The sequence below is a fragment of the Lynx canadensis genome, chromosome C2, assembly GCF_007474595.2.
Source record: "Lynx canadensis isolate LIC74 chromosome C2, mLynCan4.pri.v2, whole genome shotgun sequence".
Taxonomy (NCBI): Eukaryota; Metazoa; Chordata; class Mammalia; order Carnivora; family Felidae; genus Lynx; species Lynx canadensis.
Window position 1 is genome coordinate 25236341 of NC_044311.2, and position 64633 is coordinate 25300973.

At 42.8% G+C, this 64633-nt stretch overlaps 2 protein-coding genes across 7 annotated transcripts; one reads left to right on the forward strand and one right to left on the reverse strand.

Moving 5' to 3' along the window:
- Nucleotides 1-2748: 2748 nt before the first annotated feature.
- On the reverse strand, nt 2749-44095 carry OXNAD1 (oxidoreductase NAD binding domain containing 1). 6 transcript variants are annotated; one of them, XM_030329414.1, is made up of 9 exons: nt 43631-44095; nt 38548-38703; nt 36603-36729; nt 36263-36326; nt 20417-20523; nt 11789-11930; nt 5174-5416; nt 4279-4387; nt 2749-3589 (listed from the first exon to the last, which is right to left on the reverse strand). In XM_030329414.1, exons 3-9 carry the CDS (start codon nt 36719-36721, stop codon nt 3435-3437), a joined length of 939 nt encoding a protein of 312 aa, XP_030185274.1. In that variant the 5' UTR covers nt 36722-36729; nt 38548-38703; nt 43631-44095; the 3' UTR covers nt 2749-3434. The 6 variants fall into 6 exon arrangements, with proteins under 6 accessions (XP_030185274.1, XP_030185275.1, XP_030185279.1 ...); XM_030329415.1 differs by lacking the exon at nt 38548-38703; XM_030329419.1 differs by lacking the exon at nt 36263-36326 and having other exon boundaries at nt 43631-44092.
- Nucleotides 44096-44202: 107 nt separating this feature from the next.
- DPH3 (diphthamide biosynthesis 3) lies at nt 44203-51596 on the forward strand. Its single transcript, XM_030329421.2, has 3 exons — nt 44203-44437; nt 44970-45044; nt 49162-51596. Exons 1-3 carry the CDS (start codon nt 44330-44332, stop codon nt 49225-49227), a joined length of 249 nt encoding a protein of 82 aa, XP_030185281.1. The 5' UTR covers nt 44203-44329; the 3' UTR covers nt 49228-51596.
- The last annotated feature ends 13037 nt before the right edge of the window (nt 51597-64633 follow it).

Sequence of the window (64633 nt, forward strand, 5' to 3'; positions counted from 1 at the left end):
AGCCATGAGTTCATATTGATACTTTTAAAAATCTCACCGGTGACCAGTTTTGGAGGTTGCTAGGGCACCAACTCATATTAGACTAACTGATAAATACAGGGCAAGAATCAAGCATCCGTTCTGTCTTTCATAATTTTTACAATACGATTTTCAAAGTAGGGGCTACCGACCAGAACCAGGGCTCCAGGGAACATCTTTATCTCAGAGCTCCATGCCCATCTGCACACACCTACTGGTGAGGGACAGCAGACCATTTGGGAAAAACCAAGTATTTGATCCATTTCCTGGTAAGTGCTGGTGCTCATACCAACATTTCAAATTTGAGAAAGACTCCTACATCAGCTTCACCTCTCTCTGGTATAGACTGTAGAAGGGTCGCATATCACTAAAAGCAACATCTTTTCACAAACTAATTAGGCTCGAATGATCTTTAAGAATCCCTGTAGGGGCGGCAGGGGGCCCAGTCGGTTCCGCATCTGACTCTTGATTTCAGCTCAGGTCATGATCTCACGGTTTGTGGGACTGAGCCCCACATCAGGCTCTGTGCTGACAGCACGGAGCCTGCTTGGGATTCTTTCTCTCTCCTTCTCTCTCTCTCAAAATAAATAAATAAACATTAAAAAAAAATTCCTTTAACACAGCTCATCAGCTTGGGCACTCCCTTTCACCCATGGAAGAAATATTTACTAAGCACCTGTTATGTGCCAAGCATAGTGTGGAACGAGACAGGGCCCTACCCGCACATAGGTTAAAGGTTAGTGGACTAAACCTAAGCCATCCGGCCTCTTGAAATCCTTTCGGAATAAGACAAGGAGTAGCAAATTACTAACACACTCAAGCAGTGCTCTGCCAAGCACTTTATACGTATTATCACATTTAATCCCCCTGACAGTCCTGGGAGGTACGTAGGATTCTACTTTACATGTAGTAGCAAGTGTGTGCACACGTGTGTGTAATTACAAACTGAGGCGTGACACACTTGAGTGACTCACTCAAGGTCATCCATCTAGCAAGCAGTGGGACTCCAGGGCTCTCTCCAGTCTACACTCTCAGCCTGCACACTATAAATTCAAGCCCCCCTGGCTGGACTTAGTTCAGTCTGAGTACCAAAGAGATCTTGACTAGCCTGGCAAACGAGGGCAACAGGCCAAGAAATACTGTCCGGCACTCAGCACCAGAAACGACAGAGCTGGAAGGGACTATGGTCCAGGCAGAGGTCAAGACCTGGCCCATCTAGAGAGGTTAAGGATGGTGACGTCGACTGGCAGGGTGGTGGGCAGGACAGGTGGCCCTTGCTCTGTCACAACAGCAGGCAGACAGGCTGTGGCGGCGGGTGGACAGAGGCGGTGGGAGGCACCACCCTCTGCACACATCTCGCGCTGTGAAGAGGCTTGCCCTGCGCCTCCACTCCCAACGCAGAAAAGCCTGGGGTGGCCACTTTCTCTATACCTTTGAGTCCCCGTCCCTGCCAGCTGCCTTTGCCAGTCGGCACAAGAGCCCACTGCGGCTCCCACATCCCTGAATCTCAGTGCGCCGCGCTCCTGTGCCTCTTGAGTACTCAGCCCTAAAGCCCAGCCCGTGGGCCTGGGCACTTGGGGACCAATTGAGGAGTCAGGGCTCCTTACCGCGGCCAGAGCGTCTCATATTCCCTCCCCTCACCTATGAAATGCGGGGATAATCACTGCCTTGAGCAGACTTTGAAATTCCCATCAAGTCAACAGCCTCCCTTTCTTCCTGCTGAACTTGAATGTGGGATTGAAATAGCTGACAGATGATCTTTGCTTAAAACGTGACAAAATTCAGGGCACTTGGGTGACTCAGTCAGTTAAGTATCTAGCTCTTGATTTCGGCCCAGGTCACGGTCTCGTGGTTCGTGGGTTCGGGCCCCGCATCGGACTCGGCCCTGACAGTGTGGAGCTTGCTTGGGATCCTCTCTCTCCTTCTCTCTCCGCCCCTTCCCTGCTCTCACTCTCAGAAAATAAAAACTAAAAGAAATTTAAAAACTTGACAAAATTCAAAACAGGGAAGAGTCCACAATAATGATGCCAGCCATCATCAGGCCCCATAAATCAATGATGTGTTTAAGCCCAAATTCCCCGTAAGGCCTGCAGCCACAGAGATGACAAACAGCAAGATGTCTTTCCCCATCAGCTGTTCCATCAGCTCAGGAACAGAATTCCAACTGGAACTCCTGTGTCTCCAGAACTGATCTTCCTTTCTTCCCAGACCCCTTTTACCCTCACAGTATTCTCCAAGCTGGTAGCCTTGGGCCCAACACTGTGTGTCACAGGAAGAATGGCCTGGCCTCAACCTATGGACTTCTTTTGGCCTTTTAAAGATCTAAATGAAGATACGAAGAGCAGTCTACTTTCTAGCAGTTTCATTAGAGCAGCCTTGCGATGAGGCTCCACCATTCTCTCCATCCGTCCTGGGGACTGCCTCCCAACCCAGGCTTAGCAAGGAGCTAAGTGTTAGCTGCTTTCTTTCAGTCATTCAACAAGTATGTATCGTGGAGCTATTATTGGTGCCAAGAACAACCCTGGCAAAGAAATTAAATAAAAGGCAGAAAAGCAGGATTTGGAAATGGCTCTATACACCCTAATCAATCCTCAGCACATTTTTACAGCCAGCCAGCCTGGCCATTGAAGGCAAGATTCAACATGGAATCCAGCAGTCACCGACGCCTTTGTCCCAAACAAGAAGCCGCCTCCTACATGTAGTGTTAAGGCAGGCAGCCAAGACGCAGAGCACAGAGAAGGATTTAATTTGAGGAGAAACTAACAATTAGTCAGGATACATACTTAGGACATTCATTAACACTAAGCGAACATGCCAGATATTCAATTCCCTAAAGAAGTTTTCCTAATAATTTTCCATTTCCAACCCCAATTTTGATGGTCTGAAGAAACAAGGCTTCAGGCTTGTAGTAAGGTGAACTAAGACCTTAAATATAAAGAATTTTCAAGGTAAGATTAATAAGAATGTGTTTAAATTATAAGTTTATTGGACATAAGATATATATAGGTTGCTACCAAATAAGGACAACCTATATCTTACACACAGAACATTTTTATATGATTAAGTTTAAGGATAGTCTCTTTTTTCCCTAAGAGGAGAGAACATCTATATTGACCGATTCAAGATGCATCATGAGATAATCAAACAGTTATTAATAAAAGAAACTCAATATAGCAAAAATAATTTAATCAATGAAGTCTTGGCAAAAAGTTTATCATTGAAGTCTGTCGGCTGGTTTTTCTTTGATGCTCCAGCTGGTCACTTACTTAGTTCACCCTTGGAAAAAAAAAAGAAAAAGAAAACAACAACAAAAAAAAACCGCTGAGGAGAGGTAAATTCATGGTGCCACAAATCATGTCTCTGTTACTGTCCTGAGAAGATTTCACAGCTTTCTCTCTTCTACCTTTGCCTACTCCCTACCACCACTTCTCAAAGCAAATGTGTTCTTTGGGAACATGGCTGTTTTCCAGTTGCTTGGAGAAAAAGTCTGTCATTGGAGGTGGGCCACAAATATAGAACAAAGTCTCTTTTGAAATATGATCTCTTATCTCCTTCTCTGTTATTCTTCCTTCTACCAAAAAAAAAAAAAAAAAAAAAAACCAGAATCAACAGCAAATAAGCCAGACATGCTTGTACCGAAATGAGGAAGGAAGGACTAACTACCACTCAGCAACTGTGTCTGTTTCCAGGAACTCCAGCTCAGGGAGTCTAGTACTGAGGCCCTCACACAACGGCTCCTGGCGGTAGCACCGGGCGCCAGATCCAAGCGGAGAGTGCATCTCTAGTTTCCGGCAGGCAAAGCGGGAAGCTCGTCATAATGCACTCTTCAGACAGGGCCAGTTAGCTTACTAATCTTTGGTAGAGATTCAGAACTCACTTCGGCAAAGTAAATAAACTGGTGAAAAATCTTTCCAAGCAGGGGAAACCACGAGTAGTTTAAATGACCATGAATGGCAAATGGCATCGATTCAGTCAAAGCTGGAATATAAATTCTTTGTAGGCATACTACAGCGATGACGCAAAGGTCCCCTTAAAAAATGTGGAAAATAAATTTTTAACATGGGCAGTAAGAAACCTGTATATAGTAAGTAAATCTCACTGAATCTGTCCTTACTTTTCCATGATGAGTCACCCCCCAGCTCCCCAGGTAGTGACATTCCTAGGCAGCAACTCCCAACGGTAAAGCATCCACACTCGACCGACTGGCATGTCCTCCAAACAACCACGTGGAGATAGTCAAAATATCTTCAGGGGACTCACCCGTGATGTATGGCTGCAGTTCTGCACTGATTTGTGTAGTCTGTTTGGTAACATGCAAACTGCACGCAATCTTCTCAGGAAATTCATTTACTAAATCGAGGATATTTTGCTGGAATGTCAAACATATTTGGTCACGCTACAATTTTAAAAAATCAAAACAGATGTGCACAACCCCTGCCGCTGAACCTCGACTCCCATTCTGCACACGTCTGCCACTCTTCCTCTCTACTTAGAGAGGTATTGTCTGCAGCCTAGCAGGCCAGAGCATTCAGAGTACAGAGGGCTATTTGGCTTTAATTGAAATCTGAATATGCTAACAAGCATATTACTAACTCTCCGGGAGTTTTTTCTTCTTCCTTTTTCTCAAGCATCGGCAATTAAGCAGCAGTTTCACTGACCACAGTTGTGTCTTTTAACTGTTTCTGTTCTTTTGTTCATCCCGCAGCTGCAAAGCAATCCAGAGTGAAAGCCTTCTCCTGTCAAACGTACTTAGTTTCAACAGATGCAACCGACGGGGGTTTCATTTACCCAGCGGGTCTAAACTCCGTGCCTCTCACCTACTCCTGTAACACACGAGCCCACTTGTAGGTCTCCTGACTCGACGGAATCTCAGGGATGTGGCGACTTTTCTGTTCATCCGCCTCCAGATTCAAGCCCACAAACCTGCCCTAGGCCTGTCACTTCAGTGGGCGCGTCCTCAGCACTAGCTGTTTCACTGTCCGGCATAAAAAGTGTTGGGTAATTCCCATCTGAACATGATAAAGCCTTGTCAAGCCTTTTGGTGGAACAACGGTTGCAGAGAAGACAGAACTAACGGAAGAAAGTTCCATGGACGACTAATACCATGACACGAGTTTGCTCACGGCAAGCGACGAGACATATGTTTCTTCCTTACCTTAAACAGGAGTTCACTGGTATTTTTTGCACTGTAGAAGAGCTTTATCGTTCCGACCTCATAGCCGCTTCCTTTGTTCGCCCGGTCTCTGTGGAGGTCTGCCGCGTGCCGCAGGATGGACAGCAGAGGGTTAATTCCGACTCCTCCTGCAATCAACACCAGGTTTCTAGAGGCATCTGCAGGCTGAGGGTCAAAGAAGAACTCTCCACCCACTCTCACGGCCACTTCAGAGTCAAGGGTACACTAGGGCAGGAAAGAAAAGATCCGTTAGTCCTTTGTGGCACAGGTCTTAAATCTAATGCTCTTCTTTAATAACACAGACGGTGTCTACCTTCTGCATGTTTATCAGTGTTTAGGACTATTTTCACAGCCAGCTCTCAACTGTGCCAGGGCCCTGTGAACTGATTCCACTTGTCCATTATACAGGCCATTTGCTACTCTGCCTCTGTGATCCACACTGCACAGCCACTCCAGTACGGACAAAAGAAGACTCGCGTCAGTAATTTTGCCATTTGTTAACTTCTTAGCTGAAGAGCTGGGTTGTGGAAAAAGGCACTGGGCTCAGGGGATGGCTCTGAAGCACGAGTCCCCTTTTCTCTGCGGCGCTCCTGTTTTCTGAGCCAAGTCATGGAGCTGACACAGGCAGGATGGAGCAAGTGTCACTATGCTGCGGCTGCCCTGGGCTCATAAGAGAAGACCCTGGGGACCGGGGGGCTTCCTCCGGGTCACCAGCAGGGCACAGCCAGAGCTGTTGCACAGGCTCGAGGCCAGCCCTGAGATGCTGGTCAGTACTGTCCGCTCTTCCCTGGAGAGGTAAGAATAGACAGCAGAGGATTCACACTAGGAGGGGAGCACCACAGACAGCCACCCCACCCAGGTAGAGCGCCTATTTGGTGAGGCCACTTAGACCAGAAATACGATCAGAGCTGAATGTACTGGTTCTCCATGGAGGTGATCCTGCCCCTGACGGGGTGTTATGGAAACACGTGGTGACACTTCCTTATCGTCACCATGGTTTAGAAAACCCAACTGGCAGTCAGAGGGCAGGGCCAAAGGTGCTAGATGTCTTGTGAAGTTAGCAATGTCCTCGAGCCGGCTTCTGTTCAGCTGATGGTTAAATTTTGAGGAATTTCATGGACTAGTTTCTACTGGTTGTTTGAAATCGGCCATTGAGGGAGTATCTGCAGCACAGAAATCAGCAAATGCTGCAAATGAGGGCTTTTGTACTCAGAGAGCCGATCTAGCAGCACATCATTATCTCCAATGCCCAGGACTGCCGTGCAGAAACTTCTGAATGGCCCATGGGACGTACATGTAGGTGAAAACTGGTTCGTAATAATCTGAGACTAGATCCTAACTGATTTTACAAAAAACACAAAGCATTTTTTGCACGTATCTAGTGGCGTCTGAATTTTCCAGAATGTAACCATCATGTGGATTGTGCTTTGCTGTATCCAGAACTTTACCAAGTATATTCACTGTTCTGGAAAACCACATCCCAGTTGGTAACATGCATGTGTGATGCTTCTGTCACCATAAAGAATCTTACAATCTGCATCTGTAGAGGGTGTACTCATGGTGATTCCACACTGAGGAATAACCATCTGCCTACTTTGTTCTTCTAGTTAAGATACGCCCAACCATTCATACACTTAAACACACAGGGGCACCTGGGTGGCTCAGTTGATTAAGCATCTGACTTCAGCTCAGGTCATGATCTTGTGGTTTGTGAGTTCCAGCCCCGCTTGGGCTCTCTGCTCTCAGCACAGAGCCCGCTTCAGATCCTCCGTCCCCTCTCTCTCTGCCCTACCCCACTTGTGCTCGCTTGCGCGCGCTCTCTTTCTCTCTCTCACTCTCTCTCAAAATAAAAAAAATATAAAGAAACATGTAGGCTCTGATTGTGAATCACTTTTCTTTTTCTTTAAGTAGGCTTCACACCCAGCATGGAGCCCAATGCAGGGCTTGAACTCACGACCCTGAGATCAAGACCTGAGCTGAGATCAAGAGTCAGATGCTTAACCAACTGAGCCACCCAGGCACCCCATGAATCACTTTTATTTCTCCTTGGCATTACACTTAGAGAATTATGCCACCCCAAAATTTTTCATGTGTTGATTACACTAACTTTGAATTTCATCTCAGGATAGTTCTACAAAGAGGGCATTGGATCTGACAGGGTTGAGACCTCTAGTTTGGAGAAAACGCACTCATCTAGGAGCCAGAAGACTGAATCTTGATCACAGTCTATGAAGTCCATCAAGTTCCTTAATTTTTCTGAGCCTCTGCTACCACGTCTGTTAAATGGGTACCAGCACCTGTCCTACTCACTTCACAGGGCTGTGGTGGCCGTCATATGACACACTATGGGGAAGAGCTTGCTGGCATCAGGTTCTATTATGAGAGGGTGTTTCAGTCATTGCAGCCGTCACAGAAGAGAAAGCGTTGAGGGTGCCTGCTTCCTTCTTCCCTAAAAACGAGAGTCTAGAACTAAAGAAACTTAGATCAAAAGCAAAGCTTCGCTCCATTACATGTTCCTGATGCAGATCAACTGAATGAACACCCTCCTAAGAAGCGGTAAGTTATCATGTGCTTTTAAAAGACCAAACCCTCAGCATTCACTCCTTGGCACCTTACATGGCAGGTAGGCAGCTAAGTACTTTTTGACATGAATTGAATTTGGGGCTTTACAACGGAAAGGTGTTAAATCTTAAGAGTTAATCTTTGAGAAATCTAAGAAAAAATGAAAATTATTTTAATTCACTAAAGAGGTTCCTTTCTGGAAAGTAAAGAACGATTAAATGAAGGGAAATCCTTTCTCAGAAAAAAACATCTGAACTGAACAATTTTAAATATATAGGCCATTTTTACATGAAGAACGGTAAGTGGGTTTTCATTTTTGACAAAAGAAATTAGCAGCAAGGGAGCATTCTGTTAGGAATAAGTACAATCGAGGAATCACTACAGTGGCCACCAAAGTGCTTTAAAATGCCCCTTCTTTCCAAGTCTCAAAAAGAGAAGCTGTGATACGAGAGGCTCTGCCTAATGACGACAGATTTAATCTCTTTGTACCCTCCCTCCCCATCCTGCTTGCCTGTACACGTTTCTCTTTATTTCCGAGAATATAAGAGAGACTAAGAAATGAGACGGAAATCATTTTCTCCAATGGTCATCTTCGGTAGGACTAGTAATGACAGCAAAGCCTTTAGGGTACTGTTTTTAGAAACCAGAGTATTTTCAAAACCCTAAAGTTGGCACCAACAACAAAACAATGTGCATGCCATCTCCTTAGTGACAAAATAATCTTAAATAGATCTATCTTCTAATTTGCTAGCATCTGGAAAGAATGAAAAGCCATCTTTGTCTTTTATTGATCAATAAAAACTGCCAAGGTAGCATGAACACAAGACTCAAAGTGCTACACGGTATAATATGTAAGCGAGTAAAAGGACGTTACCCTCAATTACATAGCCATGTATCTAATTTGGGTATAGATTTTTCTACTTGCGAAATAAACAACTTTTCCACAGCAACTGGAGCCCAGCACACAATAGCTGTCTAGAACCCTTTACCCTGCCAGGAGCCTGAGCCAAAGCAGATAAAATAAAGGAAGACATTTATGGCACTTTATCCCCTGTCCCCACAGAGCAGCCTGCTGCCACCCAGACACTCACGTGCCTCCATTGTCCACCCTAATAGCTTCGTAAGACAAACCCCCAGGAGGAAAACAGCCACCTGAGAATGGTTCCAAGAAAAATCTGACTTCATAAAGGCTGTTTGCAACTCCCACCGGGCAGAGTGGAGCAGGCACTACAATTAAAATGTGCATTCAAGCAATGCCACTTGGAGATTTTCTACCGCCTCTAAGAATAAGTTCCTTCACTGAAATGTCAATGAGGCATGAAACCAAGCAGGGAGCTGTGGACCAGGACCAGGTCAGGTCACGTGGGAGGCTGATCACTGGAGGGGACTCCTGGAACTAGGAGCCAGGATGGCTAAGCTCATTTTAACACTGAGTGTGGGACACATGGAAACCTTGCTGGTTCCACCCCCATGGCATCTTTTAGAGACTCAGGATGCAGCCTACAGACAGCCATGGGTGGAAAATCCAAAGCGAATCTAAAAAGGAATGCAGCAGCTGAGGACACATGGAAGGAGTGACTCAGAAGGTCAGAGGGTAAAAATGTGACAGGATACACTTAGAATGGAAATGCTAAGGCAAGCAGCTGCCTTACTCTGAACAGATACAACTTGACATGCAGACCCTAATTAGAACAGCTATTTCTTATGCCCCTATATCTTTTTCTTTTTAATTACCTTATAGTAACACATTTTTTTTTGGGTGGGGGGAGTATAGCTCTATGAATTTTAACACATACGTAGATCTACGTAACTACCACCAAAACCAAGATACAGAACAGCTCCATCACCCTCAAAACCTCCCTGTGCTCTCTATGCTCACACCTTTCCCTACCCCTCACCCCTGTTAACCACTCATCTGTTTTCCATCATTGTATCTTTGTCTTCCAGAGTGTGACAAAAATGGGATTATGGAGTACGTAACCTTTGAGAACTGGCTCTTTTCACTTTACATGTGGCCTTTGAGCCTCACCCAAGGGGAGAGCATCAATAGTTCATCCATTTTTATTGCTGAATAACAATACATTGTTACGAATGGATCACAGTTCGTTTATTCACTCACCCACTGAGAAACATTTAGGTTGTTTCCAGATTTTGATAATTATGAATAGAACAACGATAGATGTTCCTATACAGGCTTTTAAATGAACAGAGCTTTCATTTCTCTAGAATAAACACCCAGGAGCAGTATTACTAGGACTTATGATAAGTGCATATTTAATTCCATACAAAACTACCAAATGTTTTCCAGATTGGCTGTATTACCTTGCATTCCTGCTAGCAATCTAAGCAATACAAGAGACTTCCAGTCACTCCACATCCTTACCAGCACTTGGTATTGTCAGAATTTTTAACTTTCGTCATTCTACGAGGTGTGTAGAGACACCGTGCTATATACGGTTTTAACCTGCATTTCCCTAATGAGGGTGAACATCTGGTCATTGCTTATTTGCCATCTTACATCCTTTTAGAGAAGTACCTTTCAATCTTCTGCCTATTTTTAAATTATGCTTGTTTTCTTTTTGCTGACTTTTGAGAGCTCTTTATGTATTCTGGATATTACAGATCCTTTCTTGGATATCTAACGTGCAAATAACTTTCTCTGAGTCTGTAGCTTGTTTTGTTTTTTTTTTTTTTTTTAATTCTGTTAACAGTATCTTTTGCAGAAAAATGTTTTTAGTTTTGATTAAGTCCTATACATCAACCTCTTCTTTTATGGCTCTTGCTTTTGGTGTCCTGCCTAAGAACACTTTGTCCACCCTCAAGTTCAGAATACTTCCTAAGTTTTCCCCTGAAATTTTTATAGTTTTGTGTTTTCCACTTAGATCTACAACCTATTTTGGGTGAATTTTCAACATAAAGTATGACATTTAGGTCAAAGTTCTTTTTCTTTTTTTCGCATACGGATAAACAACAGTCCCGTCTCTACATGTTGAAAAGGTTACTCTTTTGCCACTGAATTTCTTCAGCACTTTTGTCAAAACTCAAATGGCCATATGTATGTTGGTCTATTTCTGAACTCTTTATTCTGTTCCATCAATTCATGTGTCTGTCCCTTCACCAATACCACACTGTTTTCATTACTGTAGCTTTATTTTTACCTTAAATTTGAGCAATGTGATTCTTCCCGCTTTATTCTTTTTCAAAACTGTTTTAGCTCTTCTGCTCCCTCTGCCCTTCCAATAACTGCTAAAATCAGTTTATCTACAGCTACAATATTTATACTGGTACATTCCTTTTTGGAAAAGGTGATAAGAAAAGGCCTGGGATGGGATGGAGGTTGTTGGTAAATATAGAAGGCACAGTCCAGAAACAAAAGGGATGGTGGTAAAAAGGAGAGAAGGGTCAAAAACTAAGAAGACAACTAATCTGTGCTGAGCTCATTCTTTGTTACCAGAGTTCTAGAAGGCAATGAGCAGGCAGCTTCTGTAGGATTGTGCTGAGTCCCATGGTAAAACAGCAGTTATTAGCAGCAAATGTGGATTCCCTCTCAGAATCACGTGTGAAGAACTCTCCAGAAAGGCAATAACACCACAGATTCAGCAGCACTCAGCTCTGGGCATGAGCGGGATGCAATCAGAAATTGTTTCCTTTCCAAATGAGAGAGTGATGGTTTAATTCCCTTTGTTTAGGACAGTTAGGAAAAAATAATCTGACTTATAGATGTACCATTTACGAGACATATATACAGAGGCAACTTTCAAAAACTTACATAAGACATAAAATATTTCAGTACTAAAGAGTGTTCAACTCAACACTGGTAACCCAGAAGATATTATCAGTCTTCTTCCTTAATGCATCAAAAGGATTCTGCTTCTTTGACCATCATGGAGTCTGAATTGTGGATATAGGGGCTCTTTGTGAGCATGCACCCTTTTCACTCAAGCCTAGGTTTCTTAAGTGCATGAAGTGAGCTGAACACCAACTTTGTGGGAGGCAGTGATGCCCAGATCTCCAAGTTTAAACAGGTTTGCTCACCTGATTGTGAATCCAGAGAGCAGGGGGGTGGTTCGCATATTTCACTGCCAATTCTATCATCCTCTCTTGTTTTAGCAGTCTGGGGCTGGAGCATATTGAGAACCCACCAACCACAGAGACTCCTGGGATAAAGAAATCAACCCTAAAAAAAAAGAAAAAGGAAAATACTCTTTCTGTTGAAGCAATTTTAAAAGTGGGCAATAGGTAAGTAAAACTGACAAACTTTTAGCTAATTAAGAAGAAAAAAGAGAAAAGATAAAATGAATAAAACCAGGAATGGAAAAAAGGACATCATCACCAACCTTACAAAAATAAAAAAGATATAAAGGAACTCTATGAACAACTGGATGACAAAAATTTAGATAGCTTAGGTGAAATGGGTATAGTCCTAGAAAGACAGAAACTCCCAAATTGGACTCAAGAAGAAACAGGAAATCTGAACAGACCCTTAACAAGCAAATAAATTGAATTAGTAATTTCAAAACTTCCTAGAAAGAAAGGATAGGTCCAGATGGCACAATGGGTGAATTCTACCAAACATTTAAAGAACACTAATCTTTCACAAACTCTTCCAAAGAACAGAAAAGAACACTTCCAAGTTCATTCTATAAGGCTAATATTACCCTGCTACCCAAATCAGACAAAGGTATATAACAAGAAAAGAAACTATAGATCAATATCCCTTGTGAATATGGACCCAAAAATCCCAGGAATACTAGGTTGGTTTAACATCTGAAAAACCCAGGTACCATCTTAATAGATGCAGAAAAGGAATTTGACAATATTCAAGAGACTTACATAATAAAAATATTCAACAAACTGGGAATAAATGGGAGCTTCCTCAATCTAATAAAGGACATCTACAAAATATCCAACATTTCACGTTGGAAAGCTGAAAGTTTCTCCTCTAAAAACAGAAACAAGACAAGGATGTTTGCTCTTACCACTTTTTTTCAACATTGTACTAGAGGTTCTAGCCAAGGCAATTAAGCAAGAAAATGAAATAAAGAAGCTACAGATGACATGATGTTGTATATAAAAAAATCCTAAGGAACCTACTATAAAGGTATTATAATAAGCAACTTCAAATAATGTTGCAGGATACAAGACTAGCAAAAATTAATTGTAGGGGTGCCTGGGTGGCTCAGTCTGTTAAGCAACTGAATCTTAATTTCGGCTCAGGTCATGATCTCATAGTTCGTGAGATGGAGCCCTGCATCAGGCTCTGCGCTGACAACCTGGAGACTACTTGGGATTCTCTCTCTCTCTCTGCCCCTACATGCTCTCTCTCTCAAAAATAAGCATTAAAAAAAAAATCAATTGTATTTCCATACACTAGCAGTTAGCAATCTAAATGTGAAATTAAGAAAAATAATTCTGGGGCGCCTGGGGAGCTCATTTGGTTAAGTGTCCGACTTTGGCTCAGGTCATGATTTCATGGTTCGTGAGTTCAAGCCCCACATCAGGCTCTGTGCTGACAGCTCAGAGTCTGGAGCCTATTTCAGATTCTGTGTCTCCCTCTCTCTCTGTCCCTACGCCACTCACGCTCTCTCTCTTTCTCAAAAATAAATAAACATTAAAATTTTTCTTTAAGAAAAACAATTCTATTTATAATAGCATAAAAAAGAATAAAACAACTGGGAATAAATTTAACAAAAAAAGTGTAAGCATTGCACACCATTGCACTACAAAACATTATGGGGAAAATTCAAAGAATATATAAATATAAGAAGACATCTAACATTCATGGATTGGAAGACTCAATAATGTTAAGATGGCAATACTCTCCAAATTGATCTACAGATTCAGTGTGTGCAATACCTATCAAAAACCCCAGCTGGTTTCTTTGCAGAAATTGGCAAGTTAATCATAAAATTAATATGGAAATTCAAGGAATCCAGAATCATCAAAACAATCTGGAAAAAGAAGTACAAATTTGGAGGACTCACACCTCCTGATTTCAAAATTTACTATTAAGTTACAGAAATGAAGATACTGTAGTACCGGCATAAGGACAGGTACATAGATCAATGGTAAAGAATTGAAAGTCTAGAAGTAAACTCTTAAATATACGGTCAACTCACTTTTGACAAGAGATCAACACAATTCAATGGCAAAAGAATCGTCTTTTAAGTGACTGGTGCTGGAACAACTGGATATCCACATGTAAAGAGAATGAAGCTGGACCCCTACCTCACACCATATACAAAAATTAACTCAAAATGGGTCACAGGCTTAAAGGTAAGAGCAAAAATTATAAACTCTTAGAAGACTTACAGAGGAATAACTCTTTGTGGCAATGGTTACTAAGATACGATACCTAACATTTTAAAGAAAAAATGATGAAACTAGACTGCAACAAAATTAAATACTTTGTGCTACAAATGATACTATCAAGTTAAAGGACAACACACAGAATGGGAGAAAATATTTTTAAATCATATGTCTGATAAGGGACTTTGACACAGAACACATAAAGAACTCTTAAAAATGGGCAAAGGATTGGTATAACATTTCTCCAAAGAAAATACATAAATGGCAAATAAGCACATAAAAAGATGCTCAGCATCATTAGTTATTAGGAAAATGCAAATCAAAATCACAAGAGCTATCACTTCACACTCACTTGGATCGATGGCTAATCAGAAAGACAATAGTATTAGAGAGGATCCTGAGAAACTGGGACCCTTACACACTACTGGTGGGGACGTAATGTGGTGCAGCCACTTTGGAAAACACTTTGGCAGTGACTCAAAATGTCAGAGTTACCGTATGACCAACAACTCCACTCTTAAATACCCACAAGAAATGAAAATATATGCCCAATCAAAAACATGCACATGAATATGCATGGCAGCATTACTGGTAATAGCCTAAAAGGGAAAACAATCTGAATTTTCATCAATTGATGAATGTATAAACAAAATGAGGTACATCCACAAGAGAATGAAGCACTGAGACATGCCACAACATAGATGAACATTAAAATCGTGTTAAGAGAAAGAAGCCAGCCACCAAAAAGACCACCTATTGTATAATTCCATTGATATGAAATACCCAGACTGGCAAATCCATGAAGACAGAAAGTAGAGCAGTTAAGCAGGTGAGGATGGGGAGTGAATGATAAGCAGTATAGGGTTTCTTTTGGGGGTGATGAGAATGTTGTAAAATTTTGTTCTGTTGATGGCTGCACAGTTCTGTGAATGTAGTACAAACCACTGAATTGTACACTTTAAAGAGTACTTTTTTTAAGTTTATTCATCTTGAGAGAGAGAGAGAGAGAGAGCTAGCACGTGCACATGCAAGTAGCAGAAGGGCAGAAGGAGAGAAGAGACAGAATCCTAAACAGGCTCCACACTGTCAACGCCAAACCCAAAGTGGGGCTCGATCTCACAAACCGTGAGATCATGATCTGAGCCAAAATCAAGAGTCGGACATTTAACCAACTGAACCACCCAGGTACCTCTGAATTGTATACTTTAAATGGGTGAATTTTATGATATGTAGAGTATATCCCAATAAGCCAGTTTTTTAAAAGTGTAAAAAAAAAAAAAAAAGAGCAACAAAAATTCTTTCACTGGCATTTGACAAATTAAAATGCTGATGTGACCTTCTAAGTTCCAAAAATCTTATGTTGTCTTTTCTTCTAACCATACTGCTATAGTCTAGAACTCTCCCAAGTTTTAAGCCTTAGATACTTCTATGCCATAGAAAACCTTTTTTGGTGGGGCTTCTAGGCAATACAACAAAGCTAGTTACATACCAAGGAAAGAAAAATTTCTCAGAACCTGGAACCAAAAAAAAATTCACATCCCAATGTCTAGAAAACAAACATCTAATCTAGAAGTTTCTCAGCCCTCAAAGAACAAAAGTATCATTATTCCCCCAGTTATTTTCCTACCAGTAGGCTTACATGAAAGGTACACTATGTTCTCTACTGATATGATCTATGACCTTAAAATATGTTCTCTTCTGATCTCTGGCCTTAAATATCCGGACATTTTTTATAATCTTTAAAAACCAGTTCTGGATTGGAAGTGCTCCAGAAAAAGTCCCTAGCCTATTTTTTTCTCTATTCACTTGATTCTTTCCCATCAATACTTTTATTTCCTCTTCATTTCAGGCAAGATATAAATCTAAAGATTGTAGTTAATATTTATTAATACAGTTGTTGCTTGCTTTCAGAGAAGAGGTTTAATAGTTATCTCCACAGCTTCCATGTTCAAAACAGTAAGTAAATCAATGAGCTAGGTTTGCTGCTTCATCTCCTGAACTACAGCGCCCTCTGCTGCTCGATGTTGATACAGACCATTCTCTCAGATGAATGACAGGGAATCCTCTAGTAACTTTGGAAACCAATCTTTTTAAAAAGGGACTCCTTCATTAAATACTATAGAATTCAAATGACATAAAAACTTTATCTGAATGGATTTAAGAGAATATGCACAATACATTATTTCATAAAACACGCCCTTTCCAAGATTAGCATTCTTGAAGCCAAGAGTTGAGACACCTACTCTACTCTATATGAGCAAATATAGAAGAACTGGGAGAAAGAGCCTAATTCTTTATGTAGTGAAGCCACATGTCCATATCCAACTGTGACACACCAGGAAGCCCTGTCCTGCCCACAGATGCAGCCCCAGTGCCCTGCACATACCTGGCACGCAAACTGTGACCAAATGTCAATGCTTCACCATGAGGTCCTAAAACTCTTTAGTCCTCAGCTTGAGTACTTGGAGCCCCTCCCTCATCCCTTGTGCCAACACCACAGACAGCACCTGCTTACCATGTACAGGCACTGTGGCCAGTGTTGGATGTAAAGATGCAAGTATGTCTTGATTCCTGCCCTCAATAAACTCACCCTAATGGGAGGAAAATCAACAGATAAACATAATTACATGGGCTATGAGAAAATCTGCTTGGGAGAGATAAAATGCTCGTCATTTAAGGCCTCTCTGGAAGTACCTGCACTTAGCATAGATTTCTTCTTAGCTCCAACATACGTGATCTTGTTTTTATCAGGAAAATACTAATAAAGCCACTATTTTATTTTTTAAAACTCTGTTTGGCGGGGGGGTGGGAGTGGGGGCGCGTAATGGAAGAAGTAATCAATTCTACCAGGGGTGGAGGGATTAACAAAGACTTCAGAGGAGTCTTAAAAGACACACAGCACTCACCAGACAAGCGTGGGCAAAGACAGTCTGAACAATGACACCAAGGAATGGAGCACTTTCTATGTGTGGTCATGTAAGAGTCAGGGCTGCCAAACACTGCCATTTAGGTTCTATACTGTCTACAAGGCAGCAGCCCTGCTAGAGGGGTGGGGTGTAGTCTTATTTCTCTAACCTCACTCCTCTCATCTGTTTCTTCTTGGTGTCCGTGTCCTTCACTTAGTCACTTTCAAGCATGAAAACTTTTGTTACCTTATATGAAGTCACAGACACCTTTCTCTTTCCTAAAATGCTTTGGCCTTGCTTTCCCTTGGTCCTTGCAAGCCCAAGCGTGGAACGAGTACTGACTGTGGCAGGAGGGGCATCATCATAGTGGAGATGCACACTTACCTACTCCTACTTGGCCTGCTGCTCTATCGAACAAGAGCAGGGAAACCAGCCAGGGAACAAAGAATTGGAATCTGTCCCCTGGGCCTCACCAACACAGACAGATAATCTAACTGACTGAGTGAAACACTGGCTATAACAAAAAGCAAAAACAAACTAATAAAGTTAAACATGAGGCATTGTATTAAACACCCGACATATCCCAAGACATAGGAATATTACTATTCCCTCTTTAAAGACATGGAAACTGAAGCCCAGAGAAAGAAGGAACTACCCACATCACAGAGCTAGAAAAACCAGCATGTGAATCACGTGGTCTCCAGAGCAGTAGGCATGTGACGCTGCGATACAGCCTCCCTCAGAGGACAGACCCGGCCCACCGCAGTGAGCGCCACAAGGAACACTGACTCTGCCAACTTCACGCACTCACATGTGACACGGAGACCGTTGGTGGCACACTCCAGCCGCAAGAGAGAATCCCCATCTTTCTACCATCAGGAAGCAGAACTTTTGAGAAGGTCAAGAATGGGACTCACCTAGCTACTAGGCAGTAGATCTACTAGTGACAGAAGCCTAAAAGGTTTAGTCCTGCTCTGGTGAGCAATGGTTTTGAGAGAGTGCCCTCTTTTGGCCTTTCTCTTTAGATTGGATTACTTGAGTTCTTGGAACTGGTTTCCCAAAAGGAATTAGTCCCCTCTGGAAGGTCCAACAAGAACACAGTGTAGCACAGAAGAGCCTCAGAGGCTGATCTCTGGTCTATATTAAAGTGTCTACCTGGAGACCTGTGCCCAAAGCTCCAGAGCATTCATTTATTTATTTAAAGGCAGGTCTAGAGCGTCCCTGTTTGGCAGGTATCAGAGGAGGCCAGTGGTCAAGAATTCAGAGACGTGGGATCGATTGTGACCCAATCTCTGACCCCAAAGATAAGCCCAGGGGCAATCCTCTACCTTATCTCTAGCAGTACTCCACTCTGATAATCCTAACTACACAGACTGCATGGCAGCCACGCCCACACTCCCTCTCTCCTAGATCCTTGCCCTCTTCCCCAAAATGACACATGGAGGTTACTACCGAGCTGCTGATCTAAGAGAGCACAGAGCACGTGCCATCCCAGCAACAGCACCGAAGACACAGGCATCACCAACCTAAGCAAATGGCCCTTCTGTAACCAAGAAATAAAATACCCAAAGAAACTTACAACCTCCAGAACCATACAATAAGTCAGTAGTAAGGGAGAAATGTTTTATTTTATTTTTTAATTGTTTTTAATGTTTATTTATTTTTGAGAGAGAGAGTGCAAGCCGGGGAGGGGCAGAGAGAGAGAGAGACACAGAATCCAAAGCAGGCTCCAGGGTCTGAGCTATCAGCCCAGAACCTGACATGGGGCTCGAACTCACAAACTATAAGATCATGACCTGGGCCGAAGTCGGACGCTCAACCGACTGAGCCACCTGGATGCCCCAAGGGAGCAATCTAAGGTTCAGATGATGGGAATGAGTGCTGATGGCCCCGTGACAGGGAAAGATCAATACTAAATAGTCAGAGATGACCACCCCTATGTCTGTCCTCTGAAACAGGAGTCTGTCTGGGCACATTCTAAAACCAATTCTGACATCAGTGAGATTACCAAATCCATTCATTGGTATGGGACATAGAACACCAAACTTGAAAGATTTTATCTTGAGGATCACAAGGGAATCCTATTTCTACACATATCACTAGGGAATGATGGTATTTTTCTTATCAGGTGACTACAGTTGCAAGTGCTAATACACGTGCAGGTACATCAAGGTCGCAACATTACAAACCAACGTACAGGCTTCTCTAATCGGGAGTCTTGGTGCAATTCGATGTTGAAGACACAGAGACAATGCTGTGCGCAGGACCCAAACACTTCCATGGAAAGGGGAATATGGAAAGACAGATCATCACAATTAAAGTCTCCACTTTTCAATGTAATAACTGCTTAACTATTTTTGAAGGGTAAAAATGTTGCCCGCCCCCCTAAAACAGCCCAAATGCATTTAATATGCATCACCGAACATGTGCTAAGATTGCAGTAAATTGCCTCACAAACGCAAATTATGGCAATCAGCATCTTGTTTTCTAGTTCTAAATTCAAAGGCAAACTATGAACACAAGACTGCTAACTCTTGCTATTAGCACACTTGCTATTATCACACATCCTCCTTCTAACAAAACCACATTTCCAGATGGACTGCCAAAATTAGTCAAGTGACTCCTAAGAAAGACTACCAAGATTGACATGCCAGAAATTCACTTAGAAATGAATGCTTTATTTAAATAAAGGAAACATACACCCAAACACACCTTTCCTAAGGAAATACAAGTTGCTTTATTTACAATTCAACTTGAATTGCAACTCAGGGAGGCCATTCACAGGAACGGTGGGACAGTTGGGCTGTCCACCCTGTCTGTATTGTGACTGGTCCTTGGTGTCAAATCGGACAGAATCAGGAGTGTGATGCAGGCTGGGCCTGGTTGGGGATCCTGGTAATAAATTCAGCAAAATACTTAAACTCAACTCAGACAAGTGATACGGGAATTCAGTCAAGAAGGTGGTCAGCTCTGTGACTTAACGGAGTATTCTCCTTTTCAGACTGCTGTGTTTACTCTGTATTTGACACAAAGGCTAATTTTTTAAAATGTATCAATCTCCAGCAACAGATAACTCAAGCAGATTAGATTATTCCAGTGCATTCTATTATAGCGACCATTCCTGAAGAGCATAATTATCAGAGATGTCAGGTCCCTGGCTCAGAACTAACTGCTTTGTTTCAATCTACAAAACTCAAGGCAGCAATTTTCATACATGACTGAGAAGGTCAAGGGCTCAAAACCAAGGTGAGCTCCGAGGCAAGGAAATGAATCAGATTCTCTCTTCATGCCAAAAGGAGGCTCCCCTTGAACGGGGATGGTCTAGAATTCCTACTCCTCAGGAGAAACAGCCAGCCAATGTCGTCCTTTCCAGAAGAAAAACTAAGCCCTGCTATTTGATGGCAACTCCTTGAACACAAAACACCAAGGAAAGAGAGAAGCCACTTACCACTGGCCAGCTTTAAAAGAAAAATCTTTATCAGCAACAAGCAGGTGGAGCCTTTTCACTGATGGCGACTCAGCAGCAGCCCCACAAACCTTAGCGGCCGACACGACCTAGAGACAAAAGATGAACTGTGGCTGAGGTTAGTGCGTACACACGTGAGGAACAAACCATGGCTTTCTGGTAACTAAGGTTTCTTGAAATCTACAAAGATGTGCTTTTTGTAAACTGCAAAACAAGGGAAGGAGCACTTTGCTTTAAAATGCTGCCTACCACCAGGTCAACAAATTTTAGTTATCTTATTTTTGAGAGACTTGCATTCAAACTATTCAAATTTTATACTGCATATAAAAATCAGCTTTTTTTTTTAAGTTTATTATTTTGAGACAGAGAGAGGACATGGTGGGGGAGGAGCAGAGAGAGAGGGGGAGAGAGAGAGAATCCCAAGCAGGTTCCACACTCCAAGCTGAGCCTGACACAGGGCTCGATCTCACAACCCTGAGATCATGACCTGAGCCGAAATCAAGAGGTGGGAGCTTGACCGACTGAGTCACCCAGGGGCCCCACAAATTCAGCAGAATATGGATCTCGCAGTCCGTGGGTTCGAGCCCTGCGTCGGGCTCTGTGCTGACAGCTCAGAGCCTGGAGCCTGTTTCAGATTCTGTGTCTCCCTCTTTCTCTCACCCTCCCCTGTTCATGCTCTCTCTCTCTGTCTCAAAAATAAATAAATGTTAAAAAAAATTTTTTAATGTTTATTTTTGAGAGAGAGTGGGGGAGAGGCAAAGAGAGAGGGAGAGAGGATCCGAAGTAGGCTCCGCGCTAATAACACAGAGGCCAATGCAGGGCTTGAACTTGCAAACTGCGAGATCATGACCTGAACTGAAGTCAGGTGCTTAACCGACTGAGCCACCCACACATTTCAAAATCATCTCTTAAAGGGGCTGTTTAACAAGTTTTTACTTGTTGAGTGTCTAGTATATTCCATGCACCAGGCTGGATAATCTGGAAAGAGCTTGGGGAACTGGAACCCTGTGAACCATCTGCCTGGTGTCTAAATTCTCGGTCAGACAACATACACAAAGTGAAACCCACTGTCAGCTACGAGCCTATGTTTGTTCTGAGCCTGTAAGAAGTCCATGACAAGCTAATTTCAGAAATTACAAGCACTTAGCAACTTATTTTTAGCGATTTCACAGAGTCTGTTGAATCTAATAATAGACAACAAATTGGGTTTGTATTCCCTATGATTTGTAATTTATTTTTTCTAATTCACTGTTGATATTTGCCAAAATATAAACAGTCCACAGCCTTAGAACAATATCAAAAATAGCTCCTCGCTACAGATAGTTTGAGAAGCACTATCCTAAACAACGTAAGGTCTGAGCCAGGCACTCCTCAGTGTCACCCACACCTCAGCAGCTCTCGAGTTCAAAATGCCTCTGCTTCCTTCATTCTTTGTTTCTTCCACCTTTGGGTTTTTCTTCCTCCTGAAATCTGAGACATCTTCACATGACATCTTCAGAACATCTTGTCACAAAAAAGACAACATGACTCTTTCCTCAACCTCCTACTGCCATTCAACTCCACTTCTGGAAGCAAATCAAAGCAGTAGCAGGTGACCAAAATACAGTCATTCTCCTTGGATGGTGTTAGTTTCACGGCTCCACTAAAGGGTGCCTTGGAAAGCTGTCAAGGTCAATCAATGAACCTCACACCCTAACACTGCTCCCCCTCAACCCCTTTCTCCCATAGGACTAGGTTTAATCAAATTACCAGTGGGAAGCAATTCTTAAAAACCCACTGCAAAATTCTCCAGATGGATGGTGGTCTCCCTCACCAACTCAAAATATCTCTGAAAATGTCTTATCTTTCTCCTGCTCCCATAAAATCTCTTGCCTCTCTTCCTCTGGATTTTTGCCAGTCCTCCTTCTCCCCTCCCTGAGAGCAAGTAGGTCAGTCTCCACACTGACCATCTCCCCGAGTTTCTGATCCTAGTCTTGCCCATCCTCTCCAAACCAGCGCTCCCCCACTCCCGCCAGCCCCTTCCTTCAGGGCCACAGTTCCTCTCTCTAGACCTCCTGTTCATCAGGCAGGACACCTAACACCATCTGCCTTCCAAAATAAAAGGAAGCAGCCTAGTGTGGCTGCTAACAGCACATGTTCTGTAACCACACTGCCGGGTGTATAATCCCGGCCCCAGCACGCACTTACCAACCGTGTGACCCTGCGCACATTACCCAGCCCCTCTCGGTTATAAAATAAGGTCAACAATACCTGTACCTCAGAGCTGCTGGTGATTAAATGAGATTATATGTGCAAAGCACTTATAATGCTGCTGGTTCATAATAAGTACTCATTAAGTATCTGTTACAACGTATCTCACGGCATTCATTATAATTAGCTTACTAGTATTTATTTATTACATTATACATTACATTTTATTCTCTTATTATTGTTATATATGCCACCATACCAGTGCTTTCCATGTAGGACCTTGCAGAATGAGCACTGCACACCCCCAGGGGGCCTATTCTCATAGAGGACGAGAAGAACCTGTGAAGTACAGTGGTCTTTGTACCCCATCCTATCTATTTGCTAGAACAAACTTAAAAAGCCATAGTGGGGGCACTTGGGTGGCTAAGTCAGTTAAGCATCCGACTCTTGATTTCAGAGTGGGTCATGATCTCATGGTTTGTGGGTTCAGGCCCCACAGCTCGCTGTCTCTCTCTCTCTCTCTCTCTCTCTCTCTCAAAATAAATAAGCTTTAAAAAAGCCATATTGTCTTCAAGCAACTTTAGAAATTTGGCCTTTAATCTCTGCCTCTGATACTTCCTTATCTGACAGAATCTTCTGAGACGCTTGGTAAACACAGATAACTCAGCTTCTGTTCTCTAGCAACAGCTTCTAATGATGTCTGCCTGAACAAATGAACTCAAATGTCCAGGCTCAGTTCTTGCCCTCTCTGAGCTCTATGATTTTGACACTTTTTAAATTTTTTTTTTAATGTGCTACTTATTTTTGAGAGAGAGAGAGAGAGAGAGAGAGACAGAGTATGAGTGGGGGAGGGACAGAGAGAGAGGGAGACACAGAGTGTGAGGCAGGCTCCAGCCTCAGAGCTGTCAGCAGAGAGCCCGATGCGGGGCTCGAACTGGTGAACCACGAGATCATGACCTGAGCCACCCAGACGCCCCTGACTTTGATACTTTTTACTTCCCTTCCATCCTGAAACATTCTTCTGCCTGGCATAGCTGACATTGAACTCTTCTACAGGGTCCCCTCCTGCCTCTCCAACCCGGGCCTTGCTCCTTTACCTTTCTTCCTTGCCCTTCCCCACTGGGCACTCTGTCTAAACTGCCTCACTCCCACCCCCTCTCCTATCTCTCGGCCAAGGCTGTCAGGCATTCCCAAAGCTACTAACCCCCACCCCAACTCCTCATTACTTTGCTGGCAATCAGGCCCACATCTACACTCCCCCGTGAGTAACAGCAGCCAATGTCTGAGGGGCATTTATCTCAGATGTATTCCAGGTACAGGCTTAGATGTCTCATGTACACCAATTCATTCAGTCAATATGAATAATCATATTATATCCCAACAGATGGTGTTCTTACCCTCTATTCTGTACATAAGGAAACAGAAAGGTGTAGCAGCTTGCTCAGGATCAGTCAGGAGTGGCAGAGCCTGGCTTCAAACCTAGCTGTGCTTGGCCCTTCATCACTTGTTAGTCCCATCCCAAGGGTAAACTCACTCATGTGTCCAACTAAATCTACAATATTCATCCCTTCTACAGGCATTTCTTGAGCATGTGCTGCCTGGCACTGAAGAGGCAGATGGAGAAAGCGGCTTCTGCCCTCAGGGCACCCTACAGAATGGCTGCTTTCCATCATCAGGATTTCTAGTCAGGGCTCATCTTGGATGCAAGAGAGTCAAATCCATTTTCAACTAGTACACACATATGCATACACACACAACCCCACCCACACACACACACAGAATCTTTGACTCTCTTCTAGGCATTCTGTCCCTACCATGAACAAGTTCCATGAATTCAGCTCATGTCTTTTCCTCCCTGTGCTCACCCACCAGGCATCCTCAGCCAAGAATTTCTTCTCAAGTGAACTGCTGCCTTAGACTCCTTCCTGTCTGTCTCAAAGCAGCCAACAGGTAAATACTGCTAATATTCTGACCTCACCAAGTTATTCTCCATCTCAAAAACCTTCAGGGGCTAATACTCAACTCAAAAAAAAAAAAAAAAAAAAAAGCTAAAAGGCCTTTGTAGCTTAAGCCCTCCTCTATCCCTATGCTAGTGTTTACCAGCCAAACTGGATAATTCGCTGGTCCCCAAAGGCGCCTGACATTTGCCTGCCTCCCCAAAGCCTGCCTGAGTCATTGGGCAGGCACCTCTCAGCTCTGTCAACCTCCTGCCCACCTTTCCAGGCCCTGCTCAAAGCCTAACCCCTGTCTGAGGTTTTCCTGCTTTTCCCAGCCTCTCAACTCTACCAATAAAATGTTTCCATCTTCTTATCACACTTTGCACATATTGATGTAACTGTAAGAACTCATGAACACGGGGCGCCTGGGTGGCGCAGTCGGTTGGGCGTCGGACTTCAGCCAGGTCACGATCTCGCGGTCCGTGAGTTCGAGCCCCGCGTCGGGCTCTGGGCTGATGGCTCGGAGCCTGGAGCCTGTTTCCGATTCTGTGTCTCCCTCTCTCTCTGCCCCTCCCCCGTTCGTGCTCTGTCTCTCTCTGTCCCAAAAATAAATAAACGTTGAAAAAAAAAAATTAAAAAAAAAAAAAAAAAAAAACTCATGAACACGTCTCTTCCATCACACAAGACCACAAGCCTCCTGAGGTCAGGTGTAGGGTAGAATCTATACCTGATACTCCCTAGATCAAGCACAGGGCCCAACACACAGTAAGACTCAGCAACTATTTGCAGAATACATGAAAACTCTAACTTAAAGTCACTTAAAATTGGTTTCCTGAACAAAAACTAGTAGAAGTTCAGGGGCCTTTTGTTGTTTAAAAAGAAAAGGGACGAAGGGGGCAGGGGTAACCACTATAGAAAATCGGGATTCATGTTTAAAACTGTGAGAGAAGTAAGGGAAGACAGGGATTTCTTCACTAGAACAAGGAATCTTCCTTTGCCACACAATTTTAAATATCTTATTACAAAAACAACTATTAGGAATCACCACAGGACTCCCCATTACAGTATTATGCTCATTTTTTTTTCAGATTTACCAAAAAAATGTTTATTTTATAAACATTATTTTCTTTTAATATAATAATCTGTAAAAACATAGCCAAGAGCTAGATTCTTTCCGTTTAACTGGCATCTATCAGATTCACTGATAAAACTAGACATGTATAAGCTTGAAACACACCCTAAAGAGTCACCTGGTGGCAGGGAAACCAACATTCATAATCAAGGGCGGAGGCAGGGGGGTGTGTACAGAATTTCAGCTGCAAGGTGAGCATGCCTCACAGTCAAATGCTAGAATGTACAAAATGAAATCACCACTAACTTGCTAATGTTCAAATATAAAATTCAGTGAAGAAAGAAGTTATACTTTCTACTGAAAGGTCCTGTTTTCATGTAGATAGTCTCTATGACCAAAAATGTTCCCAGATGCTTTATGTCTGTTGCAATTAATACAAACAGTAATACACCTGTTGCTATTAGTCCTAATAATCTGGGCAAAATTGCTGTATCTGGTCACACAAAATACGTTGCACGATTCGTGATTTTTTAAAGATGTGCCTTCCTATTAACACTTTATTTTATTCAACTAATGCGAATCCACATACTTTATAAAGATTTCTAGTAATGCAGATTAAAAACATTAGCACTATCTTTTTGAAAGCCACATCTTTATTTTACTCTGAAGCTAGTTTCATATAATTAAGGACTATAATCATGGCCTGTGTTATATACCGCTTTCTCTACTTTTATGAATAAGCAAAACATGATGGGGAAACTATATGTTTTAACATTTGTACTTGTTCTCATGCTTAATGGATCAAAAGGTTTCACAACTAACGGCTCAACTAGCCATGTCCTAAGTTAAAACACATGGCAGGAAATGAAGTTTTCCATAAAATAATATTTAGACTCTTCTACTGTTCAATAAAATAACAATGCATTTGCCAACTTTTACTAGCACACATTTTTAATGGTTTGACGGGGTCAGCATCTAAAAGGAAATTCCATCATACTGATTTTAAAAACTGGTTTTATGTAGGATATTTTAATGTTATTGCTGCTGCAAAAGTCTCTGCGCAGGAAATAGGTCTTTCTGTGGGAAACCTGACTGGCTTCCTCTGTTTACTCCCATTCATTCGTTTGCTGGCTTAAAAATTTAGACAAAGCCAGGATTAGAGATAACTTTAAACAAAAATACAGTCAGGACATAGAGAATTTCAGAGTCAAAGGAAAATTCAGTCATTATTCAAAATAGAACATCATTTTGGGGTGTCTGGGTGGCTCGGTTGGTTAAGCGTCCGACTCTTGATTTCAGCTCAGGTCATGATCTCACAGGTTCATGAGACTGAGCCCCATGTCAGACCTTGTCCTGACAGCATGCAGCCTGCTTGGGATTCTCTCTTTCTCTTTCTCAAAATAAATAAACATGAAAAAAATAGTACATCACTTCACACATGAGGAGATCAAGGTCCAGAGAAATTACTTAAATTGTGGCAGAAAACCAATCTGATGAATAGGAATCTAACTAGAAGAAAGTGGTTTTACTGAAGTGATTTGCTAAAAAGGAAAGATCACAAATTTCTGTCAAGTGACAACTTCTGTCAACACCAGGTCCTGGCATGACAAATGGACTCTCCTTGCTCCCACCAAAGGCTACCCTGTCCACTTGGGCTGAGTTTCCTCTCTGCCTTCTCCAGCATACATCACCCCCTTTGGCCCTCCCTGTTAGACACACGCGAGCACTCGAATCTTCCACCTCACATCAGCTGCAAACACCTGTGTGTAACTTACCATCTGCCAGGCACTTCACATACACTCATTCATTCATTCTTCACAACAACCCTAGTAAGCAGGTATTATTATCATCATTCCCATTTTACATATGAGAAAACTGAGGTCCCAGGGCTCGTAAGTGGCAAAACAGAGATTCAAATCCAGACACCTGGCCACTGTGCTTTGCTGCTTCTCAAAATATAAACAAAACAATCCTCTCCCTTAATCCAACTGTCTCGTCATTGATCTGTTCCTATTCACATAAAACATTTTCAAAAATTATACATGGCCCTGGCTCCAATTTCTTATCTCCCATTCTCTCTTCAGCACAGTCTAGTCAGGCTTTCACTCTCAGCAATGTATTACCAGTCATTCTGGTCACCAACCATCCATTTTGCTAAATCCAGTGCCGTCTCTCAGCAGAGTTCAGCACAGTTGGCCACTCCGCCTTTGAAACACTTTCTCCTGGGTTCACCAACACCCCGCTGATTTCCCTCAGGCCTCGCTGGCCCTGTCCTCTTCTGCTTCACCTCTAAATGTTGACACACCCCAGGGCTGAGTTCCAGGCCTTCTTCCCCCACTCTCTACATGGCTTACAACCTATTATTTCCAGCAGTGAACTCCAAACTCACATACCCAACTGCTGATTTCAATTTCCATTTCAAACAACACATCCAACACAAAACTCTTTTATCTCCCCAAGTTTCTTCCTTTGTATTATTATGGAAAACTTAAACATATACAAAACTAATAGAAATAGTATAATGAATCTCCATTATAAACATGACCCACATTCAACAGTTGATAGGTGATAAAACTCAAGGCTAATCTTGTCTTATCTGTAACTCTACCCACATTCCACCCTCCCACCTCAGATTATTCCAAAATCAAGCACTTTATTTCCCTTCCTGCAACTTGTTCTTCTCCATCATTATCTACATGGATTATTCAAATCCCAAAGCTAGATATCTCTTGGTTTCTTCTCCTCTTACTAACTGCACCCAGCCCCCAGCGCAAATCTGTGAATGCCAACAGCCCTACCCCTGTTAGATCCGCCCACTGTTCTCCATCCCTACCACCCTACTCTAAGCCACCATCACCTCTCCTGGGACTGTGTCAATAGCTTCCAACTGGTGTCAAACCACAACCAAAGCCCAGTGCCCTACCAAGCAAATAGATGGCCCATTTAAAATGTAAATCATATGTCATTTCCCTGCTGAAAACCTTCCATCCCCCCCCCCCCGCCCCGGGGCATCTGAGTGGCTCAGTCAGCTGAACATCTGACTTTTCATTTCTGCTCAGGTCATGATCCCAGGGTCCTGGAATCGAGCCCCAAGTTGGGTTCCACACTGAGCGTAGTGTCTGCTTAAGATTTTCTCTCTCCCTCTGCCTCTCTCCCCGACTTGTACTCTCTCTCTCCCTCTAAAATAAATAAAATTTCCATCCCCTTTAGAATAAAATCCCAACTCCACGCCCAAGGCCATAATAGTTTATACAACCTGGGCCCTGCCTACCTCTCATCCTACTACCTTCCTCTGAGCATCTCAAGCTAGTCCTGCCTCAAGGCCTTGGCTCTTGTCTGTTCCTCTGCCAGAGATGCTGTGCACGTGGCTGGCTCTTTTCCTCTTGTCTTGGTTCCAATGTTACACACCAATTTAAAACAGCACCCCCGTCCCCAGCCATTCTTGCCTCCCATGACACAATTACCCTGTTTTATTACTTTAAGGATATATCACATCCGACATTCTCTGGCTTATCTGCACCAGAATGAAGCTCCACAGACAGCAGGGGCTTTACCTGCTTCATGCACTGTTGTATTTCCTGCCCCTAGAACAGGGCCGGGCACACAGCAGGCGCTCAAAACATGTCTGCTGGATCTCAAATAAAATCTATTTCAGCTGATTGGATAATAATAATGGCATAATGGAATAACGGAAATAATGGCGAGTAATGGAAAAGAGCCTTGCCTTATAGATGACTTAATTTATTGAGCAGAAATGTGTCAGTGAAGAGCACTGACACTGTACATTTTAGACATTAACCAGCTCTAGGCATAGCTAAAAAGTAGCAATACAGGCAGTGCCTACAGTACACATTGCATCACCACTTCATCTCTTGAGGTGGGATTCGTCACCGTCCCGACTTTACCAAGTGACCCATCCAAGGCAGTGCAGGTAATCGACCACAGAGGTGGGGTTCACACTTGTTTGCTCTACTCAACAAATGTGTAGTGAGTGCCTATTCCATCAGCGCTGTGCTGGATACTGTGGCTCCAACACTGCTAAGCTGGGCCTTCCTCCAAGGAGCCTCTGTCTTTGCAGGCTTCCACTCATAGAGTGAGTCATGCACCCTGACGAGCCACAGGCCTACTGCCAGGGCCATCCGACTATAGCTCCCTGGGAGTTTCACCAAAAGACTAGAGCCCAGGTCCCCTATAAGCCACACAGCTACCTCTCAGCGGCAGATGCCTGAGGTTTCTCCCCACCATGCTCTGCTGTCAGAACTGACAGCGTGGTAGGGCTGGAATGCCAACTACTGCTCATCCTAGGCTGGATAAGACAAGCACAGCAAATTAGGTGCCCAACGGTTAGAAACACTGCATATTAAAGAGATGCCTACTCCATGCCCCCAAGTTGAAGAAGGCCATTGCAGCGGACGCTCTTCCCAAAACGTGTAGCTGATGACTAGCAGAGAATTGGAAGGGTTAAACTCAGGACACGGTCCAGATCTCCAGCTAAGCAGCCCATCGCACCCAGACCCAACCCTCAGCAAAATCACAAGTCAAGCAGACTATCAACGCTCAGTAATCAACACAGGGACCATAGGACCCCCAAAGGTCTTTGTGCCAGGAGCCCAGCCATTTGACTTTATTAACTAACCACTGTGTCAGCCCCAATCTCTCCTTTCTTATATCCAGTAACACTTAAGTCAAGTTTTAATTTGGAACAGAGATGAGATGTGAAATTTATCTTCCATTGTGTGGCTCAATCAAACTTTGTCTGAACCAAGTGCCACATTTTTTTGCTGTAGTAGAAAGAAAAAACAGTTTGATTATCAAAGGTCTGAGTTCAGAGACTGAGCCCTTCATTTACTTAAGCCAGTCCTTTAAATGTAGGCCTACAATGTCATTTTCATCCAAAACAGGGCAGTTGTGAGAGTGAAACAGGATGCTGGCCCAGGCAAATCAAGAATCAGGGGCATCACATCGAAGTCTCTGAAGTCTTAATTTCCTCACCTGTGCAGGTAATGGGGGCAAGGATCCCTTCACCTCCCTCCCGGGGTGGTTGGTGAGAATCAAGCAGCAACCTGATATAATCGAGTGCTTTGTCAACAAAAGGGTAATGACACACATACGCATTTTTGGATAAGGCTTACACTTCTAAAAGAAGCAAAACTAGTACAATTATAAAAGGATTCGTGGTTTTTCCACAATCAATTAGGTGCATAGAATCAGTCTCTTCTGAGCACAGTCCCACTAAGAATCTGAGGTGAAGGGCTTTATGTATTGTGCTCAGGGCCGGCAACCCCAAAACCTAGTCTAGTGTCTTGCATATTACCAAATAAGTGCATAAGAATTCGTGATTTTAAAAATTCTTTCCTTACCAAACTCTCCCATCAAATTGATAGACAGAGTCCCTCTTGCTCAGTGAGCCAGCCTTCTAGAGGCCAAGCATGGAGTGACCCCTCCAGTGAAATCTTAGTCGCGCCTCCACAATCCTTACTGCATTACAAAATCTTACTCTTATCTCCTTGACATTTCCAAGGTTACCCAGGCTGCTTATTCTTTGATCCTTAAGAAAAAACTGTGCGCTTGAACACAGTCAAATGTCATCTAATTCAGACCTCAGCTTCCTGCATCAGCATGACCTCAGGCTGGTTACATTTACAGCCTTAGATAAGAAGCATTAACATCATAATACGGTCATTCAATAAGTTCTTCATAAGTTCTTCGGAGGGAACTCATGGCCCAAGAAGGAAAAAACATTTCTGGGTGGGTGAGTGCTCCATTCTTTACCCACTCCAGGAGGGGCAGCAGGGTCCTTTGGCCCAGGAGTCAGAGACGGGCTCAATTCCCCTCTGGTCCAGGGAGCCGCCCCTAGCGTATCTCCTAGGCTCCACTTCCTCTTTCATCAAATGCAGATGCTATCCTGTTCTGAGACTACTTCACAGACTTGAAGTGAAGAGCAAGTGGCATGCTGGGAGCTCCTTTCTAGAAAGTATACTTGCAGTACAAATTAAAGGCAAAAGTGGTATGAGACGGTGGTCCCGTTCCATTTTGACCCAGCCTGAGGTACTGTTCATTGTGGCAAGTCGAAGGTCAGGCTCCTGCTTCTACCGCTAGGAGCCATCCTCTGGAGGGATCGGGGTGAGCCCTTGCTGACCATATACCCACTGAAGTTGTACCTCAGCCTCCATCTAGCTTTATCCAGCTCCTCCCAGCTCCTCCATTCTGTTCAGGAGAGGAGAGGAAATCAGAAACAAACAAACAAAAAAAGAGCTGCAACTGGAAAGTTCTTCTGTCAAGGTAATACCATGGTTGCAATGACCCCTGTCATTTTCTGACTTCTGGGCATTAAAATTCTTAACTTTGCAATCATTCTATTAGAGCTTACATAAACTTTCTGTGTGGTTTTCTTAAACTTCACTCAAAATAACCCCTGACAGTCTCAATAACTTTGTCCTGTAAAATTCTGAAATGCTACTCTACTTCAGGGATTGGCAAACTATGATCCACAGGCCAAATTTGGGTATTTTGGTAAATACTGTTTTATTGGAATACAGCCACTCAGATTTGTTTATATGTCGTATATGGCTATTTCATACAACAAAGGTAGAGTTTTGTAGTGGTAACTAAGACAACATTGCCCATGAAGCCTAAAATACTATCTGGCCCTTTACAGATAAAGTATACCAAGCCACGTTCTTTTTTTTTTTTTTTTTTTTAAACGTTTTTTATTTATTTTTGGGACAGAGCGAGACAGAGCATGAACGGGGGAGGGGCAGAGAGAGAGGGAGACACAGAATCGGAAACAGGCTCCAGGCTCTGGGCCATCAGCCCAGAGCCCGACGCGGGGCACGAACCCACGGACCGTGAGATCGTGACCTGGCTGAAGTCGGACGCTTAACCGACTGCGCCACCCAGGCGCCCCTACCAAGCCACGTTCTAATTCTACCTGCCTCAAAATACAACAGAGAAGAGTGTAGTCCAAGCGTGTTAAATAAACTGCTTTTTCTTCAAAACTGGCAAGATCTCACTTAAAAAAAAAAAAAAATTAATGTTTTATTTATTTTGGGGACAGCACAAACGGGGGTGGGGCAGAGGGAGAGGGGGACAGAGGAGCCAATGCGGGCTCTGCACTGACAGCAGCAAGCCCGACATGGGGCTCAAACTCACAAACTGCAAGATCATGACCTGAGCCAAAGTCAGACGTTCAACCAACTGAGCCACCCAGGTGCCCCCAAGATTTCGCTTTTTAAACAGAAATCCTAACAAATCACACATTTACAAAATGAGCATTTTTGTGTGTTGAGCGAGCCAAAAAGAAAAAAGTATTTTCATATTTATCATCAGTGGGAAAAGTTCATTTTTACAGATCCATAAATCTATCATGCTGAACTAATTTTACATGGACTTTTCAAAAAAACACATCAGCCTAAAGCTGAATCCACAAACATACTACATACACTTGGTCCCAAAGCAATTTTCTTTAGAATTAGCTTGAAAAGCAGGGCCTAAACAATTGTCTTTTAAAGTGTATCCTACTACTTTATAGGAAATTTTATTGTCCGGAGGGCCTGGGAGGCTCAGTTGGTTAAGCATCCGAGTTCAGCTCAAGTCAAGATCTCATGGTTCCTGAGTTCGACCCCTGCATCGGCTCTGTGCCGACAGCTTGGAGCCTGGAGCCTGCTTTGGATTCTGTGTCTTCCTCTCCCTCTGCCCCTCCCCTTCTCATGCTCTGTCTCCTCTCTCTCTCTCTCTTCTCTCTCAAAAATAAATAAAGATTAAAAAAATTTTTTTATTGATCCTTTTTGAGCTATTCAGTTTTATATTTAACTGGACAGCATGACAATATTCAAAACAACTTTGTAAATAACAGATGAATTTATTATTTAAAAATACCTAGTTTTTCCAGATGCATGGGATTTCACAAAGCATAAATATGTAAATATTTCATTGTAAAATACCATACATTGTTTTTTATAAGTGTTTTGGCAGTCTAATAAGTAATTAACAATTGTTCTCTTAGGGTTATAGAACATTTTGGTGTTTGTTAAATGGGTTTTGGGGAGAGAGACAGAGCACCTTCCTTTTCTTCAGATTGTTACATTCTCATAAATATAAGAAATGATTAGATTTTATACTTACAACAAACAAAAATACCCCAGGATGATTTTTATCTTTAGAGAGAAGGAAGACATGAGAAGGAAACTGTCATTTTAAATCACAGATATATTCGTAGAGGATTCTCATATTGCCAAGTAATTGTTACTTTGCTATGCTATATAAATCTACTCTTTGCAAATTTATATGTGTATATGCATATACATACATATTATAAATGTTAATATACGTGTGCACATGTTAAATTAGTTTTAGGAGTGTAAATCTGATAGCGCTCTCCTTTTTTTTTCTTTTATTAGCTAATTGCTTTGCATTTTATCTTTTTGAAAATTATGGAAATATTCGAGTCTAAACTTAAATATTTCTAGAATCCCGCTTCATGTTATATCTATGGGTATGTTATTATTTTTTTTATTTTTCTAATGTTTATTTATTTTTGAGAGAGAGAGACAGAGCGCCAGCAGGGGAGGGGCAGAGAGAGAGGGAGACACAGAATCCAAAACAGGCTGCAGGCTCTAAGCTGTCAGCACTGAGCCTGATATGGGGCTCAAAAGTCACAAACTGCGAGATCATGACCTGAGCCAAAGTCGGACACTTAATGGACTGAATCACCCAGGCACCCCCTAAGTGTATGTTATTTTTAATATAAAATGAGTAACTCCAAAACAAAAGTATCCTACTATTAATACCAAAAATGTAAATTCCTACAACAATGCAATTTCTGACCATGTTTTTTTTTAAATGTTTTATTTATTTTTAAGACAGAGAGAGACAGAGCATGAGTGGGAATGGGGCAGAGAGGGAGGGAGACACAGAATCTGAAGCAGGCTCCAGGCTCTGAGCTGTCAGCACAGAGCCCACTGCGGGGCTCGAACTCACGAACCGTGAGATTCTGACACGAGCGGAAGTCAGACGCTCAACTGACTGAGCCACCCGGGCGCCCCTCTGACAATGTTTAGAGAAGTATATAAGGGTTTTTTTTACTGCTAGCTTAAATACACTACAACACTAAGATAAATATATCTAAATATGTGAAGATTCACTCAAAAAGCAAAATCAAATATCCAATTTATGTTTTTAAAAGAAAATGGGGGGGCACCTGGGTGGCGCAGTCGGTTAAGCGTCCGACTTCAGCCAGGTCACGATCTCGCGGTCCGGGAGTGCGAGCCCCGCGTCGGGCTCTGTGCTGATGGCTCGGAGCCTGGAGCCTGTTTCCGGTTCTGTGTCTCCCTCTCTCTCTGCCCCTCCCCCGTTCATGCTCTGTCTCTCTCTGTCCCAAAAATAAATAAACGTTGAAAAAAAAAAAAATTAAAAAAAAAAAAAAAAAGAAAATGGGGTTACTCACTGAGGTAAAGGGTGAGGATCCTTTATTTCCCAGCCCTTGACACCCCTTCAGGTGGTAGATTAGTTTTTTAGAGTCTGAATATGGTGGGGAAAAAATCTGCACATGGCAAGGGTAACAAGAACTCATCCACCTTCCTTTCTCAGATGTTAGTGCTGTCTCCTTTGATGAAATAAGTTGTTCTAAAGTGGGGATAAGTACAAGGACTTTGAGACACGGTGCTGAAACAACAACAACAACAACAAAGAACAGGAAGAAGAAAAAAAAAGAAGTAAGCTACTCATAAACTGTAGGCTATTAAAGTTCTATCTCTAAAATATAACCCTAAACATTACACCTGTGAGGGTAGGTCCCTCAATTGCTGCCATGCTCCCTTCATCAAAAATTAATCCATTCAGGATAAAGAAGATGTGGTTTATATATACAGTGGGATACAACTTGGCGATGAGAAAGAATGAAATCCTGCCATTTGCAGCAACGTGGATGGAACTGGAGAGTATTATGCTAAGTGACATAAGTCAGTCAGAGAAAGACAGATACCATATGTTTTCACTCATATGTGGAACTTGAGAAACTTAACAGAAGACCATGGGGGAAGGGAAAGGGAAAAAAAATAGTTACAAACAGAGAGGGAGGGAGACAAACCATAGAGACTCTTTTAAATACTGAGAACAAACTGAGGGTGGATGGGGGGGGGCAGGAAGAGGGGAAAATGGGCAATGGGCATTGAGGAGGGCACTAGGGATGAGCACTGGGTGTCGTATGTAAGCGATGAATCACAGGAATCTACCCCCAAACCAAGAGCATACTGTATTCACTGTATGTTAGCCAATTTGGCAATAAACTGTATTAAAAAAATAAAATAAATCACTGCATTATACACCTTAAACTAATGTAACACTGTATGTTAACTATACTTGAATTAAAATTTGAAAACTTAATAAAAAAAAGTGAAATCCAAAAAAAATTAATCCATTCATTCTAAGTTTTAAATGAAAAATTTGAGTATCTGGCTGTCATCTTTTCAAATCAGTTGTCATATGTCCTATCAGAAAAGGTTCTGAACAAAAAAATAACAAACTCTCCTGGATTGTCCTTCAAAGGGATCGAGGCGTTCCCTGTGAGCCAGTTGTAACCGGGTGCACTGCCAAGCCTCGAAAAACTTGCCGTCACCCAAGGATACAAACCTCCCGTCGAATGACATTTGCAGTTCTCTCCAAGTGATCAGTTTTCCTTTTGGATTTCATTATGCTTTAATAGAAAGTAAAATTAGATTATTAAGTATTATCTTCACAAAAATAATTAAATTAGTTTCCCCTGTAACATCATGACTGTTCAAAATGCACTGTCACATTATGGATCCTAGAAAGTGGTCGGTGAAAAGCTGCACATCTAACTAAAGCTTAACGGTCTACCACAGGCATGCATATATGAGCCAGATGTTCTGATGTGCCTTCAGGAGTCCCACGGCCATCCACAGGTCAGGGCTTTGAATCACCTCAAATGACACCAGGGCCAAAAACTCACCTTGTGAGAGTAAGGTGGCGCAAAGCACCGGACGTCAATCTCAGCAAAGCAGCCTGAGTGCAGATGGTGCCAACAGAGCTTCGCAACAACCCAGGAACTATGACAGCAGCACATGCCATGGTGCTTCCTGGGTAAACATGAAAGTTAAACCATTTTGAGAAAGCAGGGAAATATTAGACTATCTTAGGGGCCAATGAAGAAGAGTTTGGGTTTTTGCTGGTACTTTTATGTGCTGCTCTAACAAAACAGCACACATGTTAAAGGCCTAACTCTACTCTGACATAGTTTCTGCCACTATTTAGAGCTGATTCAACTGATCTCCACTGTACGGACATATGTAATCAGCGGTGCCATCGAATATTCATGCTATCAGTTTCCACAATCACTAACCAACCTCACGTGACTCATCTTATGCTATTATGGGAGACTAGATTTTATAACTGCCTAATAATTGTATTCCTCTCAAAGAGCATCACATAAGTCTTTAACATTTCTTGCTAGATAAAGTACAAGCAGCAAATTTTCTGAGGTTCACAGCGATGAAAATAAACAAACCGCACCTACGTGCAGTAACATAGATGAGTATCATTAATATCACGCTGAACGAAAAGAATGAAAACCAAACTCCGAAAAGCATATTCTGTGAGTCCAGTCATATAAAGTACAAAAACAGACTAAATTAATCTATCAAGTCAGAAATCAAGTTAGCAGTTATCCTTGGGGAGGTAATAATCACCATGCTATTTCTTAATCTGAATGCTGACTGCATGGGTATTTTCATTTTGTAAAAAGTCATCAAACCCCAGAAGATTTCTAGGGTATTAAAGATACTCTGCACGATACCACAGTGGTAGTGATAGACACCATTTGTCTAAATCCACAGAACACACAATACCAAGAGTGAGCTGTAAACTACAGCCTCTGGGGGGATTATGATGTGTCAATGCAGGTTCATCAACTCTAACAAATGTGCTGCTCTGGTGGGGGATACTGATGATGGGGAAAGCTACACATGTGTGAAGGGAGGGAGTACGTGGGAAATCTCTGTACTGACTCCTCAATTTTGCTGCAAACTTAGAACTGCTCTTAAAAAAACAAAAAGCATTGAAAATTAATCAAGCTACCTTCCTAGGATTTAAGTACTTCTGTTTGTATATTTCAATAAAACACAAAAAACAGAAAGATTATCCAACATTGCAATTAAAAAACCTATAGGCTTATCAAAAAACAGCACAGATCAGGAGTCAGATGATCTATTTTTTTGGTTCCTACCGTTCTGTTATCCTCTGCAAATTTCTGAATATTTCTTTGCCTCCGATGGTCCCTTTTAACATGTTATATCGCAATATATATTTGTCCTATGTTAGTTAGAGAATATACGAAAATGTATGTAAACACTTTTTTCTGAGCTCTTTGGAAGGTACTATACATAAATTGTAATAAGTTTTGGGTTAGAAAAATTCAAGCTGTGTGTGCTTACATTCCTACTCCACATTTGTTAAGTTAGTCCTTCATCTGACAAATACTTATTAAGAGTCCATTATGTGGCAGGCACTGGGGATACAGACATAAACATAAAGCTTTCATAAGAAAGCTTAGAGAGAGCTTACATTTCTTAGAGAGCTTACATTTTAGAAAATAGAGACAGAAAAGAAATAACAGTAAATAATCAAGGGATGATATAAGTCAGTTAAAACCAAGTCATATCAAAATGCACTGCTTTCTAACTAGTCTTTAAAAAAGCTAAAAGACCAACTTCCTGCCACAGTACCTTGTGGCATCACTGTGGATATAAACATGCTACTCACCATTTTTCTCTCTAGTAAATGAAAGAAGCATAAGGCCTTTCATCTCATGTAAGACTACTCAATGTAGTCTCTCTCCTCCGAATGTGCTAAACCTAAAATGGTGCATTCATTGTTGAAAGAAAGAAGGTGAAACTTACTTTAGAAGTCCATGAGATTTTAGAAGTCATTAAGTATGTGGCTGGCTGACTGACTGACATGTAACACTTTGGTCCTGGTATTATACTGAGACCTTTGGATATACACCAGTGGGAACAAGGATGGTGTTTCCATATACTGAAATTCTCACAAAGTTCCTGCAATGGCAGAGACAACATGTAAGAACCAAGTTCTGGCAAACTGTTAAAAGGCAGTCTTAGCTGCAAAAGGAAAGGCTCATTATAATCAGCAAGCATCACCTCACAGCAAGTCTGCGCTCAACTACCTCCTATCCATCAATTCTTCCTCCTTGGGTTTCCACTTTTCTGATTTTTTTCTCTTATTGCTTCCTTTATTCAGCTTCCTTGGCCTGTCTTTAACTCTTGCTACTTAGGACATCCACCCCATGAAAGACCAGACCAAAGGCTGATTACATGTCAGTTCATGTAACATGTAACTTCAGTTACATGTCAGTGAAGGTCAAGTCCCCTGATAAAATTTAACTGATACATAGTTAATATGGTAACACTGTTCTGTTCTGGCTCAGTGCTTTAGACAACTATTGCTAAAATAAATTGTCCTCAATTAAGATATGCCTTTTGGTGATTATGCTGTTTAAAGGGTCTACTGCTCAACTGAACTTGAAAATAAGGAAATGGGGGCACCTGGATGGCTCAGTCAGTTAAGCATCCATCCAACTCTGGATTTCGGCTCAGGTCATGGTCTCATGGTTTGTGAGATCGAGCCAGGAATCAGGCTCCGTGCTGTCAGTGCAGAGCCTGCTTGGGATTCTCTCTCTCTCTCTGCCCCTCCCCTACTTGCACTCTCAAAATAAATAAACTTAAAAAAAAAAGAAAATAAAGGAATGTTAATTTTTAAAAGTTGTTCTCTCTAAAATTCTAAAATCTTATTTTTTAATGCTAGTAACCATGACCAAGGGTGCCATCTACTGACATATAAAGGGTATTTTTTATCAATTGTGTTCAAAAAGCTTCCCAAAGCAGTAAGGTAATAAAAATAAAAACCAAAACCTACCCACTTTTTGACATACATCCAATGGTTTCATATACTCAATGTAAATATTTAATTACCTCTTGAAAATTAACATACATTAAGGATTTTCTAAAATGATACAAAGAAATACTTCATCAATGTTTCTATTCTCATAGGCCTTACCTCAACCAAAAAATTCTTAATCAACTCTATTTCTGAAACAGAAAATTCTCATCAATGCCAAATAAAACATAACCACTTATACAGTAAAAAAAAATCACTGCAGGCAACAGATTAAGCTTACGATTTAAAATGAACTATACTGGTTCAGTAAGTACACTCTGTTTAAGAATTGCCAGGATGTCAGACACTTTTCTACACCGTGGAGACACAATAAAGAACCAGACACACGGTGCCTGGGTGGCTCAGTCAGTTAAGCGTCAGACTGCAGCTCAGGTCATGATCTTGTGGTTCTTGAGTTTGGGCCCCACATCGGGCTCTCTGCTGTTAGCACAGAGCCCACTTGGGATCCTCTGTCCTCCTTTCTCTCTGCCCCTCCCCCACTCATTCCCCCCTCAAAATAAATAAATAAACTTAAAAAAAAAGAAAAAGAACCAGACACAAAGCGCTTCTCGTCATGAAGTTTTATTAGTGTGTCCAATCAATAATAATAAACAGATAATTAATGAGACAAATATAGATTACAATGAGTATGATAAAGGAAATAAGTGGGGGAGTATCAGGAAAGGTCCCTCTCGAGAGACATGTGAGCTGAGACCTGACTGATGAGGAAGAGACAGCAGAGCAGACAGCAAGGGCAGAGCCACCAAGCAGAGGTCTGATCACAGAAACAAACCTACTATGTTACAGGAACCACAGCCAGTGTGACTGGAGAGCAGGGAGCTAGGTGACAGTGACAAGAGAGGAAGTCCAGCAGGTAGACACTTGCCAGGTGACATCAGACCATGGAAAGAGTATGACCTTTATTCCAAGGACAATGGGAAGCAACTGAAGGGTTTGAATAAGCCAGGAAAGGTTTACATTAAAGGATCTAATTTACATTGACTGAATGACCTAATTTACATTTATAGTAAAGGACCATTCAAACTACTATGTAAAGAATGGATCACAGAAGGCCAAGAGTCCCCAGTTTTAAGGCTCCAGTCTAAGAAGAGAGCAGAATAAAGCTATGAGATGGCAGAAGTAGAAAAACAGAGAGCCTATTTTGGAAATAGAGCCCTATGACTTGCTAACAGATTGGATGAGGTCTGGGAGTAGTTAAAAAAGAGAGGAAAAAAAAAAAAAAGAACAACTCTAAGAGCATTCATACACTGAAATAAAGTAAATTCACAGAACTATCATAGCACCCGTTGATTCAGAATCCTAAGTGTCACTAAGGAATCAAAGCGGCTCCCAGCATTTGGCATTTGGTAAGGGAACTCTAGTGGTTCACGAGTTACGAGAGTGCTTGACCTGAAATCGGTGGAACTGCATTCAGGCCTGACTCCTTCCTACTTTTTCATCTAGGGCCAGTCACATCTTAACATTTTAAAATCAAATGCCAATAGCACTTCACTGGATTGCTGGAAGGAACAAATGTCTATGCAAGTACCTGGCAAGCAAGAGGTACTAAAAAGCAACTCAATTCCATTAACCCCTGGCCTCTCCTCCCTGCATAACAACCTAGAGAGGTTATCGGTTTGATACCGCCAATAAACTTGCCTCAGCCTGATGCACAACACCCAGTTGCTATTCAGAATTATAAACTAGTTCTAAATTCGATCATATGCTGAGAATTTTGGTCAATATTATTTTCCAGGCCAGCAGTGTTAACATTTTATGATTTAAACACCTTTTTTAATTTCTAAGTTTGTGATTGCAAATGATCCTATAGCAACTAGTAAGTCTGCTTTTGTCATACTCCCAAGGTCCAAAAATGTCTCATTACAGAACATTTCCATTCCCTTTCAGGAATAAAAGTTTAGTAGTCATTGTAATGTTTTATTGAGAAATGCTGGGTGGGGTTAAAAAAAAAACAACTGCATTACACGTGTGGTTATGGTTTTACTTTCTTCAGCACAGTATGAACTCAAAACTGGGCAGAACCATACAGGGAACCACTGCTGGCCAGACAAGACATATGGCCAACAGCTGGCAGGATGAAAACAGTATAGGAAGCCAAGGAGACTCCCAAATCTAGGTCTCAAGGAAACCAGCACTGCTCTGGCAGAAAATCTCTGAGCTCCAGGGCTGTAGGTTTCATCCAGCTCTGCTTCAATGCCATCCTATCACAGACAACATCAAAGTTCATTAAGAGCCTAGGTTCTGGAGTCTGACAGATCGGAGTTCTCACCACAATTTACCGCCACTTACCAGCTTTGCCTCCTTAGGCAAGCTCTTCAGCCCCTAAACAAGTTTCCCAGTGTTGATAATGGGATTAATATACCTACACCTCACTGGGCTTCTTTAATGACCTCATGCACACAAACCATTTGATAATAGTGCCTGACAAATAGTGTTCATTATAATTAATAAGTAGTTCACTAGTTTTTCTTTTTCCATTTTAGGTAATACAAACTCAAAAAAAGTTGGAAAGTTACAAAGAAATTATACATAAAAAAAATATATATATTACCCAACAACTCCTGTAACTGCTAGGCTACTGACCTCAGATTTTAACATTCCCCGGCAAATTGTTTTTGCTAAGTCCAAACTGCTTTCTAAAAGGCCTACCAATTCAGACTTCCAAAAACCAAATATGAATGCACCCATTTCTGCACATTCAAAAATGGCTCATCTTTAATTTGTAGGTACTTATGCTGAGAAGCACTGAAGAACTAACGATGGTTCCCAACCTCAAAATGATCACTGGGACTAGTGAACAGACCCTGGAAGACTGTCCCTTGTCCTCCTTTCTCCAAGATATTACGTGGGAAGTATACGTGGATACAGAGATACAAGGAGCAGCCATGGAGCTGGATGGGCTTTGCTGGGATTTCTCCTTTGCCCAGTCACTCCAGAATCATCCCACTTAATTTAACAAGTGTTTCCTAACTGCTGGGTAGGTCTCCAATTATGCTAATGTGAGGCCTTCGAGATAACCTTCTACCAACTTTTATGTAACTTACTGATTTTCTCCCAGACTCCTCTTTTCAAGACTTAAAAGAGCTAAACCATGTGGAGCTACACCTCAGTGTGCACAAAATTGGTAACTTCATGCAAACCTTTGAGTATGTGTATATAAATAAGCATAGGAATGTGTGTGTGTGCAAGTGTTACCCTCAACATACCATGTAAATATAAATGAAATATGGTATAAATAATTGCTAACCAAGTAAAATGGGTAACTTCCGTGCAAAAGTGGAATGTGAGATCTGAACGCAATCTTGTAAATCATCTCTAACCCAACCCCTTTTTAGTCAGAAGGCAAAATAAGGCTCAATGAATGTAAATATCCAGCTCCCAGAGCAAGTTCCCAACAGTCAGATTCTGACCCCACATCTATTTCTCAAAGTGCCGTTTTCACTGCATTGCATTCCTAAGTTTGAATAAATGTGGAGTGATGGAGCGATACCTCCCATGGAATCTCCTTGCACTAAAACAGGCACTAGCACTGCCTTCAAGACAAAGCACCTTTTATTTGCATTTCACTTTAATGTATACAGAGGTCTCAGGGTGATAACTCTGTCTGCAAACACCATTCCTTTGACAAAAAAGAAACCTGGTTCAAATAAATTAAATACTTTGTTTGGAGGCTTTGTGGACAGACAGGGCCTTCATTTCCTAGACAGGTGGTTTTGGTCAAGATATCCAACTCTGTTATCTTAGTCTGAACATCAATAATACGGAGTAACATCTAAACTCCCAGGGTTGATATAAGAATCATACTTAGTGCAATACTTGGTATATAGCAAACTCCCAATAATAAAAGGTGGTGTCATTACTATTATTACAAGTCATTGTCATTAATAATGATACATGCTTGGCAAACATAGGACTAGAACTCAGCCTGCCTTCCCGGCCGTGGTCCTCTCAACACAATTCAGGGCATTTGAAGATAATCTGGAATAAGGGAGAGAGGCGGGGATGTACCTGAATGGCCGAGCGCAGCCAGGAACTACAAAGCAGGCGTCGCCCTGAGCTCAAGGTCACTCGGTGAATCAAAATTCCAAGTGGACTTTTCGTCCGTCACCGGAGAGGCAGGAAGGGAGGTCCAGGAGGCAGAGCTGCTCCTGCCGCCGCCTGAGACCTAGCAGAGGAGCGCCCGCCTCTCCCCAAGGGCGTTGAAGGCCGGGGGGATGCCACCGATTCCGCAGACTAAGGCCCAGGCCTCTCTAAACCCGGCGGACTTGAGCTAGGACGGCAGCCGCAGTAAAGAGCCTCCGCGCCTCCGGCGCCGCGGGGACTTCGCTCGAAGACCTGCCAGAGCTCCACCACCCGCGCGAGACAACTTCCGGTGTCCCAGACGACACGTCAGAGCGGCGCAAGCGATCCCCACATTTTATTGGTCGGTGCCTCCGACAGCCGGCGCGGTGAGCACACCACCTAGCAGCTGGCGCCCTCATCCAGGGTCTCCGCCCCCTAGCTCAGCCATCTCCATGGTGACCGCAACCGGGTCACCCATTTGGCCTCGAAAGCCGGCGTTGCGTCTTTGTGTATGCGCCGGAAGCGATAGTTCCTGAGCCGGTGCCCGCTGAAAATACCCGGCTGGGGCCCGCGCGGGAGAAATTAGACCGTCCCGGGGCAGTGTCGGCTGGCGGAGACGACAGGCATCTGCCGACCCCAGTGACAATGGCCGTGTTTCACGACGAGGTGGAGATCGAGGACTTCCAATATGATGAAGACTCGGAGACGTATTTCTACCCCTGCCCGTGTGGGGATAACTTCTGCATTACCAAGGTAACTTCAGGGCCCCTCCCGGCGACTCGTCGGAGCAGGCGCGTTTTCGCTCTTGCTACGTTCTTTCCGTGGTCCCGACACCTTGCAGCTCACAATTTTCCACGCCCTTTTTGCCCTGTCTTTGAGTCGCCGTAAAGTTGATACCCTGATTTGACCGTGGCACATCGTTCTGGCCTTTAGTCAGGCGGAAGGCTGGAAGGTGGAGGTGGGAAAGGTCGGATGGCGGGCAGCTGCTATCTTGCCATCCTCCTCCATTTAGGATCCCAGTTCTTTTGGGAGGAAGGGACGCGTTTTTTTAAGTCTTCCCAGGGGTTTGGAGGCGACTGAATCTTGGCTAACCTTCCCGGGTATTTTCAAGTAGCGCTTCGCGGGAGAAATAGAGTTGATATCTCTCTCGGCAGGCCTTTTTGGCCCTCACATACCTTGTCGGGAGACGAGCCACAAAGGAGCTTGACCGTAAGGGTGGAAAGAGTTTGGGCGGAGGAGATCGCAAAGGGAAGACAATACCGTACGGTGTTTGATTTTGTTATAGGAAGATTTGGAGAATGGGGAAGACGTGGCAACGTGTCCTAGCTGCTCTCTCATTATAAAAGTAATTTATGACAAGGTAAGTCGTCGAATTTTAAAAGGTGCGGGGGTGGGGGGAAGTGGTTGGAAGGCAAGGACCTAGAGCAGTCTGTGATATGTAAGTGCAGGTAACTCATTTTAGCTTTGGAGAAGGCAATAAAGAAAACTGCGTAGCTAATGAAAATTATTGATTACACATTAAATAGAAAAATAATCATAAAGATTGACTCCTTTATTTACTAAGTAATTAAAATTGTTGAGAGCTCCTAGACTTATTTTGTAGGGAACAATTGTATAGTGTTTCTTCCCTGGCTTATACGTATAAAACTCTGCATTATCATGTCATAGCTGCAATTTTACAGTTTCATTTTGGTCTTTGTCTTACTGTTTTCCACTCAAGGATATTGACAATAGAAAACAAATGTTCTGGGGCACCTGGATAGCTCAGTTGGTTAAGCGTGCATCTTTGGCTCAGGTCATGATCTCACGGTTCGTGAGCTGGAGCCCCGCGTCGAGCTCTGTGCTGACAGCTCAGAGACTGGAGCCTGCTTCAGATTCTGTGTCTCCCTCTCTCTCTCTGCTCCTCCCCTGCTTGCTCTCTGTCTCTCTCTCTCTCTCAAAAATAAATAAACATTAAAAAAATTTTTTTAAAAAAAGAAAAGAAATGTTCTTATTGCCCACCCCTACCCCAACTTTGGTCTGTACTTGGAATGGAGTCTTAAGTAAGAAGTTTGACATTGTTTCATTTTTCCTTTTTCTTTCCTTTTTTTTTTTTTTTTTTTTTGGTGGTGGTGGGAGGGAGATATAATTGACATATAATAGCTTAACATTCTTAAGAATAAACTCTAAAATGAGTATAGGGAAGGTGAGAACAAGGCACTTAGTCTCATGAGAGAAGCAGGCTATAATTTGGAAGCTTACAGATTTATTCCTATATTAAAATGTGTTCTGGAACAAAAAGAGAACAGAGTAAGGGAGAGAAGGAGTGCTTGTATGAGAGGAGGTTGCAATTTTAAATAGGGTGATCAGGGCAGACCTTCCCGAGAGAGGCCTTATTGAGCAAAGCTTGAAAGAGGTGAGGGATTGAGCCCTGGGGGATAACAGCAGTCCAGCAAAGGGAGCTTTCAGTGGACAGGCCCTAAGGCAGGAACAGGTCTGTTTTTATTGAGGAACAGCAAGTGTGACCAGAGCAGAGTAGATGAGGGTGAGAGAGCAGCCCAAGATGAAATTAGTGGAGTGGGGCGATCACAAAGGTGTTTATGGGCTACTTTAAGGACTTCTGCTTTTGCTGTGAATGACACAGGGGACCAATGGAGGATTCTCAGACAAAGGAGCACTATGATACAACTTAAGTGAAAATAGAGTGATTCTGGCTGTTGTGTTCAGAGTAGACTGGGAGGCAGCAAGGATAGGCGTTAGGATATAGCAAGGGTAACAGTTAGGAGGCTGGTAGACGAACCAAGAGGAGAAGATGGATGGCTCGGACCAGGCTGTGGCAGAGGAGATCATGAGAGGTGGCTGGATTCTGGATACACTTTAAAGGATAACGATTCTTTTTTTACTGATTGGGTATAGGATATGAGAGGAATCAAAGATGATTTCCACATTTGTGGCCTTCGTGACTAGAAGGTTGGATTTACCGCCAACTGACGGGGAGGTGTCTGCAGGTATAGGGACCAGAGCTGGAGGTACTAAGTTTAGGAGGTCTACTTTTGATCCAAGTGGAGAGCAAGTGAAAATGCAATTTGATGTGCAAGTCTGGAGTTCAAAGAGAGAGAGAGAGATCAGCTGGTGCTGTAAATTTGGGAGTTACCAGCACACAGATAGTGTTTAGAGCCTTGAGACTGGATGAGATGACCAGGGCTGTGAATATAGATAGAGATGGACAAAAGAAAGGACTCAGCTCGGACCCCTCCCAACGTTAAAAGGTCAGGACGGGAAGCAAGGAAACAGCAGAGCTGCCTGAAGAAGGAGGAAGAAAACTACCGGTCTCATATCCTGGAAGCCAGATGAGAAAAGGTGGAGGAAGGGAACACCCTTGTCAGATGCCACTGAGAGCGAACTGACAGTCAACCATTGGCTTTAACAGGGAGGCCATTTGTGACAGTGGTGAGAGCAGTGTTGATGGAGTAATGGAGACAGAGCCTGATTGGTGGAAAACTTCTTGGAGAGAATGAGAAGAATAAGAAGCAGCAAGAGTAGACTTTTCTTTCAACGATTTGCTGCAAAGGGGAGCAGAGACATGGGGCAGTAACTGGTGGTGATAGAGGATCAGGAGAGGGCTTAGGGTGGTAGACATTCAGCTACATGGGTGAATGTAGACACAGGAAGTTAGATTTAACCATGGTTGTGGTTTTGTCAAGTAGGTAGGAGGGAGTGAGGGAAGAGGGATTGTGATAATTGACTGTGGACTTTGAAGTAGGTCCAGAAAACAGAGAGGAGCAGCGATGATACATCGTGTGACTTAAGAGTCAAAGTTGGTGGGTTGTAGAGAGGGAAGGAGAGCAGTGGCAGAAAGAGCAACCAGTCCCTCCTCCAGTTTCTGTGGTACCGGTGCTCTGAGGGAACACAGCACCACCACTTGAGAGGCTATAGGGGAAACGGTGCCCTTAGGGGATGGCCTGTTCTCGAACCCAGCATTAGGGTCATTTGGAGCTGAATAACCGTTGTACAGAGCTGTAGGGTGTTTAGTAGCATCCCTGGCCTCTGCTCATTTGATGCCAGGAGCACGTCCCCCGAATGTCTCCCAAATATTGCCAAATGCCCCCTGGAGACAAAATCAGCACGCCCTTCCTACCACCTCTTGAGAACCACTGTATTAGAGCAGGAAGAGGTGGTTATGTTTTAAAGAAGGGGTTGAAAATATGGAGCAATGTGCTGGTGACAGACCATAAATTTCAAACAGCAAGTTGGGGTCAGAGAGGAGGTGCTAGGTGCTGGGCAGGAGTGAGAGAGCGATGACACGATACAGGCTGACCCTGCTGGGGATCAGACTACAGGAGATGAGGGGTAACCTGGAAGACAGAGGTTTCTCGTAGCTGACATGAGCCAGGATAACTAATCAGAGATTGAAATGCATTTACAACATAGCTGACACTGCAGATTATCTGTGTGGGGAAATGCATAAAGAGCAATCTCTTTTAGCTGGAAGAAGTAATTACCTTGGGGCGCCTGGGTGGCTCAGTCGGTTGTGCATTTGACTTCCACTCAGGTTATGATCTCACGGTTCCTGGGTTTGAGCCCCACGGTGGGCTATGTGCTGACAGCTCAGAGCCTGGAGCCTGTTTTGGATTCTGTGTCTCCCTCTCTCTTTGCCCCTCCCCCACTTGTGTGTGCGCTCCCTCCCTCCCTCCCTCTCTCTCTCTCTCTCAAAAATTAATAAATAGACTTAAAAAGTGGCACCTGGGTGGCTCAGTCTGTTAAGTGTCTGACTTCAGCTCAGGTCATGATCTCACTGTCCATGGGTTCGAGCCCCGCGTTGGGCTCCGTGCTGATGGCTGAGAGCCTGGAGCCTGCTTTGGATTCTGTATCTCCCTCTTTCTGCCCATTCCCTGCTCACAGTCTGTCTCTGTCTCTCAAAAATAAATAAACATTGAAAAAAAATTTTTTTAATAAATAAATCGACTTAAAAAAAAAAGTAATTACCTTGAAGAGGATAGGCATTTGAATGACCACATATTGAATTTGGGAAGTTATAGTGTAGTAATTAATACAGAAACTTAAAAGGTGTGACATGTGTTTATAAATGTGATTTCTGACAAGTGGATGCTCTGTGGTGAAGGGGGTGGGCATGCTTGTTTCTAAGATAAGCTGCTTTGAATTAAGTGTGAGTTCAGGACTAAAAACTGAAGCACCTTTAAGATGATAATTTTGGTGCCGACACTGACTCTGAACAAGGATGAAGTGATACAGCAATGAAAAACTAACAGCTGTGGGGTGCCTCGCTGACTCAAGTCAAAAGAGCGTGTAACTCTTGATCTTGAGGTTGTGAGTCCAAGCCCCACGTTAGGTGTGGAAATTACTAAAAAATAAATAAATAAACTTTAAAACAAATCAAAATAAAAACGAACAGCTGGATTCTGCAACAAAACGAAAGTCTAATATTGATGCATTTGTGACACACTCGATGATTAATGTAATTACTTGTTCTGTCTTAGGATCAGTTTATGTGTGGAGAAACAGTCCCAGCCCCTTCCACTCACAAAGAATTAGTTAAATGCTGAAGAAGACTTTAGGAATCCAAATGCTGAACATTTGGGAATGAGCCAGGCTGGAAAAATCAAATGCAAAGTTACTGGCTTCTTCCTGAGGACAACCATTCTGTAGTTGGCTCTTCCATTAGAGTGTGGATCCTTGCCTTTGGCTGCCAAGTTCATCTCCAATTAAAGAAGCAAGTGCACGACACGACATGCCTGGATTTTGTGCTTAGAACTTTGAATTGGATGTGTTGTTAATTTTCCATGTGAATTTTGTGTCTCACACCTGTTTTCTTCCTTATCCGATCACAGCATCATCTACCTCAAAGTCATTAGGATTCCTTAATAAAAGGGGGGATTATATTTTTGGTTTAGTTATTAAGATGATTAAAATTAGCCCTTTCTTTCAAATCGGACATCAACTTTGCTGTTCTAAACTCAAATTAGCTGCTTTGTCCACATGCACTTTCAGTTCCCACTTCTCAGTCTTGCATTCATTAGAACGTTCATGTTCTGTTTAGCATGCCACTTCCATTATATTTCCTACATGGAATTCTGCTTGTGGAATTAGAGAGAAAATATACTGAGCTCACCCTTTTTCCAGAGCAAAAAGTTAGAAAAAGTCAAAAAGTGAAATGGTCAAAGAATCTGGCGTTTCCTTATCAATCTTCCGCATGTTCCTTGAACATTGGGACAAGACAAAAAGAAAAGCAGCCGAAGGAATGAAATCGGTAGCAGAACGAGAGGAGGAAAACTTGCCAACTTATAAATTAAACGCTTGAATGGTTTTGCCAGGTCAGAGCAGGTAATAACTGTGGGGTCTTGTTTGTTTTTAGATCAGGCTAATGAAATTGCTTTCGAGATAGGGGTTCGTGTCAAGGCCTTGCAGCTGGCAACAGTGCTTTCAGCGTTACCTCAAAATCGACTCACTGCCCCTAAAAGGCAAAGCTTCTACAGCAACTCTTGGTTTGCCGAGGATGAACTTGAAGATGAGATGCCGACTCTAAATAAATACGTCCCTGGGGATGCATCTAACAAGTGGTTATAAGCTGTACCTGAACCAGACGTGCATTCTTAGAAGTGTAAAAAGAATTTATAAAGACAGGCTATCAGACTTCCTTTGCTACAGTGTAGTAGCCAGAAATCAGAATCGCTTACACGAAAATTCAAGATTTTCTTTTATATGCACAATTTTCCTATGTGTTTATAAAATTTAAAAATTCACTGATGTCCGGCAGGTTGTTTTGGATGGGAACGTTTCCCGCAATTGGAAAAAAATAGCTTGCCAGAACATGACCAGTCTGTCGCTGGTTGATACGTGTGCTTCACACACTCACCAAGGGTTTAAATTAAAACAACTAAGTGGCCTTTTTAAAAAACAAAACAAAAACAAAACCCGCAAAAAAACACCTTGCAAAAGCACGGTTATGTGCAGCTGTTACGTTAAATCACCAAACATTGTATGCCAGAAGTGCATAGTACATTATATGGTATTATATAACATATTCACGGAATGAGAAGTCTCACTGCTGTTCAGGGACACACTGATGCCCCAGAAGAATCCGCCAGTGAATTTGAGCCAATGGCAACTTAGATGAGAGCATGTTATATGCTGACTGCTGGGAATTAACTCTAAAGAGAAATGAACTGTCTCATGCTCGGATTTGATGGTTTTGTAAATCCCAATATTAACTCCTTCAGCTGATGATGAATTTCAGACAGGAACAGGCACCCCTGATGTAGGTCTACTGTGAACATAGAAGGAATAAAAGTCCCCAAGTCCAAACATCCCAGGAGAGAAAAAGTGCGCTGGCAGTCGGTGATCAATGATAATCTGCAGTGATGGGAGTGATTCTGTTTCCGGAATTTGTTAACTGCAAAAGAACAAGGTTTAATCCTATGTTAAGCAGAAAGTAACACAAGGGCCTTTGGGGTATGACTAGAGTTCTTTGTGATGCTATGTGCCTTGTGTACTTTATCAGACCTTTCAGACCACTTCTGAGAACTGATTTGTAATCCAGGCTGTCTCTTACTAGCCTTGTAGTCTTTGCAGTGGATTTGTCACTTCTACAATTAGGAGACCAGATCAGGTGATTTCTAAACTGTCAGTACTAGAACTTCAGCCTTCATCGCTTGCGGGAGCTGAAATGGTCATTGAAACCTTTATAAACTCAGAACCAAATCATGAACTATTAGAGAAGGAGACCCCATGCTTCTTTAGTGACTTAATGTTACCACACTTCAGAGTTTGAAAATAAAGTCGACCATTTGAAGGATTCTGCATATATCTTCGTGTACACCTCCAGAACCACTTTAGGGAAAGCGCCCAATACTTTTGATTGCTGTGCATATTAATTTATTATCAGGATACTAAATAAAGTCATAATTCAAATCCATTTGTTTTCATGTAGCTTTCTTCCCCTAAACACCAACATTTTGTATTAAAAGGTTTTGATACCATTTTCTATCAGGTAGAAAGAAACCTTCACCTGCTTTGGGAAATTTTAAGTAAGTTTCTCGTATGGACGGTAGAGTTTTTAAATGGGAAAGAAATTGTCACTGTTTTTTTAGTTTGGCCACATGGGTTTTGGTTGTGGATTTTTATTTTTCCTGGGGGGAAAAAATAGCTGTGAATCAACTGGCAGTCAGGCAAAGACAGTTGAAGGTTGATATTTTATTTTAAGGCTGATGATCAACTCTTGCAGTTGTTTGAGAGCCCAGCTGTGGTCAAGACACAGTTTGAACCTCAGTTCGTCCACTATAATCTTGGACAAGCTACTGAATCTTTTTGTATCTCTGTGTCCTGGTGTGTGAAATGCAGACCATAACACTACCTCTTTCCTGTGGTTGATCTGTGGATTCATTCATTCCGAAAGTGTGTGTGGAGCACCTGCCACATGTTAGGCACTCGGTAGGGTCTCTGCCATCATGGAGCCTGCAGGCGAGTGGAAGAGGGGAAGTAAGATTACAGACTGTGGTTACGGCCCAGGAGGAAACAAACTGTGATGTGACAGCTTCAGTAGTTGTATCGATAAAGGGCAGACACAAGGCATCGCAGGTGGGGCACTTCTTCTGAGACTTGAAGGGTAAGGATGAAACAGTCCTTGTGAAAATAATTAAACGAACTAATGACTAAAACATTTAGTACAATACCTATCATATGTGCAAAATAAAGGTTAACCATTCTGATTCCAAAAGGAATTCAACATTGTTTTGAGCATTGATAGCATTCTTAGAATAAATATGAGAAGTGCAAATTATTGGACACCCTTCCCCCACACTTACTGAATCTGGGGGCAAGTGTTAACAAGCTCTCCGAGTGATTCTGATGCAGCTAACATTTGAGAACCACTGATCTAGAACCACTGTTCAAACTTGGCAGCACATTGGAATTATCTGAGGAGCTGTACATGGATGCCTTAGAGAAGCTGATTTAATTGGCCTGGGTGCAGCTTGGACACCAGGATTCTTAAAGCATCTCCCTGGTGATTCTAATGTGCAACCAAAGCTGAGAACCACTGGACTAGAAAAACAGGAAATTCATAATCGCAAAGTACAGAGGGTCCAATTTTTTTAAGTGGTCACAACTGCTTTGTGGAGAAAGGCGTGTGGACTCAGTTGACCCCACACCTTGTATTCAGGCATGAAATCAGCCTTAGCAAGTGACCCAAGAGCCCAGGCTGGGCTAATGAACAGAGTTGGAGAGCGCCAAACTGGGCAGTCTCTGGCCTGCGTCCCTTGTTCAAACAGACAATCCCATCGTTTCTAGCACACACTCTGGCTGCTAATTACATACCTTACAAAAGTGACAGCTTCTGCAGGTGTGAGCAATTAGGATTTCTCTAACTCCATTGGAGGATGCCTGCCACTCCCTGCTTCCTACAAAGCAAATTGCCCATGATTACATATTTGACTGGGAAACCATTTTACAAATTATTCCTTGTTAAGGGCTTGAAACAAAGGACAAATGAATAGGGAATCACAGTTAAAAATACTATCCCCTAGCTCACAAAATGCTTACATGGGGGAGGTGTATCTAAGGAAGTCAAATGAGGGGCATTTGACAGGGGAAGGGGTTCAGTAAGAGTTGGCTCCCAAATAGAGGTAAATGTCTAGTAAGGGATGAGGCATCCCAATAAGTGGCACAGAGCCACAGGTGCTATTCAGTGGGTCAACACTTGGGACCAAGGCAAGTAGTTCCCATCTGAGACCTGATCAGGGTAGCAGGGTCCAGTCACTAAGCAAAGATTTGGGGGGCAGATTTCATTCTTAGAGGGGAACTGAGTTCTTGGATAGGGTCAAATGTTGAACCTTTGGACAAAGATGAATGCCAAGATTGAGAGTGGAGAAGGGGGGGAAACAAACTGTTAATGGGCACTATCTGTGAAGGCAGCACAGGCCATCCAGGGTCACCCCAGAGGGCACTGGGTCCCAGTCTGCAGTCCCAAGTGACAGAATTTGGAATATTACTTCCAATCTTTCTCTGGTGGCCAGTGCTAACTTAGGACCACACAGGGGAGGGGATTCTGGAAATGTAGTTGTGTAGTCCCAGTTTAACCAAATTAGCACCACATACAATGTTGGGAAGCCAAGGTGAGAGTGGGGCACTTCATTTGTTCTTAAGCAGGTAGAATGATAATAGCACGATGTCATTTGGATTACATGTGATGTTGATACCATTATCCCAATGTTAACTGGAACCAAGTTTTTGTTAATGTGTCGAGTATTGTACTACAAACCACCCAAAACTTAAAGCAGTAGTCGTTTGTTCTCTCTTGTGTCTAGGGATCAGCAGGAGTTGGCTGGTGACTGTAAACAGCAGGCTGCAGCTGGTTCTGGTCCCATGCCACCCTTCTTCCTCAGACCCGGGGACTTGCCAGGACAGCAGTGCAAGAGCCATGTCTGCCAGTTTTCCATTGGCCAAAACCAAGTCACATGGCCAATCCCAAAGTCAAGGTGCAGGGAAATACACTTCTCCCATGGAGGTGGTGGGTAGGGAAGGGGTGGCTATTTTTGGAAAGTAATCTAAGTGTCAGGCTTGGCATTTCAATCCAATACTTTTGACTCCAAATCTCATGTTCTCTCTTCTGTGGCCGTGTTGGAATAATTGAAAAATTTTCCAAGTGATAAAATGGAAGCAGTTTGAAACATTAAAATAAGTCAGCCACTCTCATGTTGCTGGCCAGACAGACATCAGACAGCAAGCCCATGGGACTAATTTTTTGCTAATTTTTTGTGTTTTGAGATGAGCGAGTCTTTGGCTGTGTTTTCCATATTCAAATTCAGACCAATGTAACTCTAGTAATAACAGATTAATATTTCCAAAATCTGCCATAAATATCCACTTGAAGATATTGAATTATTAGCCCTAATTATAGAGAGAAATGGAACATAGGCTCATATGATGTCATTAAAAGTGAGATGTAATACTCATGGGAACCTTCACTACCCACCTTACTGACATGTCTGTTTCCTGCTTGCTGGCACTTTGGGATGTTCATTTTGAATGTTTTTATGACAACTAATTCCCTGATACATTTCAGCAGTACCCAATGGTTTGTTATCCAAACTGTTTCAAATCAGGCGAGCAGCTCTTGCTTCAAGTCTCAGGTGACTGTGGTGCCATATCTGAAACCTTGAACTTTAGACCTTTGGCACAGTCCACCAGATACAGCTTATATGTTTCCAGCCAAATGTGGCCTACTCATGACTTGTCCATCTGGCATGGCTAAGCACTCAACACACCATGCTGAGGGGGGGAAAAAATCAGTGAAGTTAGAATTGAAGCAGGACTTTCTGCTTATAGAAGTGTTAGGATTGTTAGTAGTTAGCCCCCAAATGGATAAGTACTCTTATTCAATCAGTAAATATGCTCCAAGTATTTTTGTTTATGAGAATTGGGCCTAATTTCTTCAAAGGGGGATTAAAGAAATAGAATTATATTATGGAGACTCTTTAAGAACACGATGGAAATGTTTTGCTCCTGTAAGTGACCCAAAGGCATGCATTGATAGTTCAAGATTAGAAACTTGGTCCTCTTTGCCAAACTTGACCCTTATTCACCATCACTTTTTTTTTTAACTTTATTTTTTATTTTTTAAAATTTACATCCAAATTAGTTAGCATATAGTGAAGCAATGATTTCAAGAGTAGATTCCTTAATGCCCCTTACCCATTTAGCCCATCCCCCCTCCCACCACCCCTCCCATAACCCTCAGGTTTGTTCTCCATATTTATGAGTCTCTTCTATTTTGTCCCCTCCCTGTTTTTATATTATTTTTGTTTCCCTTCCCTTATGTTCATCTGTTTTGTCTCTTAAAGTCCTCATATGAGTGAAGTCATATGATTTTTGTCTTTCTCTGACTAATTTCACTTAGCATAGTACCCTCCAGTTCCATCCACGTAGTTGCAAATGGCAAGATTTCATTCTTTTTGATAGCCGAGTCATACTCCATTGTATATATATATACCACATCTTCTTTATCCATTCATCCATTGATGGACATTTAGGCTCTTTCCATACTTTGGCTATTGTTGATAGTGCTGCTATAAACATGGGGGTGCATGTGTCCCTTCGAAACAGCACACCTGTATCCCGTGGATAAATGCCTAGTAGTGCAATTGCTGGGTCGTAGGGTAGTTCTGTTTTTATTTTTTTGAGGAACCTCCATACTGTTTTCCAGAGTGGCTGCACCAGCTTGCATTCCCTCCAACAATGCAAAAGAGATCTCTTTCTCCGCATGCTTGCCAACATCTGTTGTTGCCTGAGTTGTTAATGTTAGCCATTCTGACAGGTGTGAGGTGGCATCTCATTGTGATTTTGATTTGTATTTCCCTGATAATGAGTGATGTGGAGCATTTTTTCATGTGTCGGTTGGCCATCTGGATGTCTTCTTTGAAGAAGTGTCTATTCATGTCTTTTGCCCATTTCTTCACTGGATTATTTGGTTTTTGGGTGTTGAGTTTGATAAGTTCTTTGTAGATTTTGAATACTAACCCTTTATCTGATATGTCATTTGCAAATATCTTCTCCCATTCTGTCAGTTGCCTTTTAGTTTTGCTAATTGTTTCCTTCACTGTGCAAAAGCTTTTTATTTTGATGAGGTCCCAGTAGTTCATTTTTGCTTTTGTTTCCCTTGCCTCTGGAGACGTGTTGAGTAAGAAGTTGCTGCGGCCAAGATCAAAGAGGTTTTTGCCTGCTTTCTCCTCGAGGATTGTGATGGCTTCCTGTCTTACATTGAGGTCTTTCATCCATTTTGAGTTTATTTTTGTGTATGGTGTAAGAAAGGGGTCCAGGTTCATTCTTCTGCATGTCACTGTCCAGTTTTCCCAGCACCACTTGCTGAAGAGACTGTCTTTATTCCATTGGATATTCTTTCCTGCTTTGTCAAAGATTAGTTGGCCATACGTTTGTGGGTCCATTTCTGGGTTCTCTATTCTATTCCATTGATCTGAATGTCTGTTCTTGGGCCACACCATCACTTTTAAGGGAATCACTGCATGGACGTAACCAGGCAAGAGGAATGCCTGACCATGGCCAGATGGCTCCTGTTTTCTTGCTTACACACGCGTTCTGCCCCATCTGTGAGCTCAGTGGGTCGGGGCCCTAGGCAAAGAGGCCAAGGACGTTACTGGTCACCTCTCCAGGCCTTGTCTTAACTGTGAAACAGGGTGGGTGTGAAGAAAGAATTCTGAAGGTCTCTCTCAGCTGTGTTCTGATATGACTTTTAAGCAGGTGAACAATTATTTCTGTTCTCTGATGAAGTTGTCCTGTCCTGATTTCTATTCTCTGATGAAGTTGTCCTGATTTGCCTGAAGGAGCAACCTGGGGATGAGTGCCGTGCTCTGGGCTGGGAGAGGGGACAGAGGAAGAGAAGGAGGGGGGAGCTGACAGGGGCCAGGCCCTGTTGGGGGAGCCAGAGCCCCACTGGACAGGAATGTTGACAGCCCAAGCCATGTCAGCAGCTGAAACCTCTCTGGGCTCACATGTTCTTCTTCCCAAGGGGCAGCCTACTTAATGTGAATAACATCTGTGGAAGCTTCACTCCAAGGCCTGAGGCAAACACAGCCCACTGGTTACCAGGCAAGGGGACATCTTACCCACCTAGCAGGGCTTTTGCATTCTGGAGCTGCGCTGTCCAACATGGTAGCCCCTGACTATGTGTGTTTTTTTTTAATTTACATTTCAATTAAGATGAAATAAAATTAAGAAGTCAGTTCTTAATTTCAAGTACCCATGGACACATGTGGCTGTGGCTTGTGGCTACCATATTGGATGGTTCAAGTAAAGAACATTTCCATCATCACAGAGAGTTCTATTGAGTGGCTCTGTTCTAGAATGCAGCACAGTGCTCAACTGAAGAAATATAAAATGCCTCTCCCTACTTCCTCTTCTTATATGACCTTTCTTTCTTTGCTTGCATTAGAATGGCCCAGCAATTTATTCTGGGAAGCTGAAAAAGATGAGCTCTTTGATATCAAAAACCTGAGTTCACGTCTCAGCTCCCTTAAGTCAAGTTTACGATAGTCACTTTGTTTCTATGTCAGTAAAATGATGAGTTTTGAAGATCAGATGGGATAATAAACATGAAATTATTGATAAGCCCAATGAACTGTACAGATTCGCACCAAATGATGCACCAAGAGAAAAAGGAGGGGAGATTGTCATTAGAGTTCTATCAAAAAAGGGGTGAGTTTTGGAATAATATTGGTGGCTTTTCCAAGGGGACTGTAAAGGTAAAATAAGGATACTGTCTTTGAGGGAGAAAGCACCTATCTCCCATTTCTCCATCCTTAGGGAGTCTTCGTGCAAACCAAATGGGCCTAAGAAGAGGCACAAACTTTTGATTTTATAATGCAAGGTTGAGGGGCACGTGGGTGGTTCAGTTGGTTAAGTGTCTGACTTTTGATCTTGGCTCAGGTCATGATCTCACAGTTTGTGAGTTCAAGCCCTTCATCCAGTTCTGCAGTGATGGCAAGGAGCCTGCTTGGGATTTTGTCTCTTCTTCTCTCTGGCCCTCCCCTGCTTGTGTGTGTGTGTGCACGCGCACACGCATGCGTGTGCTCTCACTCTCAAAATAAATAAACTTTAAAAAAATAAGATAATGCAAGGTTGAGGTCTTTCTGACCCCTGGAACTATAAACACACACCATGAAAAATGAACTCAGGAGTCTCTGTATGATAGGGAAAGATAGGATAAAATAAGCAGAGAGGGAAAGGTTAGGACCTGAGGTTCCTGGGTGGGGAAAAACATATGTTTTGGAACAATGCTTGGAGCATCTGACTATAGCAAACCCCCTCGGATAGAAGGTTCCTCTTAAGAATGTAACAAATACCACCTACTTCCCCTTAGGAATTTGACAAAAGACCTAACTGAAAAAACATGGTAGACCATAAAACATATGACCCACAAGGAACATCATGGCCATAGACCACCCCCTCATACTTGGAATCCAGCCAATCAGGAGTGGACAACCCAGCATCTAGAGTTATCAAGCCAATAAGGGTAGAACCTGAGAAGGAACGAGGGGGCAGGGAAGGAGACAACCAGAACCTGATAAAACAAGGACCCCTTGCCTATAGAAGGCATTCACCTTCGAATGCCCCCTCTCCGTAAAGAGAGCTTTCCTGCTGTTCTTCCTTTCTGAGCTTATACTCTCATAAACTTCTGTCTGCTGCTCGTTCCTGTCCACCTCTTCATTCTTTGAAGTGGCAAGCAACGAACTTCGGGTTTTGAGGTAAAAATTCCTACAACATCTGGAGGTACTCAGGAGATCCTTACAAGGCCTACTCCTTAGCCTCTCAAGGAGATGAGAGATGAGAAGTTGTCCTTATTCCTTCTTCCACTTTACTGCAGAAATTCATGTGCAATCGTGTCGACTTCAGTCACTTCCGAGTTACCTCACATGTGAGTCTGTTGGTTCTTAAGTAACAATAAATTGTGTTTGCTCTCTTCTGTACACACATGAAGAGGTCTTTTTGTTGGCAGGATTGTTTTATGGCCCCAACAGAACCAGCGAACACTTGGGTTTCTGATGTGGAAAGGAGGTGCCAAAGGGAAGGCCTCCTTCTGAAGGAGATGGGCTCACAGGAGGGCAGGGCTGGGCTTCAGGCTGACTCGCAGTCCAGGGATGCTGCATTTGAGACCCAGGCCAGAGGAGAGCAGCAGCTCTGGTGTCCTGAGGCCCAGAAGTGGTGTAGGCCAGGAAGGGAGAGGAGTAGTATAGGCCAGTCCTGAGACTGCCTGGTAGTAGGGCGGCTTTCCACCTCCAGCATGGCAGACTCCCTGATAACTCCAGAAAAGTCCTTGAAGTGAAATTTCTGTTTTAAGTGCTACACGGCTTCTTTGCCTTACATGAGATTTCAAATCACTGAGCTTTCAACAACAAAAGTCCTCATAGTTTCCTGGACGCTGAGAAGGAGTCCCAGGTCATACTGTAACTTAGTGGTGGAAGCAGGTGGAAGATTTGGGAGCCTATGTGCCCTTGGCTGAATGGTGGTGAGTGATCACACACTAGTACAGTGCTACACAGGGGCAGGCCGAGGGCAGCCCAATGGCTGTAAGAACTAAGGGACTGAGGGACAAACGAGGGAGGGAACCACCTCGTCCTACCAAACCTGGCGTTGCAGGATTTTCTGTACATCAATACCCAGGCTTCGTTGTCTCGCCGCTTCGACGAATGAAGAGGTGGACATGGAACGAGCAGCAGGCAGAAGTTTATTAGAGTATAAGGTCAGAAAGGAAGAATAGCAGGAAAGCTCTCTTTACAGAGAGGGGGCATTTGAAGGTGAATACCCGCAACCATAGGCAGGGGTCCTTGTTTTATAAGAATCTGGTCACCCCTTCCCTGCCCCCCCATTCCTTCTCAGGTTCTACCCTTACTGGCTGCACAACTCTAGGCGCAGGCGCTGGGTTATCCATTCCTGACTGGCTCGACTCCATTGTGTGAGGAGTCAGACTGGTCAATACTGTCCCTCGGTTAAGATAAGTTTTATGGTTTAGTTATTTCAGTCAGGTATTTTGATTGTCAAATTCCTGAGGGAAACCTGAGGGGGAGTAGGTGGTGTCTTACATTCTTAAGAGGGTCCTTACGCCTGAGGGGGTTTGGCGTAGTCAGATGCTCCCAGCATTGTTTCAAAATATGTGTTTTTCTCCACACAGGGACCTCAGGTCCTAACCTTTCCCTCTCTGCCTATTTTATCCTATCTCTCCCTATTATAATCCCCACTCTGAACACATGACTCCTAACTGCTATTATGAACCAGGACGATGACCGATCTAAACTGCTTCCTGCTGAAGGGGGACGATGACAGGGGAACCGCAGTCAGGGCAGGTTCAGAAGTCGATCCAGAGATCCGATCTAATGGGAGGGTGTTTGTTACATCTTGGTTTGCAAAATTGCCTTGGATGTCTTATTTTTCTGGCGTATACAACAGCGTCTACGAATGACACACAAAAAGAATATCAGACCAACAAGCAATATTCCAAATGCAGCGCCCCCTAGGGAGGAAGCCACAACATAGGAAGGAAAGCTGCATTGTAGCCATCCTAAAAATCCCTGGCATGTCTGGTCATAATTTTTTACCAATTTAACTATAGCTTTTCCTCCCTCTTCCATACTTATTTGGATCTGGTGATATTGTTGATTAGGATAATTAAGCACCTGAGCTAGCTCGTGGTCCTCAATCCTCAATTCTTCCTTTGGCCATCCAGTTTCCATAGGAACAATTCCATGAGGCATATTTAATTCTACCTCAAGGAAAGATCGATCTTCAATATCCAGATTACTGTAAGTCTTGTTAATCTTTTGTAAATGTATTCGACCAACGGTTCCAGTGTTGCACCATACTCCAGTATGATTTAGTACATGGTACATATGCTCACAGGTAAAACTCTCCGTGTCAGCTATTTCTCCTTGTTTACTTTCCCAGCAAAATTTCCCTCTACCCATGTACCAAATGCTATTGGTTATTGGGGTAGAGACAAGTGGCCAGACCTGAGCGAAATCAGGGTTCCAGCTTTGTTGAGGGCACAGCCAGATTTTATTTCTCTCTTCGCAGTTAGAAAGAGATATGGGAGCCCAAGCTGATTCATTTGACATTATGGCCCATCGACTCCCCATTGGCAAAATCCTTGTCTGATTTAATATAATCCCTATGCCTGCAAGCTGAACTATTGGATATGAATTAGCATGGTCCATCCGAGGCACATGTGCCCTTAAGATGCAACGCCTCGAGTTACAGCCCCCAGTAATAATCTTCCATAACTTGGGGCTTCCATATATAGGCCATAATTTTTGAGTTTCCAATTCAGCATTCATTAGAGTAGGCCATTGTCCCATGGCCACCTCAGATTCCATCTGCATTAACATGGTGAGCAATCCTTCCTGGGTGAGAATACATGCCCTTTCCCAGGTTTGAGTTTGGAAATGCCTTTGTACGGTTTCTCTGGTCTTACTTATCCACCTTACTAAGACCTCGTTTTCTTTTGAAAGAGTTTCCCATCCTTTGCCTTCTTCTTGAAACAAAGTGCCTTTAATATGGCCTATTTTGGATAAGGAATCCTTTTCCAAATTGTGTCGTTCCTCAGCAGCAGCAAATTCTGCCTGCCCCAATATGCCTAATCCTGTTCCTATCCCTCCTATAAAATCTCTTTTCATTATCTTGTTATTTTGGGGCCAGTAATGTTGTATCCACCATAGGTGTTGTTTCCATTGTAAATGTATGGAGTGGGAGCAATTAGGATAGTAAGTATCAACCCAAAACCTCTGGGTGTCCCAAGTTAGAGTCAACAAAATCGAGGAGACTCCCAGGTAGGCGGTGGTTTGGCTTTGCCACAAAGGTTCCCAAAGCCTTCCGGGTCTAACCGTGATGTTTCCCGTAGGCACTTGGGTCCACCATTGGACCTTTAAGAATAATGCGTGATTAGCCTTCCAGCCGCATTGACAGGGCAGGAGACTATCTGGACAAGCAATACTATGGCACATCACACATCCAGCCGCAATATCTTGGTCTTCATAACCTGGGACCTTTCTAATTTTTCGATCATCTATATCTATGGCAATACAATGTATCTTTTTAGTTGAGTTATATAATTCCCTTCCAGTTTCATTGCTGGGCAAAATTTCAGCCCAATATTTATGACTTTGTTCTAATTTTACAAATAAGTAACCTGTAAAAGGTTTGCCCTTAGGTAAGTTAAGGATATGGCTATTATCCCAATGCCAAATTGTAAAATTGCCATATTCCAGGTCATATTTTAAAACACGGTCTCCCTCTATAAAAGTTAGGTTAGCTGCCTCAACCAAAGGGATCCTATCATTCACCCCTAATAGTGGTGGGGTTGGTGGAATACATACAGGAAGTGTTTCTGAACCCCATAGGCATATTATTATTATATTCCAGTATATTGTGTTACTTATCTTCATTCTGTGCTGTCCTTTTCTTGAATATCAATTTAAGGCCTTCTCCTGTTTCACAACTTAACTCGGGCTCCGTGTTGTCCTGTTCTCATGGAAACCACGGCTTAACTCAGGAGCGATGAATCAAGGAGTCAAATTCCAGTACTTTGACAGCAGTAGGATTTGCCAAGATGACCATGTGTGGACCCTTCCACACTGGTCCTAAAGATGGGGACAAAGAAGGAAGGGTTTTCATGAGTACCTGATCTCCTGGGTTATACAGGGGATGCTAGTCATCCCAGAGTTAAGAGACAGATAATTCCTGAAGAGTCTGATGGAATTTAGCCAAAGGAATTACATAGTTTACCAAATCAAATACCTCTTTACCTGCCATCAAGTCATTAACAAGAAAGGGTCTTCCATAAAGAACTTCAGAAGGGCTTAGGCCCTTTTTCATGGGGATAGTTCTAATCTGAAACAAAGCAATTGGAGGTAGGGGTATCCAGTTCTGACTTGTTTTTTAGGCCATCTTTCTAAGATGTCTCTTAATGCTTTCTTTGGTCTTTTCCGCTTTCCCTGAGGTTTGTGGCCTCCAGGCACAGTGCAGATGATAATCAATGCCCAGAGCCCTAGATACCCCTTCGGTTACTGAAGACTTAAAGGAGGGACCATTAGAGCTTTGAAGGGATCTAGGGAGTCCGAAACAGAGGACCAATCCCATTTAATAGTGCTTAACCACCTCTGAGGCTTTTTTAGTCCTGTGAGGAAAGGCTTCAACCCAAAGTGTGAAGGTGTCTACCCATACCAAAAGATATTTATATCCTTGTGTTTTTGACATATGTGTGAAATCTGTTTGCCAATCCTCCCTGGGATAATTTCCAGTTCTTTGTAACCCTATTGGAGCCTGCGGGTGAGAGAGTGGGTTATTTCTTTGGCAGATATCGCAGGTTTTTAGAATATATTCAATAGTCTTATCTAAATTCCTTCCTGTAGAAAGTTTTTGAGCCATTTGCAGGGTTTTACCTACATTTACGTAGGTAAAACCCTGCAAATGTAGATGGAAGGTGTAATGTAGAGTTTTTAAGCCTTCCACTGGCTAGCGGCCGGTGAATGAAGTCTGCCGTCATCCATCTACAACTACCCTGTAGGCTGGGTGTGGAACCCCGTTCTGATGCCCATTGTTTTTTCTTCTGTCAAGTAGTGAGGCTTTTCTTGAGTTATACAGCCATCCCAGATAAGGGAGGCAATGGTAGGAGTAACTTAAGATCTGGCTGCCGATTTTGTTGTGGCTACAGCCAGCTTGTCTCCCTCTGCTATCTCATCCATTCCTTTTTGGTGTCCTTTGCAGTGTTCTATCTCTAAGGGCTGGTGAACAGCCTGTAAAAGTCGGGTAATTTCCTGGTAATACTTGATAGGAGACCCTGAAGCTGTTAAAAAAAATGTCTTTTGTATCATGAGCATGTAAGACTAGGAAAGCGTACTTAGAGTCAGTATAAATGTTAACTGTCTTTGCTTAATTCTAGGGCTCTAGTAAGTGCAACTGATGCGGCCAGCTGAGCACTAGTTCCTGATAGTAGGGTGCCACTTTCCAGAGTTTTATGAAGCGTCACCACTGCATACCCAGCTTTTTGGGAGCCCTGCTCAACAAAAGAACTCCCATCTGTGTAGAGGGTCCATTCTGGGTTTTCCATAGGAGTTTCCCTTAATTCCTCTCGGGCAGCATAAGTTTGGGCTAACATTTGTTGTGTTAGCTCCTTACCTTCCTCAGGCAGGAAGGCTGCTGGGTTCAGAGAGGAGCAGGTCTTTACGTACACAGCAGGCCCCTTTGGCAGGAGTGCCTGAGGCTGCAGAAGGCGGCTGTGAACTAATGGCTGCCGGCTGTGAACTAATGGCTGCCGTCCACCAGTAGGAGCCCCTGGATATTATGTGGGGCCTAGGCTGTAAGGTCTTGCCCAAGGGTTAGTTTTGTAGCTTCAGGAATTAAAAGGGCCACATGTGTGTCGGCCCTAAGACATGCAGGCCATCACAAGCT

What these genes read in the sequence shown, in the direction of transcription:
- DPH3 (XM_030329421.2), top strand. Translation starts at nt 44,330, where the DNA reads ATGGCCGTGTTTCACGACGAGGTGGAGATCGAGGACTTCCAATATGAT. An exon ending in ATAACTTCTGCATTACCAAG is followed by an intron (nt 44,438 to 44,969) that starts GTAACTTCAGGG and finishes ATTTTGTTATAG; the next exon opens with GAAGATTTGGAGAATGGGGA. An exon ending in TAAAAGTAATTTATGACAAG is followed by an intron (nt 45,045 to 49,161) that starts GTAAGTCGTCGA and finishes GTTCTGTCTTAG; the next exon opens with GATCAGTTTATGTGTGGAGA.
- OXNAD1 (XM_030329415.1), bottom strand. Translation starts at nt 36,721, where the DNA reads ATGGCATGTGCTGCTGTCATAGTTCCTGGGTTGTTGCGAAGCTCTGTT. An exon ending in CTCTCTGGATTCACAATCAG is followed by an intron (nt 5,417 to 11,788) that starts GTGAGCAAACCT and finishes TTCCTGCCCTAG; the next exon opens with TGTACCCTTGACTCTGAAGT. An exon ending in CCAGTGAACTCCTGTTTAAG is followed by an intron (nt 4,388 to 5,173) that starts GTAAGGAAGAAA and finishes TTGACATTCCAG; the next exon opens with CAAAATATCCTCGATTTAGT.